A 50,672-nucleotide genomic window follows, 5' to 3' on the forward strand; every position below is an offset into this window, starting at 1 on the left:
CTATACCTCTCCTGGGCATATACCCAAAAGATGCTTCAACATCCAACAAAGACACATGCTCTACTATGTTCATAGCAGCCTTATTTACAATAGCCAGAAGCTGGAAAGAACCCAGATGGCCATCAACCGAGGAACAGATACAGAAAATGTGGTACATCTATACAATGAAGTACTACTCAGCTATCAAAAACAATGACTTCATGAAATTCATAGGCAAATGGAACGAACTACAAAATGGCATCCTGAGTGAGTAACCCAATCACAGAAAAACACACATGATATGCATTCACTGATATGTGGATATTAGTCCAAAAGCTTGAATTACTCAAGATACAATCCACAGACCACATGAAACTCAAGAAGAAGGATGACCAAAATGTGAATGCTTCACTTCTTCTTATAAAGTGGAATAAAAATATCCATAGGAGGGGATAGAGAGGCCAAGTTTAGAGCAGATACTGAAGGAATGGCCATTCAGAGCCTGCCCCACATGTGACCCAGATATATACATCCACCAAAACTAGAGAAGATGGATGAATCTAATAAGTGTATGCTGACAGGAACCAGATATGGATCTCTCCTGAGGGACACAGCCAGAACATGTCAAATACAGAGGCGAATGCCAGCAGCAAACCACTGAACTGAGAACGGGACCCCCATTGGAGGAATTGGAGAAGGGATTGAAAGATCTGAAGGGGCTTGCAACCCCATAAGAACAACAATGCCAACTAACCAGAGCTTCCAGGGACTAAACCACTACTCAAAGACTATACATGGACTGACCCATGGCTCCAACTGCATATGTAACAGAGGATGGCCTTGCTGGGTACCAATGGAAGAAGAAACCCTTGGTTCTGCCAAGTTTGCACCCCTAGTGTAGGGGAATGTTGGGGGGAGGTGGTACGGTGAGTGAATGAGGACTGGAACACCCTTATAGAAGGGGAGGTGGAAGGGTTAGGGGCCTTATGGACAGGGAACTGGGAAAGGGAATAACATTTGAAATGTAAGTAAGACATACCCAATTAAACAACAACAACAAAAACAACAACACAACAACAACAACAAAAGAAATGGAAAAAATTCAGTCTAAGAAAAGTTCAGAGAGAATGAAATGAAAAACAAATGTTGGCCAAGTGATACAAACTTATACAAGATGTAAACATACTGTATAACATGATGTCCACAGCTAATAATAACATACCGAATGCTTGAATGCTGTTGGGAGAGTATACTTTATGTATAATTTTCACAGAAAGATAAATTGTGCGGAAATGTATATCTTATTGATCGTGATTGTGGTAACTTATTATACATTCTAAAGCATCTCCTCTTACAAGGGGGATGTAAACAAATTTTGTCAGTTATACCCCAACAAAGCAAACCAGAACTGAGATAATGAAAATCCGAAGAAGTGTGAAGTTGCTACCTGAGAACAGAGGACAGTCAGAACTTCTAAGGAAGGAAGCACAAGTATGTGAAAAAGAGCAATGTAGTTTGAGGGTGAAGGCATTGGCAGAAAGTAGTATTTCCTTACTGTAAAAAGTTCTGAATGTCCTGAGACGGTATATTTCAAGAGATATCAGTTAAAAAAAATAGAATTGAGAGATGTTGAAAGATTTTAAATACAGACAAAATGAAAACTTCCAAAGCCAGAGAAAAGAAAAATATTACCATGAGCTTTGGCACCCATTCTCCATGTAGGGAACACTGTGTGTTTGCCCTTTGGTTCCTCTGAACGACTGAAGCAGCATCTATATAGTTTTTAAGAAAAAAATTAATTTGTGTGGTGGGAAAAATTATACTCAATTGTAGCATCTTTCCTTTGTTAACATGAAGATGCCTTTACACAAAGATGCTTGAATTTCTCTGCCAGTTTTATCTGAAGATATTCTCTAAGTGATTAAAAATTGTATGAAATCTTGGAAAAAAAGAGATCAAAGAAAATACCTGGCACAAATTTTTGACTTCTACCTCTGTGTGTGTGTGTGTGTGTGTGTGTGTGTGTGTGTGTGTGTGTGTGTGTGTACACATGAACCCTACCTGTGTATACACACACAGGAGCACACATACATAAATGCATGGACATTGCACACACACACACACACAGATGCATGTTCACTCACATATCTATACAGTTTTATTCATTGAATACTAAAATTTAAAGAACAGGGAAAAGATAGTCTAATGACCTGCTCCAGAATAATTTTAAGGGGCTGAGTGAAGAGGTCAAATGCATGTCTGTACTTGTGTAAGTCTCATCAGGGAGACTGACGAAGGACGATATAGAGGCCAAGGTTAGCCTGGGCTACACACGTGTGCACGCACGCACACACACACACACACACACACACACACACACACACACACATACACTACTTGGGAGAGGTTTCCTCAGGGTCAGAACACATACCAACAGTGACCTCAGAAACTATTCTTTGTAAAAATGCTATACAATCTTGTTGGATTTTTAATTTTTAAAAACTTTTACCTGTAGGAGTGTGTAGGAGGTGCTTGTGCTCACACATAAGCCTCAGGGAGCCATAAAAGCTAAACATAAAGTGTTGTCTCTTCAAAAGGAGAGAACCATTAGCTCCAGGAATCTTCTTTTCAAATTTCCTTTCTGAAATATGCAGAAAATAACCTTTTTGATATCAGACTCTCAGAGGTTGCATCAACATTGACTACTGAGTTGTATTGAACCCAATTGAACTGCCTTTTTGAAATCCTCCTTGGATTGTTGTTTTTCTGGCCTTGGGCTCATGAACAGGTCACAGAGACCCCTTTGTGAGTGTTTGACTTGCATATATACATTACACATATGCATACATAGACATATATGTCACATGCATGTCCGGTGCCCATGGAGACCAGAGGAGGATGTCACATCCTCTGAAAATGGTGTTACTGATGGTTGTGAGTTGCGATGTAAGTGATGGGAACCAAACCCTGGTCCTCTGAAAAAGCAGTCACCGCTCTTGCCTCTTAGCCATCCCTCTAGATCAGATGCTTTAGTGGACTTTATTTCTATGGATAGAGTGAGTCAGTCTGGTGTAAACTAGTAGAGTTTATCAGAGCACATGGTTAACAAAGTAGAAGAGAGTTTTACTAACTTCAGAGCCATGCGAGGCTGACTGAAAGCTGTTTTTCATGAGGTACCTTATCAGAGGATTCAGAGTGTTAGAGGGAATAGACCACATAAAATAACCCAACCAACAATGAGCAAACAAGCAATAGCAAGAACAAACATAACAGGGGGAACCAGAACCTCTACCTGCAGTGATATATTTATAAAATAACCAGTTTTTGAGAAGAAATTGAAAGATTGCAAAGAAACAGGGAAGTAGGACCTTACAGCAGAATAACAAGCAACAGATATAGCCTCTGGAAAGAGCAGAAGCCATCTTTACAAAAAATATCTCCAAGTAGCCATCATAAAAAATTTGGGAAATGGAGAGGAGTGCATGATTGAAGAAGTAAACAAAAGTATAAAGACAATGTCAAATGAAATAGGGAATGAATAGACAAAAATTATGGGGAAAGGTTAATGAATATTCTGAGTTGGAAAGTAAACAATGGATATAAACTGTTCACTAAATGAACTCTACAAATTTGAAACAGATAAATACATAATTGCCCAATTTGTAAATAGTCATAAACAGATTGTGGACATTGAAGAAAAGGAAAAAGAATGAGGAAAAAAATGAGTGCAGGGTCAAGTGTAGACAACATTAGTACAGCAAATGCATACTGTAAGGACTCTTAGAGGAGAGAAATGAAAATGAAAACTAAGAAAAAATAATTGCTGAAAACTCATTTTAAGAAGTGACTTATGAATACCGGAAGCTCAATTGATTACAACTAGAGTTATAACTACAGAGTAAGGAGTCATAATAAATGTGCTGGAAATAAAAGATGAAGAGAGAAAGAGACCCGAGTGCCATCTGGTTTGCACCAGTGCCAGGAGCAGAGCCTCTGCGCTGGATCCAATCCCATACAGCCCACACTCCAGTGGCAGCTTGACTTCCCAGGACTTCTGACATATCCAAGACCACAGGACCACAAGAAGGACAGGATCCGGTCTGACACAGTGAGGCCACTCAATACCAGAGATAACCAGATGGCAAGACTCAAGATCAAAAACAAAAGCCACAGAAACCAATGTGACTTGACAACATCAGAACACAGTTCTCCCACAACAGCAAGCTCTGGACACCCCAACACACCTATAAGGCAAGATTTAGATTTAAATTCTCATTTGATGAAGATGATAGAGTACTTTAAGGTGGACATAAATAATTATTTTAAAGAAACACAAGTAAAGAAATAGAAGCTCTTAAAAAGGAAATACATAAATCCCTTAAAGAAGTATAGGAGAACACAAGCAAACAGGTGAAGGAATTGAACAAATCCATCTAGGGTCGAAAAATGGAAATAGAAACATTAAAGAAAACACTAAGGGAAACCGCTAAGGTTTCCCTTGAGATGGAAACCTAGGAAAGAGAGCAGGAGTCACAGATGCAAGCGTCACCAAGGAACTACAAGAGATAGAAGAGAATCTTGGTTGTAGAATATACTGTAGAAGACATCAACACAACAGTCACATAAATACTAAAGCTAAAAGGTCCTAACTCAAAACATTCAAGAAATCCAAGACATGATGATAAGACCAAACCTAAGAATAATTGGTCTAGAAAAGAGTAAAGAATGCTTTTTTTTATTTTTAATCTTGTAATGCTTTTTTCTTTGTTTCTTAAGACAGGGTCATTGTGTTGCCAGACTGCCTTCAAATTCACAGGGACCCACTTTCTTCTGTTTTCCAAGTGTTGTGAATATAGGCATGGACCTCTGTGGCCAGCCCAAGTACTGATTTTAAACCAAGAACTTTATTGTAGATAATTTCAAACATACGTTAAGAGAAGACAACGCAGACATTCAAGCACATACATGCAAGATTAAATAAAGCCTCATATAATTTCATCTATGCCCTTAACTTTGTTTTCCTATTTTATTTTTTATTTCTTTGGTCCTGTGGGTGGAAATGGAACCTGGTCCCTGTGCAAGAGCAACCAGTCCTCTAAACCATTAAGCCATCTCTCCAGCTTCTAATATCTCTTTCCTTTGTGCTGTTTTTGCTTTTATGAGACTGGGTCTGGTATGGTAGATAAGGCTAGCCTGGAACATGACAGCAATCTTGTTCCCTCAGACTTCAGTGTGTCTGGATGAGAGGTGTAAGCCAGCACATGCTACCACTCTTATCAACTACTTCCCAGGCTGAGCTGAGAAAGAATTGGCTTCTACTGTTTGACACTGACTGGGAAGGAAGGCCTCATCTATCTTGTCATTAGAATTGCCCCAAATCTTGAACTCAACAGCAAGTAGGACTTTCCCCAACTTCCTTCCACAACTCTTGTGTGTTTGCAGTTTTTGTTGTCATCTCTCAGAATTTTGCTTATTCATCTGTAAATCAAGTGGAAGTAGGTTGTAAGCTTCTGGAGGCACAAGGACAGGACAATTACATTGAGGATGTACCCATGCCAGGTTTAGAAGTCCTGTCATGAATTGTATCTAGGAAAGGGATGGGGAGTACAAAGGAAGCTGTTGGAGCTGCACTCAAGGGTCTATACAGTTTCAGAAGCACACACATCACTATGGGCTGGCAAGAAATAATTCCCAAGGATGTGGGTTGTCTGAGGACTGGTATCCTTCAGGCATGGAGGACTACACACTCCCCAATCTAACTTTTTCTTTCACTGAACTTTTCACTGAACTTTACTCTGTATATTTCATAGGATTGAACCAGACCTTGTAATGCCAATTACTCCTAGGGCTGCCTATAGGCAGATGAGCCATAAGCCCTATGTGGTAAGTAATCCAATGTGAGGAAGAGAGAACTTTCCCTCAGACAGTGCCATGACCTCATTTTCTGTGCTGAGGGGATGAAGAATGGAACCTATTCTTTAATACTAAAGGCTGAGATCAGGCTCAGGGAATCCTCTCTGGGACTTCACTCTACACAGATTGCTTCACTCACAAGTTCTGACTGTGAGCTTAGATGATATGTTGCGCCCTTGTTGGTCAAGAGGGACCAAGACCAGGCTTGCGCAACTACTTTCTTCTGGTCTTTAATGAGATACTCAGGGACTCTATCCCTAGTGGGACTTCATGCTGCAGAAAATATCTTATTCTCCCAGACCTCCTCCTGACACAGAGGTCTGAGACTGTGATCATCCACTCTTCACCTTCTGAGAACCTAACCATATTCCCAAGATTTTCCAAGCCTTAGAATAATGAACACTATTACCCAACACCTCCAATGTAAAAGTAATAGAACTGGCATGTTAGGCATTTTCAAGGTATTAGAAAGGCCAATGTTTCTTCTGCACCAAGTGCTGCTCACTCTCTCTCAGAGAGGGGGCAGCGGCAGGAGTCACAGTTCCACCAGTTGGAGCTTGAGATCACTAAACTAGCTGGCTGCTTCTCCTTTCCTTTGAGCTTCTAAGGAGTGGAAAAAAATACAGAAAATGTTATCAGATACAGGTAAGAGCGATGCGCTTGAAAGCTTGTATGTTATATCCAATAAAACTAAAGTGGTCAATCTGGGGAACAAACTGAAACTGGGATTTGTAAATTGCGTGTGTGGAGCAAAGGAGTGGATACAGAAGCCCTAATGCAGGATTAGTGTGAACCTGGTTGTAGCATCCAAACCTGAAGATGGCCTTCCGACCTCTTCTTTGTTCTGTAGCTGGGCTCAGACTCATGAGCAGCACCAACCAGTCCAGTGTCTCTGAATTCCTCCTCCTGGGACTCTCCAGGCAGCCCCAGCAGCAGCAGCTCCTCTTCCTGCTCTTCCTCATCATGTACCTGGCCACTGTCCTGGGAAACCTGCTCATCATTCTGGCCATCAGCACGGACTCCCACCTTCACACCCCCATGTACTTCTTCCTCAGCAACCTGTCCTTTGTGGATGTCTGCTTCTCCTCCACCACTGTCCCTAAAGCACTGGCCAACCACATACTTGGGAGTCAGGCCATTTCCTTCTCTGGGTGTCTCACCCAGCTGTATTTTCTCGGTGTGTTCGGTAACATGGACAATTTCCTGCTGGCTGTGATGTCCTATGACCGATTTGTGGCCATATGCCACCCTTTACACTACACAACAAAGATGACCCGTCAGCTCTGTGTCCTGCTTGTTGTGGGGTCATGGGTTGTAGCCAACATGAATTGTCTGTTGCACATACTGCTCATGGCTCGACTCTCCTTCTGTGCAGACAACATCATCCCCCACTTCTTCTGTGATGAAACTCCCCTCCTGAAACTCTCCTGCTCAGACACACATCTCAATGAGCTGATGATTCTTACAGAGGGAGCTGTGGTCATGGTCACCCCATTTGTCTGCATCCTCATCTCCTACATCCACATCACCTGTGCTGTCCTCAGAGTCTCATCCCCCAGGGGAGGATGGAAAGCCTTCTCCACCTGTGGCTCCCACCTGGCTGTGGTCTGCCTCTTCTATGGCACCGTCATCGCTGTGTATTTCAACCCATCATCCTCTCACTTAGCTGGGAAGGACATGGCAGCTGCAGTGATGTATGCAGTGTTGACCCCAATGCTGAACCCTTTCATCTATAGCCTGAGGAACAGCGACATGAAAGCGGCTTTAAGGAAAGTGCTCGCCATGAGATTTCTATCTACGCAGTAATGTTGAAAGTGTTGCACATCACAGAGGGAGCTATTGTCTAAGAATTCTTCATGTTTTGTCAATTATCTGAAACTTCTCACTTACGTTTTGTAAGAAAAGCATCAATTATCTCTCCCAAATACAGAGCCCAGAATATGCAATGCTATATGATGACATCTGGGCATTACATAGCATCTACCATTTAGCAGGAAATAGGTTGATTCAATAAAAATGAGCTGTGCTTTCTATAGTTCTAGGTTGACCTGTCAGTCCCTCTTCCCTTTTTCCTGTCTCTGTCAAGTCTGCTGGTGTTCCTAGGTAGCAACTCTTTTGTTGTTGTTTGCTGCTGTTGTTGTTGCTGCTGTTGTTTTGTTTTATTTTGTATGAGACAGAGTCTTGCTATGCAGGTCTAGTTGTCCTGGATGTTTCACTTAGTAAAAAGTTTATTAGCTTTCAATTTCCATTTCATAGTAAAACTTTTAAAGTTAGTGCCTATAACTTGGTTTTACTGATCTTGTGTACTTTTATTTCTAAGATTTTTCTTTTTTCAATTGTAATGAAAATATTCATTCCTTTTATTTTTATCTTTTCTTTTCATTTTTGTTTCTTTCTGTTTCACTCTGTCTCTCACTCTCCCTTCCAACCACCCTTCCTCCATCCACCCCTCCCTCTCTCTTTCTTTCCTCCTTTCTTTCTTTCACACAATTTTAACTTCTGCTTTCATATACTCTGATGTGTGGCCTTCCCCTGGACTGTGGTTGAGTTAAAGAGGCTACGTTCTTACAGAAAACAGACTCTTCCTGTGGTTGATTTAAAGTTGCTACATTCTTAATGAAAACCATTTGTTCTTTCCTAGTGGCTAAGACTTGCCAACAGCTCTATAGCTAGGGGCTAGCGGTGAGACTTCATTCCCTCTTCCTCTGCTACTTGTGTGTAGCCTCTGCTTACACAGGTCTCAGATGTGTTGTCACTCCACTGTTAGCCCATGTGTGCAGCTTTGCCCGGAAGACATCTACCACCTCTAGTTCTTACACGCTTTATGCTTAAAGTTGGTAGGACTTCTCAGATGTATGGATTATTGTTTTCAAAGTTGCAGACATTATTTGTAAAAGCAATTCCCCCACTCCTTCCTTCCTTTCCCTGTAGAATCTTGTCATGTGTCTGGCAGTACTTCCTGTCTTTGCCCTTTGCCTGTTGTCCTTATCTCTTGCTTTCTCTCTGATCTCCAGCTTGTGCTAACACTTTCCCTGTCTTCTGCTTTGCTCACTCTTCCTTCTTCCAGTACAAGTCTGCTGAGGGCCTAATGAGCTGTTTCTTTTGATCAAGATCTTCTCATTCCCTAATCTCCACCTGATCCCTGCTTTTCTCACAATTCCTCTTCCTGAAGTCTCTGTTTAATCTGGCTATTTTATTAAACTTTTGTTTAGTTCCACTTTATACTTGTTAGTTTGTTTTTTTGTATACTGTGCATGGTTTCTGGTCAGTGAGTACGTCTGCCAGCTTTGTCTACATAGTGAGTTCCAGGACAGTGGGACTATGTGTAGACCCTGTTTCAAAAAGGGAGAGAGAAAGAGAAAGAGACAGAGACAGAGTCAGAGAGACAGAGACACAGACATAGAGACAGAGAAACAGAGACATGAGACCTTGATATCAATATATATCAATATCACAGTACTGATGGTGCAAATAGGGAAATTTTTATTTGACTCTACAGAAAAACAATTCTGCTACTCATTTGAGTGGATGTTTATTTTCTCATGAACATGTGTGGCATGCAATATTAAATCAGGAAATTGTTAATAAAAAGAGAAATGTCTTCCATAATCCCAGTATAGAGCATCCCATTTATGCACTCTATATCCCTTTCTGTCATATCTATTTTATAAAAGAAGGTTCTAAATTACTGAAAGTTTTTATATTTCTATTTTTATTAAATTTATGTAGTCCATCCCGTAGTAATTTCTATTTATCTTTTGAAACATGAAAACGTACAGTATGTTTTGAAATTTATTTTGAAAATTGTGGGGCTGAGAAAGGTACCCTGATTCCTGGTCAGGACAGGTTGAATCCCACGAAACCCTAATAGGTACGGCAGGCACATTCCCAGCTTCCCAGATCAAGGCCTCACTAGCTGCAGCTCCCCATAAACTCGTGTTGTGAGGTTTGACACAGACCAATCACAGAGCAGCACCCCCCAACATATCTAGGCTGGCCAAGACAATGGAAAAACACACCTGAAACCCAAAAGTTTTCAGGTTTTGCTTAAATGCTTGTTCTCCCTAACAGGAATACCTAAGACAGTGTTCACACTTCTCAACCTAAAATTTCCATGTCTCTTTATTTAAATGTTCATTTTCTCCCTAGCATTCATGATTTATGTCCAAAAATTTTCCAATTTTCCTATTAGGTTTAAAAGTCATCTGACCTACCCCCACAGGTCAAACCAACTATCCTGATAACTATTGTTTAATCCTTAATTCACCACCAGTTTTTTCACAAACTGTTACTCTTTATCTAAGATACATAATTAACATGATATTTTAACTCAAGAAGGATAACTCAAGAAGGATGACCAAAATGCAGATGCTTCACTCCTTCTTTAAAAAGGGAACAAAAATATCCATAGGAGGTAATAGGGAGGAAAAGTTTAGAACAGAGACTGAAGGAACGGCCATTCAGAGCCTGCCCCATGTGTGGACCTGATATGTACAGACACCAAACTAGATAAGATAGATGAAGCTTAGAAGTGCATGCTGACAGGAACTGGATATAGCTCTCTCCTGAGAGACACAGCTAGAACATGTCAAATAAAGAGACAAATGTTAGTAGCAAACCACTGAACTGAGAACAGACTCCTGTTGGAGGAATTAAAGAAAGGACTGAAAGAGCTGAAGGGATTTGCAACCCCATAAGAACAACAATACTAATCAATCAGAGCTTCCAGGGACTAAACCACTGCCCAAAGACTGTACATGGACTGACCCTGGGCTCCAACTGCATATGTAGCAATGAATAGACTTGTTGGGACACCAGTGGAATGGAAATCCCTTGGTCCTGCCAATGTTGGACCCCCAGTGTAGGGGACTGTTGTGTGGGGCGGTAATTGGTGTTGGATGGGGAGGGAAACACCCATATAGAATGGTTAGGGGGCTGATGGACAGGAAATCAGGTAAGGGAATAACATTTGAAATGTAAATAAGAAAAACCTAATTTAATAAAAATGGAAAAAAACTAAGGCTGCTATGAACATAAGAAAAGGCCTGCTACTTGTTTACCTGGGTTGTCCTGTATTTCTTTAAGGGAGTTATTTATGTCCTTCTTAAAGTCCTCTATCATCTTCATGAGATGTGACTTTAAATCAAAAATCTTGCTTTTCTTGTGTGTTTGGAAATCCAGTATTTGCTTTGGTGGGAAAACTGGACTCTGATGATGCCAAGTAATCTTGGTTTCTGTTGCTTATGCTCCTGAGCTTGCCTCTCACCATCAGGTTGTCTCTGGTGTTAGCTTTTCTTGCTGTCTCTGAGAGTGGCTTGACCCTCCTATAAGCCTGTGTGTCAGCATTCCTGTAGACCTATTTTCTTTCAGCCAGATCTGGGAACAGAGAGCTGCTCCTGGGTTTGTGTGTCCTGAAACATCCAGGCACGTCACTTGGAGCAGAAGATTTGGTCCTACCTCTACTCTCAAGTGTCACCGTTCCTGGAGACTGGTTTTCAGCTCTGGGCTTAGGCAGACACCGGAAGTGTTCTGTCCCTGACTGTTCCTAGGTTCCTGTATCAAGAGGGCACTAGGCAGGTTCCTCTTGGGCCAGGAATGTGAGCAGAAGTGGTGGTTTCCCCTGAGCTCTTAGGAATTGTTCTCATTTCTGAGAGCCCAGCTCTCTCTCCCATGGGATTTGGATACAGAGAGCTGTGGGACCAGTTCAGGTGTGGGTGTAGGCAAAATTCAGAAGTGTACTGTCCCAGACTGCTCCTCCCTTTGTGTGTCCTGAGGCCACCAGGAGGGTAGCTCAAAGCACAAGAGTTGGTCTTACCTCTGCTCTAAGGTGTGTTGCCACTCTGTGAGGGTGTTTTGCCTCCCCAACCACAACCCCTTCCCGCCTCACTGCCCTTACATTCCCCTTCACTGTGGTGTCCAGCCTTGGCAGGACCAAGACCTTCTCTTCCCATTGGTGCCCAACAAGGCCACCCTCTACTACATATGCAGATGGGGCCATGGATCTGTCCATGTGTACTCCTTGGATGGTGGTTTAATCCCTGAGAGTTCTAGTTGGTTGGTGTTGTTTTTCTTATGGGGTGCAAGCCCCTTCAGCTCCTTCAACCCTTTCTCTAACTCCTCCATGGGGACCCTATTCTCAGTTCAGTTGTTGGCAGCAAGCATTCACCTCTGTATTTGTCATTTGTTATGCTTTGGTAGAGCCTTTCAGGAGACAGGTATATCAGGCTCCAGTCAGCATGCAAGTCTTGGCATCAACAATATTTTCTGAGTTTTGGGGCTGTGTGTATATGGGCTGGATTCCCAAGTGGGGCAGGCTTTGAATGGCCATTCATTCAGTCTCTGTTCCAAACTTCGTGTCCATATCTTCTCCTGTGAATGTTTTTGTTCCCCCTTTTAAGGACTGAAGCATCTGCACTTTGGTCATCCTTCTTGAGCTTCAAGTGGTCTGTGGATTGAATCCTGTGTAATTCGAGATTTTGGGCTAATATCCACTTATCAGTAAGTGCATACTTTCTCTCTCTCTCTCTCTCTCTCTCTCTCTCTCTCTCTCTCTGTGTGTGTGTGTGTGTGTGTGTGTGTGTGTGTGTGTGTGTGTGTTTTTTTTTTTGGTTTTTTTTTTCGGGGCTGGGGACCGAACCCCGGGGCTTGCGCTTCCTAGGTAAGCACTCTGCCACTGAGCTAAATCCCCAACCCCTGTAAGTGTGTTTTTTTTATGTGACTGGATTACCTCACTCCGGATGATATTTTCTAGTTCTATCCATTTACCTATGAATCATGAAAACATTGTTTTTAGTAGCTGAGTAGTACTCCATTGTGTAAATGCACCACCCTTTCCGTATCTATTCCTCTGCTGTATCTCATCATCTTTTACTTTCAGCAGATTTAATATTACTCTTGACTGTATTTGTGATGGAAATATAAATCTAATTATAATCAATTGAGCTTCCTATATTCATTGGTCATTTTGTAAAATGACTTTTCAGTCAGTATTTCCTTTCTGTCCCCTAAAAATCCTTACTTTATATATTTGTGATACCATTGTCTACACATGAACTATCCTGATTCTATTTACTTTCCTTCAACATCCAAAATCTCTATATGACCATTTGAAAATTTTCCCATTACTTATTGATCTGTTCATATTTGTAGAGCCCATTCAGTGAACAGTTTATATCTATTGTTTACTTTCCAATTCAAAATTTCCATTTAACATTTACCTGTAATTTTTTGGCTATTCATTCCCTATTTGATTTAACATTGTTTTCATATTTTTGTTTACTTCTTCGATATTGTTCACCTTTCCATCTGCCAACATGTATGCAATGGCTCCTTGGAGATATTTTTGGTAAAGATAGGTTCTGATCTTTCCTGCTTGTTCTTCTGCTGTAAAGGTCATACATATATATGCATGTAAAGGCTGTTTCTTGCAATCTTTCATTTGTTGTCAAAAACTGGATATTTTGGGAATATATCATTGCATATCGAGGTTCTGGTTCCCCTGGCTGTGTTTGTTCTTGTTTATCGTTGGCTGGGTTATTTTATGCAGTCTATCCCTCTGACACTGTGAATACTCTGATGAGGATCCTCACATAAAATAACTTTCAGTCACCCTGTCATCAGCCTGGCATGGCTCACAAGTTAGTAAGACTCTCTTCCACTTTGTTGACCACAGGAGCTGATAAACTCTAGTAGTTTACACTGCAATAACTTACTATATTGATAGAAATAAAGTGCACTTAAGCATCTGATCTAGAGGAGTGGACCAGAGGTAAGAGCAGTGATTGTCTTTTCAAACGACCATGTATTTATTCCCAGTACCTACATAGTAACTGACAACCATCAGTAACAGTAATATCCAAGAGATCTGACATCCTTTTCTGATCTCCATGGGCAAGAGGCATGCATGTGATGCACATACATGCATGCAAGCCAAACACTCACAAAAGGGTCTGTGTTACCTCTTCTTGACCCCAAGGCCAGCAAAGCAACAATTCAAGGAAGATGATTTTCTTTTTCTTTTATTGGATATTTTATATATTTCCATTTCAAATGTTATCTCCCTTTTCCCTTCTCCCATCCTTCTTTCCCCTTACTCCCTTCTTCCATGAAGATGTTCCCATTTTCATCTACCCCCTCCTACCCACCCACTCCTACCTCGACACCCAGGTATTCCCCTACACTGGGGAAATGAGCCTTCCGAGGACCAGGAGCTTCTCTTCCTATTTTTAAAAAAATTTTATTAGATATATTTCTTTACTTACATTTCAAACGTTATTCCCCTTCCTGGTTTCCTGTCCATAAGCCTTCATTCCCTCCCCTCACCCTCCTCCATGCAGTTATTCCTCCTATACATCCCCCATATTCCCCTGCACTGGGGGTCCAACCTTGGCAGGACCAAGTGCTTCCCCTTCCCCTGGTGCCCCAACAAGGCTATTCTCTGCTACATGTGCAGTTGGAGCCCTGGGTCACTCCATGTATAGTTTTTCGGTGGTGGTTTAGTCCCTGGGAGCTCTGGTTGGTTGGCATTGTTGTATTTATGGGGTTGCAAGCTCCTTCAACTCTTTCAATATTCCTCTAATTCCCCCAAAGGGGTACTATTATCAGTTTTGTGGTTTGCTGCTAGCATTAATCTCTGTATTGGACATGCTCTGGATGTGTCTCTCAGGAGAGATCTATATCCCATTCCTTTCAGCATGTATTTTCTAGCTTCATCAATCTTATCTAGTTTTGGTGGATATATATATATGTCACATGTGTGTCAGGCTCTGAATGGCCATTCCTTGAGTCACTGCTCTAAACTTTGCTTCCATATCCCCTCCTATGGATATTTTTTCCTCCTTTTAAGAAGGAGTTGGAGCATCTGCATTTTGGTCATCCTTCTTGAGCTTCCTGTGGTCTGTGGATTGCATCTTGGGGGTAATTTGAGCTTTTTGGCTAATATCCAAAAATTTTCAATGAGTGCATACCAAGTGTGCCTTTCTGTGATTGAGTAACCTTACTCAGGAAAATATTTTCTAGTTCATTCCATTTTCCTATGAATTTCATGAAGTCATTGTTTTTGATAGCTGAGTAGTACTCCATTGTGTAGATGTACCACATTTTTTGAATCCATTCTTCTGTTGAAGGGCATTTGGGTTCTTTCCAACTTCTGGCTATTATAAATAAGGTTGCTATGAACATAGTGGAGCATGTGTCTTTGTTGTATGTTGGAGCATCTTTTGGGAAAAGGCCCAAGAGAGGTATACCTGGGTCCTCAGTTAGTGTAATGTCCAATTTTCTGAGGAACCTCCAGACTGATTTCCAGAGTGGTTGTACCAGTCTGCAATCCCACCAACAATGGAGGAGTGTTCCTCTTTCTCCACATCCTCGCCAGCATCTGCTGTCACCTGAGTTTTTTATCTTAGCCATTTTGACTGGTGTGAGGTGGAATCTCAGGGTTGTTTTGATTTGCATTTCCCTGATGACTAAGGATGTCGAACATTTCTTTAGGTGTTTCTCAGCCATTCGGCATTCCTCAGCTGTGAATTCTTAGCTTAGCTCTGAACCCCATTTTTTAATAGGGTTATTTGGCTCCCTGCGGTCTAACTTCTTGAGTTCTTTGTATATTTTGGATATAAGCCCTCCGTCTGTTGTAGGATTGGTAAAGATACTTTCCCAATCTGTTGGTTGCCATTTTGTCCTAACCACAGTGTCCTTTGCCTTACAGAAGTTTTGCAGTTTTATGAGGTCCTATTTGTCAATTCTTGATCTTACAGCATGAGTCATGGGTGTTTTGTTCAGGAAAATTTTCCCAGTGCCCATGTGTTCGAGATTCTTCCCCACTTTTTCTTCTATTAGTTTGAGTGTATCTGGTTTGATGTGGAGGTCCTTGATCCACTTGGACTTAAGTTTTGTACATGGTGATAAGAATGAATCAATTTGCATTTTTCTACATGCTGACCCCCAGTCGAACAAGCACCATTTGTTGAAAATGCTATCTTTGTTTCATTGGGTGGTTTTAGCTCCTTTGTCAAAGATCAAGTGATCATAGGTGTGTGGGTTCATTTTTGGGTCTTCAATTCTGTTTCACTGATCTATCTGCCTGTCTTTTTACCAATACCATACAGTTTTGATGACTATAGCTCTGTGATACTGCTTGAGGTCAGGGATAGTGATTTTTCAGTTCTTTTATTTATCGTAGTATAAGTTTTTGCTCTCCTGGGTTTTTTGTTATTCCAAATTAATTTGCAAATTGCTCTTTCTATCTTTATAAAGAATTGAGTAGGAATTTTGATGGGGATTGCATTGAATCTGTAGATTGCTTTTGGCAAAATGGCCATCTTTACTATATTAGTCCTGCCAATCCATGAGCATGGAACATCTTTCCATCTTCTGAGATCTTCCTCAATTTCTTTCTTCAGAGACTTGAAGTTCTTGTCATACAGATCTTTCACTTGCTTGGTTAAAGTCATATCAAGATATTTTATATTATTTGGGACTATTGTGAAGGGTGTCATTTCCTTAATTTCTTTCTCAGCCTGTTTATCCTTTGAGTAGAGGAAGGCTATTGATTTGTTTGAGTTAATTTTATATCCAGACACTTTGCTGAAGTTGTTTATCCGGCTTAGTAGTTTTCTGGTGGAACTTTTGGGGTCACTTAAGCATACTATCATATCATCTGCAAATAGTGATATTTTGATTTCTTCCCTTCCAATTTGTATCCCTTTTCCTCCTTTTTGTTGTCTGATTGCTCTGGCTAGGACTTTGAGTACTATATTGAATAAGTAGTGAGAGAAGTAGTGGGAATTTGAGTACTATATTGAATAAGTAGTGGGAAGCCATGTCTAGTCCCTGATTTTAGTGGGATTGCTTCAAGTTTCTCTCCATTTAGTTTAATGTTAGCTACTGGTTTGCTGTATATTGCTATTACTATGTTTAGATATGGACCTTGAATTCCTGTCCTTTCCACAACTTTTATCATGAAGGGGTATTGAATTTTGTCAAATGCTTTCTCAGCATCTAATGATATGATCATGTGGTTTTCATCTTTGAGTTTGTTTATATAGTGGATTACACTGATGGATTTTCATATATTAAACCATCCCTGCATCCCTGGGATGAAGCCTACTTGATCATGATGGATGATCCTTTTGATGTGTTCTTTGATTCAGTTTGCAAGGATTTTATTGAGTATTTTTGTGTCAATATTCATAAGGGAAATTGGTCTGAAGTTCTCTTTCTTCGTTGGGTCTTTGTGTGGTTTCGGTATAAGAGTAATTGTGGCTTCATAGAAGGAATTTGGAAGTACTCTGTCCGTTTCAATTTTGTGGAATAATTTGCACAGTATTGGTATGAGGTCATCTATGAAGGTCTGATAGAATTCTGCACTGAACCCATCTGGACCTGGGCTCTTTTTGGTTCGGAGACTTTTAACAACTGCTTCTATTTCTTTAGGCATTATAGGGTTCTTTATATGGTTTATTCGTTCCTGATTTAAGTTTTGTACCTGGTATCTGTGTAGAAAATTGTCCATTTCCTCCAGATTTTCCAGTTTTGTTGAATATAGGCTTTTGTAGTAGGATCTGATGATGTTTTATAGTTTCTTCATATTCTCTTGTTATGTCTCCCTTTTCATTTCTGATTTTGTTAATTTGGATATACTCTCTGTGACCTCTGCTCAGTCTGGCTAAGGGTTTATCTATCTTGTTGATTTTCCCAAAGAACCAGCTCCTGGTTTTGTTGATTCTTTGTATGGTCCTTTTCATTTCTACTTGGATGATTTCAGTTCTGAGTTTGATTATTTCCTGCCATTTACTCCTTTTGGGTTTATTTATTTCTTTTTGTTCTAGAGCTTTTAGGTGTGCTGTCAAGCTGCTGACATATGCTTTCTCCTGTTTCTTTTTGTAGGCACGCAGAGCTATGAGTTTTCCTTTTAGTACTGCTTTCATTGTGTCCCATAAGTTTGGGAATGTTGTATCTTCATTTTCATTAAATTCTAAGAAGTCTTTAATTCCTTTCTTTATTTCTTCCTTGACCAAGTTGTCATTGAGTAGAGCATTGTTTAACTTCCGCATATACATGGGCTTTCTTTCATTATTGTTGTTATTGAAGACCAGTCTTAATGCGTGGTGATCTGATAGGATGCATGGGATTATTTCTATCTTCCTGTATCTGTTGAGGCCTGTTCTGTGACCGATTATATGGGCAATCTTGGAGAAGGTTCCATGATGTGCTGAGAAGGTATATCCCTTTGTTTTAGGATAGAATGTTCTATAAATATCTGTTAAGTCCATTTGGTTCATGACTTCTGTTAGTCTGTCTATGTCTCTGTTTAATTTCTGTTTCCATGATCTGTCCATTGATGAGAGTGGGGTGTTGAAATCTTCTACTATTATTGTGTGAGGTACAATGTGTGCTTTGAGCTTTAGTAAGGTTTCTTTTATATATGTAGGTGTCCTTGTATTTGAAGCATAGATCTTTAGGATTGAGAGTTCATCTTGGTGGATTTTTTCTTTGATGAATATGAAATATCCTTCCTTATCTTTTTTGATGACTTTTGGTTGAAAATCGATTTTATTTGATATTAGAATAGCTACTCCAGCTTGCTTCTTCAGACCATTTGCTTGGAAAGTTGTTTTCCAGCCTTTCGCTCTGAAGTAATGTCTGTCTTTGTCTCTGAGGTGTGTTTCCTGTAGGCAGCAGAATGCAGGGTCCTCATTTCGTATCCAGTTTGTTAATCTGTGTCTTTTTATTGGGAATTGAGTCCATTGATGTTGAGAGATATTAAGGAATAGTGATTGTTGCTTCCTGTTATCTGTCATATGACATTATGTTTGTGTGCTTGTCTTCTCTTTGTTTTGTTCCAAAGCGATTACTTTCTTGCTTTTTTTTTAGCCTCTTTGTGTTGGGCTTTACCATTTATTATCCTTTGTAAGTCTGGAGTTGGAGAAAGATATTGTATAAATTTGGTTTTGTCATGGAATATCTTGGTTTATCCATCTACGTTAATTGAGAGTTTTGCTGGATACAGTAGCCTGGGCTGGCATTTGTGTTCTCTCAGGGTCTGTATGACATCTGTCCAGGATCTTCTGGCTTTCATAGTTTCTGGTGAGAAGTCTGGTATAATTCTTATAGGTCTGCCTTTTTATGTTACTTGATCTTTTTCCCTTACTGCTTTTAATATTCTTTCTTTGTTTTGTGCATTTGATGTTTTGACTATTATGTGAAGGGAGGAGTTTCCTTTCTGGTCCAATCTATTTGCAGTTCTGTAGGCTTCTTGTATGTTTATGGGCATCTCTTTCTTTAGGTTAGGGAAGTTTTATTCTATGATTTTGTTGAAGATATTTACTGGTCCTATGACCTGGGAGTCTTCACTCTCTTCTATACCTATTATCCTTAGGTTTGATCTTCTCACTGAGTCCTGGATTTCCTGTATGTTTTAGGCCAGTACCTTTTCCCATTTTACATTATCTTTGAGAGTTGTATCGATGATTTCTATGGAATCTTCTGCTCCTGAGATTCTCTCTTCTATCTCTCGTCTTCTGTTGGTGATGCTTGTGTCTTCAGCTCCTTGTCTCTTCCTTTGATTTTTCTATATCCAGGTTTCTCTTCCTTTGTGCTTTCTTTATTGCTTCTATTTCCATTTTTAATTCATTCACCTGTTTGATTGTGTTTTCCTGGAATTCTTTCAGGGATTTTTGTGATTCTTCTCTATAGGCTTCTACTTGTTTATTTATGTGTTCCTGCATCTCTCTGAGGGAGTTCCTTATGTCTTTCTTGAAGTCCTCCATCATCATGATCAAAAGTGATTTAAAATCTAGATCTTGCTTTTCTGGTGTGTTTGGATATTCAGTGTTTGCTTTGGTGGGAGAATTGGGCTCCGATGATGCCATGTAGTCTTGGTTTCTGTTGCTTGGGTTCCTGTGCTTGCCTCTTTCTTATCAGGTTGTCTCTGGTGTTACCTTGTTCTGCTATTTCTGACAGTGGCGAGACCGTCCTATAGGCCTGTGTGTCAGGAGTGCTGTAGACCTGTTTTCCTGTTTTCTTTCAGCCAGTTATGGGAACAGAGTGTTCTGCTCTCAGGCTGTTGTTTTTCCTGTCTACTGGTCTTCAGCTATTCCTGTGGGCGTGTGTCCTGAGTCCACCAGGCAGGTCACTTGGACCAGAAAGTTGGTCTTACCTCTGGTCTCGGGCCTGAAGTCACTCCTTGGGGGCTGCATTTCAGCTCTCCATGAGGGCAACAACCAGAAGGGCCTGCCCCACCTTTTCTTGGGTCCCTGTGCACAGGGGGCCCAGATGGCACTATGCGTTTTCCTCTATAGTCAGAAATGTGGGCATAGAGTAGTCTCCTCTGGCCTCCCAGGCGTGTCTGCCCCTCTGAAGGTCTAGCTCTCCCTCTCACGGGATTTGGGTGCAGGGAGCTGTTTGAGCAGATCCCTTCACATCCTGGCAAGGTCTGGACCACAGGGGATCTGCAGCTTGAGTTCCCCTATCTTCCTCTTACCAGAGGCCCTATACAGTTTTCTCTTGGGCCAGGGATGTGGGCAAGGGTGGGCAGTACTGGCAGTCTCTCCTGCCCTGCAGTCTCAGGAGTGCCCACCTGTCTGGGCGATGAGCTCTCTTTCTCACGGGGTTTGGGAGCAGGGAGCTGTGGGCCAGGATCAGTGAGGTTCAGGCTCCAGAAACCAGAAGTGTCTGGTCCCAGAGGAATTTTGCCTTTGTGTGTCCCAAGTCCAACAGGCAGGTCACTTGGAGGAGAAAAGTTGATCTTACCTCTGGTTTCAGGCCTGAAGTCGCTCCTCAGCGTTGGGTTTCAGCTCTCCGTGAGGACAGCAACCAGAAGTATATACTTTTATTTTGGGATGGAATGTTCTATAAATATCTGTTCAATTCATTTGGTTCATAACTTCTCTTAGTTTCTCTATGTCTTTGTTTAATTTTTGTTTCCATGATCTGTCCATTGTTGAGAGTTGTGTGTTGAAAACTCCTACTATTATCATGTGAGTTGCAATGTGTGCTTTGAGCTTTAATAAGGTTTCTTTTATGAATGTAGTTGCCCTTGCATTTGGAGCATAGATATTTAGGATTGATAGTTCATCCTTTTTGATTTTTCCTTTGATGAATATGAAGTGTCCTTCTTTATGTTTTTTAATGACTTTTGGTTGAAAGTCAATTTTATTTGATATTAGAATGGCAACTCCAGCCTTTTTCTTCTGGCCGCTTCCTTGGAAAGTTGTTTTCCCACCATTTATCCTGAGGTAGTGTCTGTCTTTGTCTCTGAGGTGTGTTTCCTGCATGCAGCAACATGCTGGCTCCTCTTTACGTATCCAGTCTGTTAGTCTATGTCTTTTTATTGGGTAATTGAGTCCATTGTTATTGAGAGATATTAAGGAATAGTGGTTGTCGCTTCCTGTTATTTTCATTGTTAGAGGTGGAATTATGTTTGTTTGTCTCTCTGTTGGAAGGAAATTATATTCTTGCTTTCTGTACGGTGCAGTTTCTCTCCTTGTGTTGACGTTTTCCATCAATTTTCCTTTGTAGGGATGGATTTGTAGAAAGATATTGTGTAAATTTGGTTTTGTCATGGAATATCTTGGTTTATCCATCTACGTTAATTGAGAGTTTTGCTGGATACAGTAACCTGGGCTGGCATTTGTGTTCTCTCAGGGTCTGTATGACATCTGTCCAGGATCTTCTGGCTTTCATAGTCTCTGGTTAGAAGTCTGGTGTGATTCTTATAGGTCTGCCTTTTTATGTTACTGCTTTTAATATTTTTTTCTTTGTTTTGTGCATTTGGTGTTTTAGCTATTATGTGACCGGAGGAATTTCTCTTCTGGTTCAGTCTATTTGGAGTTCTGTAGGCCTCTTGTATATTTATGGGCATCACTTTTTTTAGGTTAGGGAAGTTTTCTTCTATAATTTTGTTGAATATATTTACTGGCCCTTTATGTTGGGAGTCTTCACTTTCTTCTATACCTATTATCCTTAGATTTGATCTTCTTATTGTGCCCTGGATTTCCTGTATGTTTTGGACTAGGAGCTTTTTGCGTTTTACATTATCTTTGACAGTTGTGTCAATGTTTTCTATGGTGTCTTCTGCTTCGAAATTCTCTCTTCTATCTCTTATATTCTGTTAGTGATCCTTGTATCTATGGCTCCTTATCTCTTCCTTAGTTTTTTTATTTCCAGGGTTGACTCCTTTTATGCTTTCTTTATTGTTTTTATTTCCATTTTCAATTCCTTCACCTGTTTGATTGTGTTTTCCTGTAATTTTTCAGGGATTTTTGTATTTCCTCTCTAAGGGCTTCTGCTTGTTTTTTGTGTTTTCCTGCATTTGTCTAAGGGTGTTATTTATGTCATTCTTATAGTCCTCTATCACCATCATCAGATGTGATTTTAAATTCTAAATTTTGCTTTTCTGGTGTGTTTGGATATCCAGTATTTTCTTTGGTTGGATAACTGGGCTCTGATGGTGCCAAGTAGTCTTGGTTTCTGTTGCTTAGGTTCCTGTGCTTGCTTCCAACCATTAGGTTGTTTCTGGTGTTTACTTGTCTTGCTGTTTCTGAGAGTGACTTGACCCTGCTGTAGGCCTCTGTGTTAGCACTCCCGTAGAGTTTTCCTGTTTTCTTTCAGCCTTTCCTGAGAAAACGTGCTCTGATTTCAGGTGTGTTGGTGCTCCTGGAGACTGTCTTCCAGCTCTAGGTGCAGGCAGGAATCAAAGGGTCCTGCCCCTGATTGTTCGTGTAGGTCCTTGCACCCCGAGGGCACAGTTGGCAGTATTCGATCTCCTCTTGGGTCTGGACTGTTGGCAGAGTGTATTCTTCCCTGACTTCTCAGGAGTACCTACACTTCTGAAGGTCCAGCTCTCTCTGAGAGACTCACGGGATTTGGGTGAAGGGAGCTGTTTGGCCGGTTCAGTTCGGTCCTGGGCACAGATCAGAACCTCGGTACCGGCGGCTGTCTGTTACTATATCCCTGTGTCTTGAGGCACTGTGCAGTTTCCCCTTGGGCCAGGTATGTGGCCCGAGGTGTGCAGAGGTGGCAGTCTGTCCTGCAGCCTCAGGATGTCTGCATTCCTGGGTGGTCCGCTCTCTTCCCCCTTCTCTTCCTATTGATGCCAGAAAATGCTATCATCTGTTACATATGCTGCTGGAGCCATGGTTCATGTGTCCCACCACATGTACTGATTGGTTGGTGGTTTAGTCTCTGGGAGATCTGGTGGTTCTTGTTGGTTGGTATTTTTGTTCTTCCCATGTTCAAACCCCTTCAGCTCCTTCAGTCTTTTCTCTAACTCCTCCATTGGGGTCCTTGTGCTCAGTCTGATGGTAAGCTGCAAGCATCCTCATCTGTATCAGTAAGTCTCTGGCAGAGCCTCTCAGAAGACAGCTATATCAGGTTCCTGTCATTATGCACTTCTTGACATGCACAACAGTGTCTGGGTTTGGTGGTTACATATGAGATGGATCCCCAGGTGGGGCAGTCTCTGGATGATCTTTCCTTCAGGCCCTGCTCCACCATTTGTCCTTGTATTTTCTCCCGTGAGTCTTTTGTTTCCCCTTTTAAGAAGGACTGAAGCATCTACATTTTGGTCTTCTTTATACTGAAACTTCATATGGTCTTTAAATTGCTACTTGAGTATTCCCAGCTTTTGGGCTAAAATCCACATATGCATATCATGTGTGTTCTTTATGACTGGGTCACCTAACTCAGAATAATATTTCCTAGTTTGATCTATGTACCTAAGAATTTCATAAAGTCATTATTTTTAATGGCTTCATTGTGTAAATGTACCACCCTTTCGGAGTTCCCATTCCCAGTTGAAGGGCAACAGGGTTAATTCCAGCTTCAAGCTATTATAAATAAGGCTGCTATGAACATAGTGGAGCATGTGCCCTTGTTATATGTTGGAGCATCCTTTGGGTATATGGCCAGGAGTGGTATAGCTGAGTCCAATTTAATGAGGAACCACAAGAATGATTTCCAGAGTGGTTGTCCCAGGTTGAAATCCCACCAGCAATGAAAGAGTGTTCTTCACATCCTTAACAGCATGTGCTGTCACATGAGATTTAATCTTAGTCAATCTGACTAGTGTGAGGTGGAATCTCAGGGTTGTTTTGATTTACATTTCCCTGATGACCAAGGATGTTGAAAATTTCTTTAGATGCTTCTCAGCCATTTGATATTCCTTAGCAGGGAATTCTTTGTTATTCTCTGTACCCCATTTTTACTTTTAATATTTTTATTGAATTTTTAAAATTTACATTTCAAATGTTATTCTCTCTCTCTCAGTTTCCTGGACATAAGCCCCCTATACCATCCCCTCCCCTTCTTCCATAAGAGTGTTTCCCTTTCCATCAACCCCCTTTCTCACCCCCCTGAGACATTCCCCTACACTGTGGAGGTCCAACCTTGGCAGAACCATTCCATTGGTGCCCAATGAGGCCTTCCTCTGCTACATATGCAGTTGGAGCCATAGATCAGCCCATGTATAGTCTTTGGGTAGTGGTTTAGTCCCTGGGAGTTCTGGTTGGTTGGCATTGTTGTTCTTGCAGGGTTGCAAGCCCCTTCAGTTCTTTCAGTCCTTTCTCTAATTCCTCCAACAGGGGTCCCTGTTCTCATTTCAATGGTTTGCTGCTAGCATTTGCCTCTATATTTGATATGATCTGGCTGTGTCTCTCAGGACACATGGCCAGTTCTAGTCAGCATGGCCTTCTTTGCTTCATCAATCTTATCTAGTCATGGTGGCTGTATATATTTGGGCCACATGTGGTACACGCTCTGAATGGCCATTCCTGCAGTCTCTGCTCCAAATTTGACTCTGTATACCCTCCTATGAATATTTTTCTTATAATAAGAAAAATAAAATAAAATGATGAAGAAAGAAATTAAAGACTTTAGAATTTAATGAAAATGAAAGTACAACATACCCAAACTTATAGGACACAATGAAAACAGTGCTAAGAGGAAAACTAATAGCTCTGAGTGTCTCCATAAAAAACTTGGAAAGATCATAGACTAGCAACTTAATAACGCATTTAAAAGGTCTAGAATAAAAAGATGCAAATACACAAAAGAGGATTAGAATGCAGGAAATAATCAAACTCAAGGCTGAAAACAAGCAAGTAGAAGCAGAGAACTATACAAGGAATCAACAAAATGAGGGGGTGGTTCTTTGAGAAAATCTACAAGATAGACAAACTCTTAGCCAGACTAGAGGTCACAGAGACAGAATCCAAATAAACAAAATCAGAAATAAAAAGGAAGATATAACAACAGAAAATGAGGAAGTTCCAAAAATAATCAGATCCTACGACAAGTCTAAATTCAACAAAGCTTGAAAATTTAGATGAAATGGATAATTTTCTAGATAGTTATCAGGTTCCAAAGTTAAATTAGGATCAGACAAACCATCTGAACTGTCCAATAACCACTAAGGAAAGAGGAGCAGTCATTAAGAGTCTCCCAACCAAAATAAATCCCAGGACCAGGTCACTTTAGTGCAGAATTCTATCAGACCTTCAAAAAAGACCTAATACCAACAACCTTCAAGCTTTTTCACAAAATAGAAAGAGCGGAACACTACCCAATTCGTTCTATGAAGCCACAGTTACACTGATACCTAAACCACAAAAAGTACCAACAAGGAAAAAGACTTCACACAAATTTCCCTTATGGATATTGATAAAAAACTGAATTAAATTCTCAAGAAATGAATTCAAGAACACATCAACTTGATTATTCACAGTGATCAAGTAGGCTTCATCCCACAAATGTAGGGATGGTTCAATCTATTGAAATCCATCAAGGTAATCCAGTATATAAACAAACTGAAAAGAAAGAAATACATGATCATCTCATCAGATAGTTAAAAATCTGTTGACAAAATACAACATCTATTCACGTTAAAAGTATTGGAGTGAGCAGGAACTCAAGGTGCACACCTAAATATAACAGGAGCAATGTACAGCAATAGCGAACATCATGCTAAATGAAGAGAGCTCAAAGCAACTTCATTAAAATCAGTGACTAGAAAATGCTGTCCACTCTCTCCCTACCAATGCAATATAGTACTCAAATATCTTGCCAGAGCAATTATAGAACAAAAAGGAGACCAAAGGGTTGCAAATTAGAAAGGAGAAAGTCAAGATATCAGTATTTGCAGATGATATGATAAGCCACCCCAAAAATTCTACCAAAGAGCTCCTAGAGCTGGTAAACAACGTCAGCAAAGTGGATGGATATAAAATTCACTCAAAGAAATCAGTAACCCTTTTATCAGCAAAGGATAAATGGGCAGAGAATGAAATTAGGGAAACAACATCATTCACAATAGTCACAAATAACATAAAATATATTGGTGTGACTCTAACCAAGCAAGTGAAAGATCTGTGTTAGAAGAACTTCAAATCCCTGAAGAAAGAAATTGAAGACCTCAGATCTCCCATGCTCATGGCTCAGAAGAATTAATATAGTAAAAATTGCTAGCATACTGAAAACAATCTACAGATTCACTGCAATGCCCATTAAAATTCCAACTCAATTCTTCTAGACTTACTAAGAAAAATTTTCAAATTCATTTGGAATAACAAGAAACCCAGGATAGTGAAAACTATTCTCAACAACACAAGAATTTCTGGGAGATTCAGTATCTCTGAACACAAAGTATACTACAAAGAAATAGTTATAAAAACTGCATGGTATTGGTACAGAGTTAGGCAGGTAGATCAATGTTATAGAATTGAAGACCCATAAATGAACCCACACATCTATGGTCACTTGATCTTTGACAAAGAAGCTAAAATCATCCAGTGGAAAAAAGACAGCATTTTGAACAAATGGTGCTGGTTCAACTGGTGGTCTGCATGTAGAAGAATGCAAATTGATCCATTATTATTTTCTTGTACAAAGCTCAAGTCCAAGAGTTTCAAGGATCTCCACATAAAATCAAATACACTGATTATAATAGAAGGAAAATTCAGGAAGAGCTGTGTATACTTGTGTACAGGGGAAAACTTCCTGAACAGAATACCAAATGTCTTATGCTTTAAGATCAACAATCGACAAATGGGACATCATAAAATTGAAAAAGCTTCTATGAGCAAAGGCAAAGGTACTATCAATAGAACAAAAGGCAATCCACATATTGGCAAAAGCTTTTAAACAACCCTACATCTGATAGTCATCTAACAACCAAAATATACAAAGAATTTAAAAGTTAGACTCCAGAGAATCAAATAACCCTATTAAAAAGTAAAGTCCAGAGTGAAACAGAATTCTCAACAGAGGAATATTGAATGGCTGAGAAGCACCTAAAAAATATCCAACATTCTTAGTCATTAGGGAAATGCAAATCAAAACAACCCTGATATTCCACCTTAACACCAGTCAGAATGGCTAAGATCAAAAATGCAAGGTGATAGCAGATGCTGGTGAGGATATAGAGAAAGAGGAACACTCCTTCATTGTGTGTAGGACTTCAAGTTGGTACAATGACTTTGGAAATCAATCTGGCTGTTTCTGAGCAATTTGAAAATAGTTCTACATGATGACCCAGCTATACCATTACTGAGCATAATCCAAAAAATGTTCCAACATATAACAAGGACACATGCTCAACTAGGTTCATAGCAGTCATATTTATTATATCCAGATGCTGGAAACAACCCAGATGTCACTCAACGTAAGAATGGATACAGAAAATGTGGTTCATTTACACAGTGGAGTACTACTCAGCTATTAAAAAATAATGACTTCATGAAATTCACAGGCCAATGTTTGGACCTAGAAAATATCATCTTGAGTGAGTTAAATCAGTCACAAAAGAACACACATGGGATGTACTCACTGATAAGTGGATAGTAGTCCAAAAGCTCACAGTGCCCATGATTCAATCCATAGACCATATGGCGCTTAGGAGAAAGGAAGACCAGGGTGTGGATGTTTCAGTCCCACCTTTATAGGGGAACAGTTTTGTCACTGGAGGTGGAGGTAGAGGGGGACCTGGGACAGAGAGAGGGGAGGGAGGAAATAAAGGGGTAGTATCAGGTAGTAGAAGGTATAGGAGAAAGATACAGAAGGTCAAGAAATCAAATACAAGTATGTATCAGGGTGAGGGATAAGGAACTGGGGTAGCTACTGGAGGGTCCCATATGCCAGGGAAAGGGTTGACATCAGCCAAAATCCATGCAGCAAAGTGGGAGATAGAACTTGTAGAGACCACCTCCAGCAGATAGGCAAGGTCCCCTGTGGAGGGATGAGGGCATCACCCATTTCAAAGGTTTTAACCCAGAAACATTACTATCCAAAGGAAGAAAAGGGAAAAAATGAGCAGAGTCTGAGAGAGGGGCCATCAGGAGACTGACCCACCTTGGAATCCATCCTGTCTGTAGACATCAAAACCTATACTGGTGCTGTGATCAAGATGCATTTGCTGACAGGAACCTGGTGTGGCTGCTCTTTGGGAGGTCTGGCCAGCAACTGACCAATGCATATGTGGATGCTTGGAGCTAACCATCAGACTGAGCTGAGGGATTCTGTGGCAGAGCTGTGAAAGGACTAGAAGAGCCTTCTAGAGGGTTTGCAAACCAAGAGGAAGAACAATGTAGGCCGTCTGGACCACCCAGTGTTCCCATGGACTAGACAGCCAACCAAGGAGTATACAGTGTACCATGTTTTGTGGTAAAATTTGAAAAAAGGTTTCTTTTATCCCACACTAGTGCTGGCACTGTAGTGCCAAATGTCATCTGTGGGATATTTTCATCTCAGTTAAAGTGTCTCACCCGCTAAGCTCCATCCCATATCACACTGCCAATGGCTACTCTCCAAGCCCGACAGCAATCCCTCTACCCCTCTAGTTCCCAAGACAGGTTGCCACCATGCCAGGCATACACATCCCAATTCTGTAGTGGGCCCAGTGTGTCCCACCGCCATACACTCTTGAACTCAATGAAGTCACCACATGAAAGGAGAGACCACACAATAACCTCTAATCCAACTGATAAGATGTAATTGTCCATCTGAACAGCACAAAATCCTGTAAACATCCATCCCTTAAGAAAAGTCATAAAACCCTGTATCTATGAAAAGATGCATAGCGAGGATCATTCCTGCCTGCTTCCATGTTGATTCTCTCTACATCCATGACTACAGATGCATATGTAGCAGAGGATGGCCTTGGCTGACAGCAATGGGAGGGGAGGCTCTTGGTCCTGTGGAGGTTTGATGGCCCAGCATAGGTGGATCCTGGAGTGCTGGGCTGGGAGAGGGTAGGTGGGTAGGGGAGCACCCTCATGGAGGCACAGGGGAGGGTGGATGTGGGATCAGGGATTTGTGGAGGGTTAACCAGTGAGTGGGATATAATTTTAGATGTGTATGAATGGAATGATTTATTTAAAAAAATAAAAGAAAAGGAAAAAAGATGAGGAGAACACATTTCATGTTTCAAATTAATTTTCTTTTGTTTTATGTTGTTTATTGAGACAGAATTTCACAATATAGCCTCTGACCCAGAATTCATAATATCATCTAGGCTGGCCACAAACTTGTGATCCTCTTCTCCCAGCCCCCTGGTGCTCATCAGTATAGGTCTGTGACTTTAGTCATTTTCTGTAGGGCTCTGGAGCCTGGGCGCTCTTCCCGGTGATCTCTCACCCGGCTAAGTGCTTGGGTTAGGGTGAGGTAGAGAGAGAACTCAGGCAGGGAGAGGGACTGCTTCTGCTGCTGCCTCAGCTGCCAGTCATTCTACTCTCTGCTGCTCCTGCTTCAGTTGCTGTGGCTGGACTGAGCCAGTAGGGGACTGAGTAACTGGCAAGGGGTGCCATTCTGGAGGCAATTTCAGGAGAGCAGATCTCTTCCCCCAAGCAGTGGTGTTACAGCTCTTATGACAGAAGTTCTCAGACGATGGAATAATTCCTGCACACCTTTAACTTTGAACACGGTACTTAAATAGAGTTTTTGGATGGTACAGTGTCTGACAGCAGGTACTTCTATTGGTTTGGCCTTAGAACGTGGGCAGACCTCATCTACACATTTGGTAGTGTGGTCCTGCTTCTGCATCTTCTCTGTCTTGAGCCTATGTGACCTGTAGTCATGTACTCACCTGTGGAAGACGGGCTTGGGGCATTGCTCTACATGATTGGTCTGTCTCAAACCTCACCACAAGGGTTTGTGGGGAGCTGCAGCTAGTGAGGCCTTGATCTGGGAAGCTGGGAATGCACCTGCCGTACCTATTAGGGTTTCCAGGGATTCAACCTGTCTGGATCAGGAATCAGGGTACCTTTTGCAGCTCAACGCCACACAATTTTCAAAATAAAATTCAAAACATACTATACATTTTCATGTTCAAAGGATAAGTAGAATTACTAAGGTTAATTAATAAAAATAGAAGTATGAAAACTTGCAGTAATTTAGAACCTTCTTTTGTAAAATAGATATGACAGAAAGGGATATAGAATGCATGAATGGCATGCTGTATGCTGGGATTATGGAAGACATTTCCCTTTTTATTAACCATTTTCCTGCTTTAATATTGTATGCTGCACATGTTCATGAGAAGTTAAACATCCACTCAAATGGGTAGTAGAATAGTTTTTCTGTAGAGTCAAATAAAAATTTCCCTATTTGCTCCATCAGTACTGATTATATATATCTCAGAGTCTCTATGTCTCTATTTCTCTGTCTCTGTGTATCTGTCTCTCTGACTCTGTCTCTGTCTCTCTTTCCCTTTCTGAAGCAGGGTCTCCACATAATCCCACTGTCCTGGAACTCACTATGTAGACAAAGGTGGCAGACGTACTCACTGACCAGAAAACATGCACAGTAAACAAAAAAACAAACTAACAAGTATAAAGTGGAACTAAACAAAAGTTTAATAAAATTGCCAGATTAAACAGAGACTTCAGGAAGAGGAATTGTGAGAAAAGCAGGGATCAGGTGGAGATTAGGGAATCAGAAGATCCTGATCAAAAGAAACAGCTCATTAGGCCCTCAGCAGACTTGTACTGGAAGAAGGAAGAGTGAGCAAAGCAGAAGACAGGGAAAGTGTTAGCACAAGCTGGAGATCAGAGAGAAAGCAAGAGACAAGGACAACAGGTAAAGGGCAAAGACAGGAAGTACTGCCAGACACATGACAAAATTCTACGGGGAAAGGAAGGAAGGAGTGGGGGAATTGCTTTTACAAATAATGTCTGCAACTTTGAAAACAATAATCCATACATCTGAGAAGTCCTACCAACTTTAAGCATAAAGCGTGTAAGAAATAGAGGTGGTAGATGTCTTCCGGGCAAAGCTGCACACATGGGCTCACAGTGGAGTGACAACACATCTGAGACCTGTGTAAGCAGAGGCTACACACAAGTAGCAGAGGAAGAGGGAATGAAGTCTCACCTCTAGCCCCTAGCTATAGAGCTGTTGGCAAGTCTTAGCCACTAGGAAAGAACAAATGGTTTTCATTAAGAACATAGCAACTTTAAATCAACCACAGGAAGAGTCTGTTTTCTGTAAGAACGTAGCCTCTTTAACTAACCACGGTCCAGGGGAAGGCCACACATCAGAGAATATGAAAGCAGAAGTTAAAATGGTGTGAAAGAAAGAAAGGAGGAAAGAAAGAGAGAGGGAGGAGGGTAAGAGGGAGGGGTGGATGGAGGAAGGGTGGTTGGAAGGGAGAGTGAGAGACAGAGTGAAACAGAAAGAAACAAAAATGAAAAGAAAAGAAAAATAAAAGGAATGAGAATTTTCATCACAATTGAAAAGAAAAATCTTAGAAATAAAAATACACAAGATCAGTAAAACCAAGTTACAGGCACTAACTTTAAAAGTTTTACTATGAAATGGAAATTGAAAGCCAATAAACTTTTTACTAAGTGAAACATCCAGGACAACTAGACCTGCATAGCAAGACTCTGTCTCATACAAAATAAAACAAAACAACAGCAGCAACAACAACAGCAGCAAACAAGAACAAAAGAATTGCTACCTAGGAACACCAGCAGACTTGACAGAGACAGGAAAAAGGGAAGAGGGACTGACAGGTCAACCTAGAACTATAGAAAGCACAGCTCATTTTTATTGAATCAACCTATTTCCTGCTAAATGGTAGATGCTATGTAATGCCCAGATGTCATCATATAACATTACATATTCTGGGCTCTGTATTTGGGAGAGATAATTGATGCTTTTCTTACAAAACGTAAGTGAGAAGTTTCAGATAATTGACAAAACATGAAGAATTCTTAGACAATAGCTCCCTCTGTGATGTGCAACACTTTCAACATTACTGCTTAGATGGAAATCTCATGGCGAGCACTTTCCTTAAAGCCGCTTTCATGTCGCTGTTCCTCAGGCTATAGATGAAAGGGTTCAGCATGGGGGTCACCACTGCATACATCACTGCAGCTGCCATGTCCTTCCCAGCTAAGTGAGAGGATGATGGGTTGAAATACACAGCGATGATGGTGCCATAGAAGAGGCAGACCACAGCCAGGTGGGAGCCACAGGTGGAGAAGGCTTTCCATCCTCCCCTGGGGGATGAGACTCTCAGGACAGCGCAGGTGATGTGGATGTAGGAGATGAGGATGCAGACAAATGGGGTGACCATGACCACAGCTCCCTCTGTAAGAATCATCAGCTCATTGAGATGTGTGTCTGAGCAGGAGAGTTTCAGAGAGGAGTTGCATCACAGAAGAAGTAGGGAATGATGTTGTCTGCACAGAATGAGAGGGAGCCATGAGCAGTATGTGCAACAGACAATTCATGTTGGCTACAACCCATGACCCCACAACAAGCAGGACACAGAGCTGACGGGTCATCTTTGTTGTGTAGTGTAAAGGGTGGCATATGGCCACAAATCGGTCATAGGACATCACAGCCAGCAGGAAATTGTCCATGTTACCGAACACACCGAGAAAATACAGCTGGGTGAGACACCCAGAGAAGGAAATGGCCTGACTCCCAAGTATGTGGTTGGCCAGTACTTTAGGGACAGTGGTGGAGGAGAAGCAGACATCCACAAAGGACAGGTTGCTGAGGAAGAAGTACATGGGGGTGTGAAGGTGGGAGTCCGTGCTGATGGCCAGAATGATGAGCAGGTTTCCCAGGACAGTGGCCAGGTACATGTTGAGGAAGAGCAGGAAGAGGAGCTGCTGCTGCTGGAGCTGCCTGGAGAGTCCCAGGAGGAGGAATTCAGTGACACTGGACTGGTTGGTGCTGCTCATGAGTCTGAGCCCAGCTACAGAACAAAGAAGAGGTCGGAAGGCCATCTTCAGGTTTGGATGCTACAACCAGGTTCACACTAATCCTGCATTAGGGTTTCTGTATCCACTCCTTTGCTCCACACACGCAATTTACAAATCCCAGTTTCAGTTTGTTCCCCAGATTGACCACTTTAGTTTTATTGGATATAACATACAAGCTTTCAAGCACATCACTCTTACCTGTATCTGGTAACATTTTCTGTATTTTTTTCCACTCCTTAGAAGCTCAAAGGAAAGGAGAAGCAGCCAGCTAGTTTAGTGATCTCAAGCTCCAACTGGTGGAACTGTGACTCCTGCCGCTGCCCCCTCTCTGAGAGAGAGTGAGCAGCACTTGGTGCAGAAGAAACTTTGGCCTTTCTAATACCTTGAAAATGCCTAACATGCCAGTTCTATTACTTTTACGTTGGAGGTGTTGGGTAATAGTGTTCATTATTCTAAGGCTTGGAAAATCTTGGGAATATGGTTAGGTTCTCAGAAGGTGAAGAGTGGATGATCACAGTCTCAGACCTCTGTGTCAGGAGGAGGTCTGGGAGAATAAGATATTTTCTGCAGCATGAAGTCCCACTAGGGATAGAGTCCCTGAGTATCTCATTAAAGACCAGAAGAAAGTAGTTGTGTAAGCCTGCTTTTGGTCCCTCTTGACCAACAAGGGCGCAACATATCATCTAAGCTCACAGTCAGAACTTGTGAGTGAAGCAATCTGTGTGGAGTGAAGTCCCAGAGAGGATTCCCTGAGCCTGATCTCAGCCTTTAGTATTAAAGAATAGGTTCCATTCTTCATCCCTCAGCACAGAAAATGAGGTCATGGCACTGTCTGATGGAAAGTTCTGTCTTCCTCACATTGGATTACTTACCACATAGGGCTTTTGGCTCATCTGCCTATAGGCAGCCTAGGAGTAATTGGCATTACAAGGTCTGGTTCAATTATGAAATATACAGTGTAAAGTTCAGTGAAAAGTTCAGTGAGAAAAAGTTAGATTGGGAGTGTGTAGTCCTCCATGCCTGAAGGATACCCATCCGCAGACAACCTCCATCCTTGGGAATTGTGTCTTGCAAGCCCTCAGTGATGTGTGCGCTTCTGAAAATGTATAGACCCTTGAGTGCAGCTCCTTTGTACTCCCCATCCCTTTCCTAGATACAATTCATGACAGGACTTCTAAACCTGGCACGGGTACATCCTCAATGTGAATGTCCTGTCCTTGTGCCTCCAGAAGCTTACAAACTGCTTCCACTTGATTTACAGATGAATAAGCAAAATTCTGAGAGATGACAACAAAAACTGCAAACACACAAGAGTTGTGGAAGGAAGTTGGGGAAAGTCCTACTTGCTGTTGAGTTCAAGATTTGGGGCACTTCTAATGACAAGATAGATGAGGCCTTCCTTCCCAGTCAAACAGTAGAAACCAATTCTTTCTCAGCTCAGCCTGGGAAGTAGGTGATAAAAATGATAGCATGTTCTGGCTTACACCTCTCATCCAGACACACTGAAGTCTGAGGGAACGAGATTGCTGTCACGTTCCAGGCTAGCCTTATCTACCATACCAGACCCAGTCTCATAAAAACAAAATCAGCACAAAGGAAAGAGATATTAGAAGCTGGAGAGATGGCTTAATGGTTTAGAGGACTGGTTGATCTTGCACAGGGACCAGGTTCCATTTCCACCCACAGGACCAAAGAAATAAAAAAATAAAATAGGAAAATAAAGTTTAAGGGCACAGATGAAATTATACCAGATTTTATTTAATTCTTGCATGTATGTGCTTGAATGTCTGTGCTGTCTGTTCTTAACATATATTTGAAATTGTCTACAATAAAGTTCTTAGTTTAAAATCAGTCTTTTTGTTGGTCATGAAGGTCCATGCTTTTATTCCCAGCACTTGGAAAACAGAAGAAAGTGGGTCCCTGTGAATTTGAAGGCAGTCTGGCAACTTCAATGGACTCTCTCTTAAGAAACAACAGAAAAAGCATTACTTTGGCAAACTTGGATGGTGGCTCAGTGGGTAAAGTGCATTCTCTCTGCTAAAGACAATTTATATCCAGAACACAATATACCAAACATGCTATGGCAGCCAGCCATAATCCAAGTGCAAAAAAAAGGTCAGAGAAGACATGCTGGCTGGAAAGGGCAGGGTAACCAGCTGAGTCAGCAAGCTCTGGGTCCAGTGATAGAGCCTGTGTCACCATGAGACTGACTGTGAAAGAGATCCGAGGATACCCCATGGCTAATCTCTAGGTTCTACATGTATGTACTGGCATGGATTACTTGTGTGCATATATAGAGGCCACCTAAATATAAATGCATGGACATTGCACCCACACATGTGCTTTCACATATAGCTATTCATTGATTAGTGAAATTTAAAAGAATATCAGATCTGAGGATGAAGCAAAAGATAGCCTCTGGCCTCATAGAATAAGTTTATAGGCTGAGTGACATTGTCAATGCACAGTTGTGTAATTCTCAAAGGAAGACTGAGCAGGATGATCTAAGGCCAAAAAGTCAGCCTAGGTCACCTGTAAACCCCACATACATGCACATACACCCCCACCATGCACATACACCCACACACATGCATAAACACACACACACACACACACACACACACACACACACACACACACACACATGGAGAATTTTCCAGAGTTAGAACAAATAGCAAGAATGACTGCAGAAACTACTTTTTGTAAAGATGCTATCAATCTTAATGGAATTTTAATTTTTTAAAAACTTTTTTTTATTTGTATAAGTGTGTAGGACGTCCTTGTGCTCACATATAAGCCTAAGTGAGCCATAAAAGTTAAACTTACAGGGTTGTCTCTTCAAAAGGAGAAACCTATAAGGTATTTTCCTTCCAGAAAGATGAGAACGGATGTGGCTAATAGCCTTGACTCCCTGTGTGGCCAGGCCAGAGTTATCACACAGATCCTTATCTTGAACTTGTCTCAATCTATAGCACCAGACTCTTCTTTAACCTGCTTCCTCAGTTAATCTACGGATCCCATCTTTATGGAAGATATCACACGTACTTTATGACTTTCCATTCAGTCATGTCTGAAGCTTTGTTATGCACATGGCATTGAGTTAGTTACTCCCAGGAAACTTGTTTTCAAATTCACTTTCTGAAATATGTCTAAAATATACTTCTTGGTATCAGACTTGCTAGGTTGAACCAATAGCTACGACTGAGTTGTGATGAATTGTATTGAACTGCATTTTAAAAAAATCTTTCCAAAGACTGTACAAAGAAGGAGAACTTCGGATTAATTTCCCTCATGAACATCGATGCAAAAACATTTAAAAAAATTCTTGAAAACTGAATTGAAGAACACATCAAAACAATCATTTGCCATGATCAAGTAGGCTTCCTCCCAGGGACGCAGAGATGGTTCAATATGTGGAAATCTATCAACGTAATCCACTATATAAATAAACTAAAAAAACCCACATGCTCATCTCATTAGACCATGACAAAGAATTTGACAAAATCCAACACCCATTCATGTTAAACATCTTGGAATGATCAGGAATTCCAGGCACATACCGAAATATAGTAAAAGCAATATACATCAATCCTGTAGTCAGCATCAAACTAAATGGAGAAAGTCAAAAGCGATCTACTAAAACCAGGACTAGACCAGGCTGCCCTACTTTCTTCCCCCTATTCAATAAAGTACTCAAGTCCTAGACAACAAAGGGGTCAAAAGCAGTACTAATTAGAAAAGAACTGAAACTAAATTTGGATATGATCAAACTCAAGTGACCCCAAAATTTCACCAGAGACTCCTAAACCTGATAAACAATTTCAGCAAAGTGACTGGATATAAAATCAACTCAAACAACCAGTAGCCTTCCTCTACTCACAGCATAAACAGGCTGACAATGAAACTTGGGAAATGACACCCTTCACGATAGCCAGAAATAATATAAAATACCTTGTTTGACTCTAACCAAGCATGGGAAAGATGTATATGACAAGAAATTCAAGTGTCTGAAGAAAGAAATCAAAGATGACCTCATAAAATGGAAAGATCTCCCATGCTCATGGATTGGCAGGATTAATATAGTAAAAAGGCCATCTTGCCAAAAGCAATCAGCAGATTCAATGCAATTGCCATGAAAATTCTAACTCAATTCTTCATGGAGATAGAAAGAGCAATTTGCAAATTCCCCAGGATAGCAAAAACTATATTCAACAATAAAAAGAAATTCTGGAATCTTTATCCCTGACCTCAAATAGTATTACCAAAGCAATAGTGATAAAACTATATAGTATTGGGTACAGAGACAGGCAGTTAGATCAGATTAATGAAACAGAATTGAAGACCCAGAAATGAATTCTTAGGTACATAGATTGAAATAAAAAATATCATCCTAAGTGAGGTAACCCAGTCAAAAAGAGCACACATGATATGCACTCACTGATAAATGAATATTAGCCCAAACACGTACAGTCATGTGATCTTTGACAAATGAGCTTAAACCTTTCAGTGGGAAAAAGATAGCATTTTCAACAAATGGTGCTGGTTCAACTGGAGGTCAACATGTAGAAAAATGCAAATCATCCCTTTCTTATCTCCTTTTACAAAGCTCAAGTTCAAGTGGATCAAAGATCTCTACATAAAACCAGATACACTGAAACTAATAAAAGAGAAAGTTGGGAAAAGCCACAAACACATAGGCACAGGGGAAATTTTCCTGAACAGAACACCAATGGCCTATGCTCTAAAATCAAGAATCAACCAATGGGACTTCATAAAACTGTAAACCTTTTGTAAGGCACAGGACACTGTCAATAGGACAGAACATCAACCAACAGATTGGGAAAAGATCTTTAACAATTCTACATTCAATAGAGGGCTAATATCTAATATAGAAAGAACTCAAGAAGTTAGCCTCTGGAGAAGAAAATGATCCTAGTTAAAAATGGGGTAGAGAGCTTAACAAAGAATTCTCAAATGTAGACTACTGAATGGCTGAGAAGCATCTAAAGAAATGTTCAACATCCTTAGTCACCAGGGAAATGCAAATCAAAACAACATTGAGATTCCACCTCACACCAGTCAGAATGCTAAGATCAAGAATTCAGGTGAGAGCAGATGCTGATGAGGATGTGACAAACACTCTCCCATTACTGGTGGGATTGCAGGCTGGTACAAACACTCTGGAAGTCATGCTGGTTGTTCCTCAGAAAATTGGACATCATACTACCTGAGGACTGCTACTACACTCCTGGGCATAACAAAAGGATGTCCAACATAAAAACATGGGCATATGTCCACTATGTTCTGTAGCCTTACTATATTGTGAGGATGGAAAGAACCATATATCCTTCAACAGAGAATGGATACAGAAAGAATGGCACATTTACACAATGGAGGAATACTCTAGCTATTAAAACAATGATTTTATGAAATTTTTGGGTACCATGTTCAAAATAGAAATTATCATCCTGGAGGTAATCCAGTCATAAAGAAACACACATGATATGCATTCACTGAGAAGTGGATATTAGCTCCTCAAAAACTAGAATACAATTTAAAAGACCAATGAAGCTTAAGAAGAAGGCAAGACCAAAATGCTTGATGGTCAGTCCCCTTAGATGGGGGAACAAAAATACTGATGGGAGAAAAAATACAGGAGAAATTTTGGAGCAGGGTCTGAAGATCCAGAGACTGCCCCACCTGGGGATCCATCCCCTATGCATTCACTGAACCCAGATACTGTTGTGCATGCCAAGAAGTGAATGATGACAGGAACCTGATTGATATAGCTGTCTTCTGAGAGGCTCTGCCAGAGACTTACTGATACAGATGTGGCTTGCAGCTAACCATCAGACTGAGCACAAGGACCCCAAAGGAGGAGTTAGAGAAAAGACTGAAGGAACTTAAGGGAATTGCAACCCCATGGAAAGAACAACAATATCAACCAACCGGATCCCTCAGATGTTCCAGGGACTGAACTACTAACCAATTAGTACACATGGAGGGACCCATGGCTCCAGCAGCATATGGAGCAGAGGATGGCATTGTATGGCATCAATAGGAAGAGAAGCCCTTGCTCCTGTAAAGTCTCATTTCCCCAGTGTAGGGTACTGTTGAGGTAGGAGTGGGTAGGTTGCAGGGGGTGGATGGGAATGAGTACATCTTCATCGAAGCAGAGAGAAGTGTGGAGACCTGAAAGGAGAACGGGAAAGAGGGATAACATTTGAAATGTAAATACATAAAGTATCCAATAAAAGAAAAAGAAAAAAATCTTCCTTGGATTGTTGCTTTGCTGGCCTTGGGTCATGAAGAGGTCACACAGACCCCTTTGTGAGTGTTTTCTTGCATGCATGTATGTGCATCACATGCATGCCTCTTGCCCATAGAGAGCAGAAGAGGATGTCAGATCTCTTGGATATTGTTTTAGTGGTGGTTGTGATTGGCAATGTAGGTACTGGATATAAAACCAAGGTCCTTTGAAAAAGTGATCACTGCTCTTACCTCTGAGCCTTCATTCTAGATCAGATGCTTAAGTGCACTTTATTTCTATCAATATAGTAAGTCATTGTGGTGTAACATACTAGAGTTTATCAGCTCCTCTGGTCAACAAAGTGGAAGAGTTTTACTAACTATTGGGCCATGCCAGGCTGATGACAGGGTGACTGAAAGTGGTTTTATGTGAGGATCCTCATCAGAGGATTAACAGTGTCGAAGGATAGACTGCCATAAAATAACCCAGCCAATAAACAAGTAAACAAAACACAACAGGGGAACAAGAGCCTCAATATGCAATGATATATTCCAAAATATCCAGTTTTGACAACAAAATGAAAGATTGCAAAAAACAGGCAATTATTATATTGAAATATGTATGACCTTACAGCAGAAAAAACTAGCAAGAGATATGCCTTGTGGCAAGAGCAAGAAGGCCATCTTTAACAATAAATATCCCCAAGAAGCCACTGTTTAAATGTTGGCAGATGGAAAGACAAACACTATCGAAGAGGTAAAAAAAAATGTGAAAACAATGTCAAATCAAATAGGAATAAAACCAAAAATTATGGAAAAAAAGTCAAGTGGAAATTCTTTTTTTTTTCTTTTTCTTTTTTTTCGGAGCTGGGGACCGAACCCAGGCCCTTGTGCTTGCTAGGCAAGCGCTCTACCACTGAGCTAAATCCCCAACCCCTCAAGTGAAAATTCTGAATTGTAAAGTAAACAATGGATATAAGCTGTTCACTAAATGCACTCTACAAATTTGAACAGATCAATAAATAATGGTAAATTTTTCAAATAGTCATATAGACATTTTGGAAGTTGAAGAAAAGGAAATAGAAGCAGGAAAAAATGAATACAGGGTCATGCATAGACAACGCCGCAAATACATACATTAAGGATTCTTAGGTGAGAGAAAGGAAAGATGATGTATGAAAAAATACTGACTGTAAACTCATTTAAAATGATCTATGAATATAGGAGGCTCAGTTAATATAATTAGATTTTCATTTCCATGGCAAACACAGTCAGGAGTCATATTTAATCTGCTGAAAATAAAAGATGAGGAGGTACAACAGAGCAATGGATACAGAAAATGTGGTACATTTACAAAGGGTACTACTCAGCCATTAAAACAATGACTTGAGGGTTGAGTTTGGCTCAGCTTACCTAGGAAGCCAAGGTCCTAGGTTTGGTCCCCAGCCCAAAAAAAAAGAAAAAAAAACAAAAAAAAAAAAAGGCATAAAAAACAAAAAAAACAAATAAAAAAAAAGACTTCATCCATGAAATTCATAGGCAGATGGGAAACTAGAAAATATCATTCTGACTGAGGTAACCTAATCACAAAAAACATACATGGGATGTCCTCACTGATAGGTGGATATTAGCCTAAAAGCTCAGCCTACCCAAGATACAATCCACAGACCACATGAAGCTCAAAAATGAGGGCAACAAAGTGCATATGCTTAGGTCCTTCTTAAAAGGAGGAATAGAAATATTCATTGGAGGAGATATAGAGACAAAGTTTGGAGCAGAGACCAAAGGCAAGGCTATTCAGAGACTGCCCCACCTGGGGATCCAGCCCATATACATATAGCCATCAAACCAAGACAATATTGCTGATGCCAAAAAGTGCATGCTGAGAGGAGCCTGATATAGTTGTCTCCTGAGAGGTTCTGCCAGAGCCTGACAAATGACAAATACAGAGGTGAATACTTGCAGCCAACCACTGAAATGAGAACAGGGTCCCAATTGGAGGAGTTAGAGAAAGGATTTAAAGAGCTGAAGGGACTTGCAGCCCCATAAGAAAAACTATACCAACCAATCAGAGCTCCCTGGGACTAACCCACCATCCAAAGAGTACACATGGACAGACCCATGGGTCTCTCTGTATGTAGCAGAGGATGGCCTTGTTGGGTACCAATGGAAGGGGAATCCCTTGGTCCTGTCAAGGTTCTCCCACCCCCCACCAAGTGTAGGGGAATGTCAGGGCAGGGATGCCAGAAATTTTGTCTGGTTCAGTGGTTGAACACACTCATAGCAGAAGGGGGAGTAGGGATGGGGATAATATTTGAAATGTAAATTAAAAACTCCAATAAAAATTAATAAAAAACAAACAACTAAACAAACGATGGGGAGAAAATATTTTGTGTTTCCAATTTATTTCCTTTGGTTTTCTTTTTGCTGTTGTTGATAAAGACAGAATTTCACAGTGTAATATATGACCTGGAACTCATAAGATAAACTAGTTTGGCCACAAGCTTCTGATTCTCCTCCCTCAGCCTCCTGGTGCTGGTACTGTAGGCCTGTGATACTATGTCAGCTTTATTAGGCATTTTCAAAATAACTTTCAAAATACGTGGTGTATTTACATGTTTGAAAAGAGAAATAGATTTACTTAGGGGTGGACATATATAAAAATCAATAAAAATGAGAGTACAAAGACTTGCAGTAATTTTGAAAGTCTGTTTTATACAGTAACTGTTGAAGATTTAAATGTAGACTCTTATTTGAGTAAAATTATCTGAGCCCATTTACATAGGTATAACAGAAAGGGATAAAGAGTGCAAGTGACTGACATGCTGGATACTGGGATTGTAGAAGGCATTTCCCTCTTAATCAACCATCTTTCTGCTTTAATATTGTGTGTCACACCTGTTCACGAGAAGATAAATCATCAGCTCAAATGAGTGGTAGCATTGGTTTTCTGTGGCTTCAAAGAGTTTTTCCCTATCTGCACTATCAATATTGTGACATTGATAGTTATTGATATAAAGCTCACTCTGTGTGTGTGTGTGTGTGTGTGTGTGTGTGTGTGTGTGTGCCTTTTTATCTCTCCCTCCTCCTTCCCCCTCTCTCTCCACAGAGTCTCCACATAATCATAATCCCACTGTCTGGAACTCAGTATGTAGACGATCCTGGCAGACATGTTCCCTGCACAGAAAATATGCACAGTAAACAATCAACAAGCAAGCAAGTGTAAAACAGAACTAACAGAAAGTTTGACCAAAATGCCACCTCAAACAGATACTCAGGAAAGAGGAAATGAGAGAAAAGCAGGGATTGGGTGGAGGTTAGGGAATCAGGAAGATCCTGATAAAGTATACAGCTCGTCAGCGGCCCTCAGCAGACTTGCACTGGAAGAACAAAGACTGAGCAAACCAGAAGACAGAGGAGGGACAGTGCAATTGAGGGCTCACAAGAGGAAGAACCAGTCAAGGACAATGGAGGGAGACTCAAGGCAGGCAGTGCCAGATACGTACAGAACAGGACTCTGGGAAAAGACAGGAAGGAGTGGGGAACTGCTTTTTAGAAATAATGTCGAAAAGGAATTTTCTTAAATTTCTTTAAAAAAAAATAAAAATAAAAAAAATAATCTATGTAGACATCTGTGAAAATCTTACAACCAACCATAAAGATATTTGAAAGATCAGAGGTGGTTGATGTCTTCCAGGTCAAGCTGCACACATAGGCTCACATGGACACACACACACTTACAGTAGAGTGAGACATATGAGAGGTGTAAGAGAAGCTAGACACAAGCAGTAGAACAAGTGGATATGAAGTTTCACTGCTTGCTGCAAACAGAGCTCTTGATAAATGTTATCCAATGGGAAAGGAAGATAGTTTCATGGAAGACATGTAGTGTCTCACACATTAAATACCACAGTCAGTGGAAAGAAACAAAGAAAGCAGCAGAAAGTTAAACTGGAAAGAAAGAAAAAAAAAAGAACAAAAAAAAAAAAAAAAAAAAAAGTGAGGAATGGAGGAAGAAAGGAGATAAGGAGGATATGAGAGGGACAGTGAGAAAAGCAGTCAGAGTGAAACAGAAAGAAACAGAAAGGAAAAAAGAAAAATAAAAAAGAATGAATATTTTTCATTACAATTAAAAAAGAAAAGTCTTAGAAATACACAAGATCAACAAACTAAGTTAGAGTCACTAACTTTAAAAAGTTATATTATGAAATGAACATTGAAAGCTCATAATTTTTTGCAAAATTGAAATTTCAAGGACAGTCAGGCCTGTACAGCGAGACTCTGTCTCAAACCAAACAACAAAGCATAGCTACATGAAACACCAGCAAAACACTGACAGAGGCAGGCAAAGAGGCCCAGAGACTGTCTGTCTGCCCACTAGAACTGTAGAAGACACAGATGGTTTTATTAAATTGACATATGTGCTGCTTAATGTTAGATGCTGTATAATTCCAAGATATCAAAAAGTAACATCCCTTAAGTCCAAAGTGAGCTGCAGAAGTAGAGTTTCCTGGAACTCCAAACCCTCCCTTCTCAAAACCACCAAATCTGATCTTCCTATGAGATTGGAAGGGCTAAGGTCTCTGTGGTGAGAAAAGAAACAAATCATCTGTGGTTTTCCCAGAGGTGTCCTGGAGACTCCCGGTCAGGTGCTGGCTCTGTCAAGGGACACAGAGCACTTGCAAAAGAATGCCAGAAGCAGATATAGGTGTCTGACACAGTGACAGCACAAGATGTTGTAAGCACAACTGAACACAAGAGCAGAGGATCTGCTGATGCCAACAAAATAGCAGCACGCCCATTGCCCTGGATATGGTGTAGTCGTGTGGATGCTGCTGCTTGGCCAGTCAGAGCTCAGTCTTGTAGTGAACATCACAAAGAGAGTTATCCCAACTCAGAAACCACATCTCATCTGGAGCAGGAGTCAATTCCAACACCCAACCCAGTTTTGAGCCTACCATTACTCACTTTCCAGTGTTGTCCCATTGAGACTCCTCACTCATGCCAAAATTGTGCAGGGGTTTTCATGGTGCATTCTGTCAAGGCATTGATGAAAATCTAAAAATAATAACATTTGTTAAACACTTTTCATTCTTTTTTACCCCTAAAGGTTTTAGCTCTGGGCTCTGATCTAGTAGGATAATAGATGCTTTTCTTTATAAAAGACAAATACTAAATTTCAGATAATTGACAAAAAAGGCTGAAACATTTTAGAAATATTTCTCTCTGTGATGTCCAACACTTTCCAATATTACTGCTTGATGGAAATCTCAGGATGAGCACTTTCTTGCAAAGCCCTTTCATGTCCCTGTTTCTCAGGCTGTAGATGAAAGGGTTCAGCATGGGGGTCACCACTGTGTACATCATGGCACCTGCCATGTCCCTCCCAGCTGAGTGAGAGAATGAAGAGGAGAAATATACAGCAATGATAGTGCCATAGAAGAGGCAGACCACAGCCAGGTGGGAGCCACAGGTGGAGAAGGCTTTCCATCCTCCCCTGGGGGATGAGACTCTCAGGACAGCACAGGTGATGTGGATGTAGGAGATGAGGATGCAGACAAATGGGGTGACCATGACCACAGCTCCCTCTGTATGAATCATCAGCTCATTGAGATTGTGTCTGAGCAGGAGAGTTTCAAGAGAGGAGTTGCATCACAGAAGAAGTAGGGAATGATGTTGTCTGCACAGAATGAGAGGGAGCCATGAGCAGTATGTGCAACAAACAGTTGAGATTGGCTAGTGATCCATGACCCCATAACAAGAAGGGCTAGAGCTGATGGGTCATTCATTCTAGTGTAAGGTGGCATATACAAATCGGTCATAGGGCCATCAAAAGTTAGCAGAAAAATTGTCCATAGCAGCAAACACAGCATAGAGAAAATATAGCTGTGTGAGACATCCAGAGAAAGAAGCTGATCTGACTCCCAAGTATGTAGATGGCCAATACCTTGGGGACAAGGAGGAGAAGCAGACATCCACAAAGGATAGGCCAGGAAAGAAGTACATGGGTGTGTGCAGGTGGGGAGTCTATGCTGATGGCAGTGATGATGAGCAGGTTTCCAGACAGTGGCAAGGCACATGGTGAGGAAGAGCAGGAAGAAGAGCCATGCTGTTGGGAAGGACTGGAGAGTCCTAGTGAGGAGGAACTCTGAGATGTCGACCTGTTGGTGCTGCCTATGTGTCTGAGCCCAGCTTACAGAATGAAGATGCAGAGTCAGAAGGCCATCTTCAGGTCTGATGTTAAGAACCAGGTTCATATTAATCCTGAATTACGGTTTGAATTAATATCTACCCTATTTTCCAGAATCAATTTATAAATCCCACTTTAGGTTGTGTTTATTCACCTGGGGAAATAACATACAAGCATTCAAGCACATACACCACTCTTACCAGTATCTGGTAACATTTACTGTTCTCCCCTCCTTAGAAGCCAAAGTAAAAGAGAAGCAGCCAGTTATTTTATTGTTCTCAAGTTTTTACTGGTGGTCCTGTGGACTCTTTACTGCCGCCTATGGGAGAGAGGCAGCATTTTGTAGAAGAAAATTGACATCTCTACCACTCTGAACATACCTGAAAGGCCAGTTCTATTACTTTACCTTGAGCTAAGGAAGTAATTATTTTATGTAAGGATTGGAAAATCTTGGGAATATGGTTAATGAGTAGTGAAGAGTGGATACTGTCCCAGACCTCCGTGGTCAGAAGGATGTCTGGGAAAATTTTTTTTTTATAGATATTTACTGTAGCATAAATTCCCACTGTGGATAGTGTCCTGCTATCCTGCACAGCACTGCAGAAAGTAGCTATGTAAGCCTGCTCTTAGTCCTCTGACCAACCAATGCGAAACATATCATCTAGGCCTCAGTCAGCACTTGGGGATGAAGCAATTCAGGTGGGAGTAAAGTCCCAGGGAGAATTCTGAATCGATCTAAAGCCTGTAGGGTTTGAAAAATTAGTTTCCATCTTTCTTCCCCCTGCACAGAAAAATGACTTTATAGCACCATTTGAGGGAAAGTTCTTCTCATGATTTGATAATTCTTCCACAAAGGGCTTATGGACTTGCTTACAGACAACCTGGGAGTAACTATTGGCTTTTACAATGTATTTGATCCTATAAAATAAGCAAAGTCTGGAAGGATAGGAAGCTTGATCAAAAGTGCACAGTCCTCTGCGTCTGAAGGCACCTGTGCTCAGGGAACCCACATCCTTGGGCATGGTATTTTCCCAGCCCACAGTGATGTGTGCACTTCTCAAAATCTATGGACTCTTGAGTGCAGCTCCAACATCTTCCTATATACTCCCCATCTCTTTCCCAGAGATGATTCATGGCAGGACTTCAAAACCTAGCATGGGGACATCCTCAGTGTTTCTTGTCCTGTCTATGTACCTCCAGAAGCTTATAACATTTTCCCCACTTGATTTACAGATGAATAAGCAAAATTCTGAGAGATGACAACAAAAACTAAAAAAACAGAATTGTGGAAGGAAGCTGGGAAAAGTCCTACTTGCTGTTGATTTCAGGATTCAGGGCACTTTTAATGACTGGAGAGATGAGGCCTTCATTCCCAGTCAGTATTAAACAATAAAAGCCAATTCTTTCTCAGCTAAGCCTAGGAAGTAGTTGATAGTTGATAAGAAAGATAGCATGTAAACCCTGAGAGAGAGAGAGAGAGAGAGAGAGAGAGAGAGAGAGAGAGAGTGAGCTCACCACCCAGATAGGTGGGCACCCTGAGACTGCAGAACGGGAGAGACCGCCAATACTGCCCACCCTTGCCCACATCCCTGGCCCAAGAGGAAACTGTATAGGGTCTCTGGGAACAGGAACATAGAGGCACTCAAGCGGCAGGTCCCCTGCAGTCCAGACACCACCCAGATCTGAAGGGACCTGGTCAACAGCTCCCTGCGCCCAAATCCATGGGAGGGAGAGCTAAACCTTCAGAGGGGTAGAAATGCCTGGGAAGCCAGAAGAGACTACACTCTGCCTACATTTCTGACTCTAGAGGAAAACACCTAATGCCATCTGGGACCTCTGTGCACAGGGGCCCGAGAAAAGGCGGGGCAGGCCCTTCTGGTTGCTGCCTTCATTGATAGCTGAAACACAGCCCCCTAGGACCGACTTAGCCCAGGAACAGAGGTAAGACCAACTTTTCTGCTCCAAAATGACTGCGCAGGACTCAGGACACATCGCCCACAGGAACAGCTGAAAGACAGTAGAGAGGAAGCACTACATCCTGAAAGCAGAACTATCTGTTCCCATAACTGGCTGAAAAGAAAAACAGGAAATAGGTCTCCAGCACTCCTGACACACAGGCACATATAGGACTGTCTAGCCACTGTCAGAATAGCAGAACAAGGTAACACCAGAGACAATCTGATGGTGAGAGGCAAGCGCAGGAACCCAAGCAACAGAAACCAAAGACTACTTGGCATCATCAGAGCCCAGTTCTCCCACCAAAGCAAACACTGAATATCCAAACACACCAGAAAAGCAAGATCTTGATTTTAAATCACATTTGATCATGATGATGGAAGACTTCAAGAAAGACATAAAGAACTCCCTTAGAGAAACGAGAAAACGTAAATAAAACAAGTAGAAAGCCTATAGAGAGGAATCACAAAACTCTTCTGAAAGAATTAGCAGAAAACACAATCAAGACGTCAGAGCCTCCTGGGTCCCCTGGGTAATAAGTCACCCCCTCCCCTTGCTCAGACCCCTTTCTGGTCTCTTTGCAGGGTTTGATTCCTGCCGAGCCCTGGGTTGATGCATGTGGAAGCCTTTTGTCTTAACAAAGGAGCAGTCTGGCCGGATACTGACACACCAGGGCTTATGGTCAATTTGTTCCTCCTGTTCTTTGTTCTCCCAGTCTTGTTTTAGATTTAGGCTGTCTTCCTTGATTAGCTTGCCTTGTTACTGAAGTCTTGAGCCAGAGTTTCACTGTGCCTCTAGACCTTTTCCACTCAATAACTTGGGTATAAGTATATTTGTGAATAGCTACTGAGCCCCTTCCTTCTTGCTTAACATGAATAACCTGTGTGTATGTTTTTAATCCTGTAGGTTACTGATTCTGAGTCCTGGTCGGTGTGGGTATCACAACTGGAGGTTCCACCAAGATCGGAGAAGAGAAGATTAACGGGATGTCCCGAAGGCCGGCCAGTGAGGTGAAGCAGGGACGACAAGTGGGGTGACACAGAAAAATGCAAGTGATTTGGGCTAGGTGTGTGAGTAAAACTTGTAATAAAAAAGGATGTTAACAGGAAGTGTTTTGCATAAGGAGTTCTTTTTAGAGCGTTTTAGTCTTTGATCCTGACTAGAGATAGCGAGCACCCTAGACATGAGAGATAATGAATGGGTTTGGGAAAAACAGTCCTCCCAGACCTCCCAAGAGATGCTTTGGAGAAAGAGAAAAACTTTTTTCAGAGTTTCCTAGGGAAGGAAGGTGATATCCCGCTCTCTGCTGGTCTTTATTGAGAAATGCTTATTTCTGGTTCTGAGTTCCATAGGATATCTTAAACTTTGGTGGGATACCCACCAGTTTTTTTCCTTCTATTTCTATTCTCTGTCCTTGGTGTACCCAGCTAAGCGCAGTTCGTCAGTTTATGTTTGTGTTTTGTTTCATTGCTTAAATGTTTTATGTTTCAAGGGGTTCAAGAAAATGGTAAAACTTCTATCTGCTACCATTCAATTGATTTGGTTTTAAAGGTCAGTTTCAAAAAGGAACAAATGAATAAAAACAGTTTCACTTGGCCTTTGGAGACCTGCACCTGTAGTTAGGACAGGTCAGCTGAGTGAGGCTGCCCGGGGCTAGAGCTAAATGAGTTGATCTTAAAGGCGCCAGCAGCCTCAGCTTCTGCGGTAGGGAGCTTTGATGGCTGTTTCTCTCAAAATCCTCTGACTTATTACTGACCCTATCAGGCATAAGGTGCTTCCCAAAATTACAGTGGAAAAAAGTAAAATGGTGTTTGGTCTAAATATTAAAAGATATGTGTGTAGCCACTTCATTTTTGTTTTGATTGCCTTAAATGTATAAATATGCTCTAGCATGCCTTAAGGTGAAATCCATTGGCTTTTGCATATTAAATATGGCGCAAAATTGTAAATATTTGCAACAGAAAGTTGGCTTAAAACTGGTAATTTGGATGGAGCTAGCCCTAGACAAATATGTGGCATACTTCAAATCCTAGGAAACAGTTCACCTGAGGTAATATTTTTATGGAACTCTTATCCTAGAAACCAGGCTTCTAAAAGAGCTTTAGGGAAAATGTCTCTTTGTTGGATGACACCATCGCAGTGTTCATATGGTAAATTGGCAGTCAAACTTTGTAGCGTGAAGGATAGACTCAGTGTTTTGGAGACTGACTTGGAGGTATGATTGTTTGTTAGAGGTTGAGTTTTGCTTCTCGAAGTTGTGGTTGTGCTCAGTGTTGCTACAAGGAGAACTCTCTAGTGTTGTGGTTAAGGATTGCTGCGTTACATTGACTAACTCAAACTTATCGTAATTAAAAAAATCAAACAGGTGAGAGATTACAGGATTTGCTAAAGGATTGACAGGTTTTAGAACTTTGGGCCATAGCCTGTCTGCTTACTCCAACTGCCATTTCAAGGATAGATTTAGAGAACGGTTTTATGCAGTTTTTTATGTGGAAAGATCTCAAGGGAGACCTTATCACCCCTTGGGAAATCTCGACACCAGACAGAGAGACTCATTTTGAATGTAATACAATAAAGGTTTAGAAGCTTATTATGGAGATCTATTACGGAGATCTCCAGGCCGACACGTATCCCATGCAGGAGACAGAGGTTTCAACCCCAAGTGGTTGCAGAAGGGCTTTTTAAAGGAAGAAGCCAAGCTCTGATGGGATGAAAAGGAAATACCAAAATGGGAAACTCAAAGTCACAGGATTACCTCTAAGACTCTAGGTTTAAATGAGGGAAAAGGTCAAGCATTTCCCAACAGATCTTGATTAACCTTAGGGTAAATGTTTGTCAGAGCGATGAGGCATCTGCATCTGAAACATCGTTAGGCTTGGCGGGCCGGCTTCTGAATACTGCAGGACACATGGCTGGAGGGCACAATGGGGGCTTGAACAAACATCACAGGGCAGAACAAACCATTACTCATTTACTCACATCCGTGATAAGCTAAGTGTCAATGAGTCAGTACCAGTTCTCCTGCATTTTTAACAATCTGTCTTCCTGAGTCAGATCCTGTTGCTGAGTTTTGAGCTAATTTAAAACCCTATCTCTCAATGTCCTGACGATTGTGAGGAGTTTTCATTTATATGCTGTTATAATTTTAGAGAGTCAAAGTGCTATCCTTAAAAAAT

The 50,672-nt window shown here is 41.1% G+C and overlaps 2 protein-coding genes and 1 pseudogene across 2 annotated transcripts; 1 reads left to right on the top strand and 2 right to left on the bottom strand.

Annotated features, from left to right (window-relative positions):
- Window positions 1-6,756: 6,756 nt before the first annotated feature.
- On the top strand, window positions 6,757-7,698 carry LOC116909280 (olfactory receptor 1361-like). The gene has a single exon (XM_032912815.1). It carries the CDS (start codon window positions 6,757-6,759, stop codon window positions 7,696-7,698), a length of 942 nt encoding a protein of 313 aa, XP_032768706.1.
- A 24,442-nt stretch (window positions 7,699-32,140) lies between these two features.
- LOC116909416 (olfactory receptor 1361-like) lies at window positions 32,141-33,080 on the bottom strand. Its single transcript, XM_032912983.1, is given in 3 exon segments — window positions 32,141-32,532; window positions 32,535-32,588; window positions 32,591-33,080. Coding segments are annotated over 3 exon segments (936 nt in total).
- A 1,181-nt stretch (window positions 33,081-34,261) lies between these two features.
- LOC116910276 lies at window positions 34,262-47,532 on the bottom strand (annotated as a pseudogene).
- Between the last annotated feature and the right edge of the window lie 3,140 nt (window positions 47,533-50,672).

The sequence above is a fragment of the Rattus rattus genome, chromosome 9 (assembly GCF_011064425.1).
Source record: "Rattus rattus isolate New Zealand chromosome 9, Rrattus_CSIRO_v1, whole genome shotgun sequence".
In the NCBI taxonomy this organism is placed as follows: domain Eukaryota; kingdom Metazoa; phylum Chordata; class Mammalia; order Rodentia; family Muridae; genus Rattus; species Rattus rattus.

Coding starts and splice junctions, on each gene's coding strand:
- LOC116909280 (XM_032912815.1), top strand. CDS start 6,757: ATGAGCAGCACCAACCAGTCCAGTGTCTCTGAATTCCTCCTCCTGGGA.